Source organism: Sorex fumeus, unplaced genomic scaffold (assembly GCF_029834395.1).
Source record: "Sorex fumeus unplaced genomic scaffold, SorFum_2.1 ptg000037l, whole genome shotgun sequence".
In the NCBI taxonomy this organism is placed as follows: Eukaryota; Metazoa; Chordata; class Mammalia; order Eulipotyphla; family Soricidae; genus Sorex; species Sorex fumeus.
Genome location: NW_026606094.1, coordinates 8,833,618 through 8,886,572, shown reverse-complemented (window position 1 = coordinate 8,886,572; position 52,955 = coordinate 8,833,618). Strand labels below are relative to the sequence as shown.

Here is a 52,955-nt window from a genome sequence, read left to right as displayed (position 1 = left end):
CTCTTGGTTTCATTGATCTTTCGAATTGTTTCTTTGGTTTCCATGTCATTGATTTCTGCTCTAAGTTTTATAATCTGTTTCCAAAACTGGACGGCTACATGCAAAAAAGTGGGCTCAGATCTCTGCCTAACTCCATGTACAAAAGTAATATCAAAGTGGATTAACGACCTCAACATCAGACTGGAATCCATAAGGTACACTGAGGAAAAAGTTGGCAACACCCTCCATGACATAGAAGCTAATGGTGTCTTCAAAGATGTCATACCGCTGGCCAAGCAAGTGAAAATAGAGATAAACAAATGGCACTATCTTAAACTAAGAAGCTTCTGCACCTCAAACAGTGACCAAAATACAAAGACAGTCTACAGAATGGGAAAGGATATTCGCCAAATACCCATCCAATAAGGGGGTTAATATCAAGGATATACAAAGTACTGGCTTTTAGATAAGTTTGGAAGTAGTAAAATCTATCATCATAATTGATTGTATGTATTTGACCTCTGAAAAAGAACGAAGTGATGTAAGTGTTCTGAAATGTGCAAAGAATGGACTTATTTTTTCTAAGATCAGTAACATGGTGCATGAAGCAGGTTTATGTAAGCATATCAAAATGCATGTTTGAATGTGTTGCATGTGAGGCTCATACAATCAAATGTAAGTATCAAATAACTAATAACTGAACAAACTTAAAGTTCAGAGCAAGGGAACAGAAATTCTCAAGTTGGAAATCAATAATATTTAGATAGCATTTGAATTTCATGACATTAAATATAATTATCTCCAAGTGAGTATAGATATAATTCTTTTGAATACAAAAATCTATTCGAATTCAAAATGTTATAACTGTTATTGGCAAGATTGTACTTTTAATTTGGTTGTGTGCTGTGGGTGATTAAAAGAAAAATTCCTTAAAAAAAAACAAAAAAAAAACAAAGTACTGGCTGAACTCCACAAGAAGAAAACATTCAACCCCATCAAAAAATGGGGAGATGAAATGAATAGAAACTTTCACAAAGAAGAAATCCGAATGGCTGAAAGGCACATGAGAAAATGCTCCACATCATTAATCATCAGGGAGATGCATCTCAAAACCACAATGAGATATCATTTCACACCACAGAGACTGGCCCATATCCACAAGAACAAAAGCAACCGGTGCTGGCGCGGATGTGGCGAGAAAGGGACACTCCTTCACTGTTGGTGAGAATGTTGACTGGTTCAGCCCTTTTGGAAAACAGTATGGATGATTCTCAAAAAATTAGAAATTGAGCTCCCATTTGATCCAGCAATACCACTCCTGGGAATATATCCCAAAAAGGCAAAAAAATATAGTAGAAGTGACATCTGCAATTGTTTGTTCATTGCAGCACTCTTTACAATAGCCAGAATCTGGATAAAACCTGAGTGCCCGAGAACAGATGACTGGTTAAAGAAACTTTTGTACATTTACACAATGGAGTACTATGTAGCTGTTAGAAAAGACGAAGTCACGAAATTTACATACAAGTGGTACTACATGGAAAGTATCATGTTAAGCGAAATGACTCAGAAAGAAAGGGATAGACAAAGAAAGATTGCATTCATCTGGGGAACATAAAGTAACAAAAAAGGAGACTAACACCCAAGAATGGCCGAGATTGGTACCAGGAATTTTACTCTATGGCTTGGAGGCCAACCACACATGCTAGGGGAAAAGGGAGCTTAGATAGAAAAGGGAACACCAAATAAAGGTGTTGGGAGGATGCTCCCAGGATGGGAGAAGCATGCTGAAAGTAGACTATAGACCAAACATGATTGTCACCCATTGCCTCTTTTGCAAACCACAACACCCAATAAGAGAGAGAAAACAAAAGGGAATGCCCTGTCACAGAGACAGGGTGGGATGGGGGGTGGGGGTGGGAGGGATACTGGGATCCATTGTGGTGGGAAAGGGGCACTGGTGGAGGGATGGGTATTTGATCATTGTATAATTGAAACCCAAGCACAAAAATGTGTAAGTCTATAACTGTACCTCATGATGTCTCACTATTAAAAATTTAAAAAAATAAAGTAAAGCCTGCTCAAGCTTTCATGTCATCTCTGATGTTGGGTTTTCTGTTATAGCTCTGATCATCATCACAACTTACATATTCTATATTCAGTTATTTTCTAAGAAACAATGGGACAACTTTAATTTGTTGTTTTATGTTATATGGTATTAGTTTTTATTCTAAAGTAGTTATCAGTATAAACAAAAAAATAAACAAAATGAACTCAGACTTTTTTTCCTGGAGATTAATAGTGCATAGAAAAGGATTTTACATTACTAGAGGGATGTTCTATAAAGGTAAGGTAAAGGCCCTCCCGTTGATCGTCGATTTGCTCGAGCGGGCCCAGTAACGTCTCCATTGGAGACTTTGTTGTTACTGTATCTGGCATATCGAATACTCTCGGTAGCTTGCCGGGCTCTCCGAGAGGGGCGGAGGAATCGAACTCGGGTCGGCCATGTTGGCCGCTTGTAAGGCGAACGCCCTACCCGCTGTGCTATCGCTAGGTTTTATAAGTCTGTGAACATTAAGAACACTATGTCTCTCTTCCTCATTTCAGAGTTTTATCAAGGTCGGAACCCATTGAAGAGAAGCCTAGTGAGAGGATTTTGGAATATAAATAGACCTAAGGGTGGTTGAGCCCAGTTCTTAGTCCTCATCTTCTTGACCCAGCAGCAGAATTTGATTGAGTTAATCACTCCTTTTTGCTTTAAATATTTGTCTTTCATTGCTGTGTACTTTATCTCATAGCTTTGATTAGTCCAGAGTTCATATCTTGGATGTCTTTATTTTTATGTTTGTATTTATGCATTGGTGAACTCATCTCACCTCATGGATCTAAATATCATCATAAACTTCCTCCATTGATTTGGACTCACATTCAACTACCTTCTTAACCTTTCCTCTTAAAGTTTTATCAGTATATCAAGGCAAGCTTTCATGATTTAAATAGAACTCATACACCTCTTCTCTAAAATCAGCTCTCTCAGGAAACTTTTCCATATTTGTTTATGGCAACTCTGTCCTTCCAGTTCTAATCTACCTTGTCATAAAGTCAATGTCCAATCCAAGACAAATACTAAAAATTTCACTTTCAGGGGCTGGAGAGATAGCACAGTGGGTAGGGCGTTTGCCTTGCACGCAGCCAACATGGCCAACATAGCTTTGATTCCCAGCATCCCATATGTCCCCCGAGCACCGCCAGGAGTGATTCCTGAGTGCATGAGCCAGGAGTAACCCCTGAGCATCGCTGAGTGTGACCCCCCCCAAAAAATTTCACTTTCAGAGAAAATAATATTACACACACTGTGATAATATGCTGAATTCATTACTGTATATGAATATCCATAACACTATGTCTAGAATACTGCTTAAAAAAAACCAAATGAATTAGTCATTTTGAGATTTGTGAGGAATGATTTCATGTCAAAATGTTTTTTTCTTTAAAACAGTGACTTAGAAAGGAGAAAGGACAAAGTTAGCAATCAGGAATAAAAAGAAATACTTACTTGACAGTCAATATATTTGGATCACTCAATAACATTTTATGCTTGGCAACAGATTAGAATCAGTTGCAGTTTTTAGCATCCTAATGCCAGGAACTAAATCGTATCTGGGGCAGGGGTGTAGGTATCAGTTTTCTAAATCTCCACAGGTAATTGCACTGAGAGTCAAGCCTGAGATTCATTGCTCAAAAGAAATCATACTTAAAGTTAGTGTTTGTGTGGGAATTACATTTTGTGTTTCACAGCAAAATCTCTCCTCACTACTCCTAAGTTAGCCATACTTTTCATAAAGTTCCCAACCATTCAGCATGTTGGCCCTGAGTACAAAATGCAAAGTGTGCAAATAATCAGTGTAAAAAATCATTGGAACAAAAGAGTTGTGAGTGGCAACTTGGTAAAAATGGATACACAAAGAAGGCTGATTTTCTCTGTATCATAAATAATTAATTCAAATACAAGGAAAATAATTCTATTTGCGAAGAAATGGAAATTTAAAAACATTAAGGAATTAATATTTAAATATTCAATATTGATAAAACTGTAGTAGCTTATGTATGTTTAAAGAAAAGTTTTGATTAAGTTAAGACATTCAGGGACTGGAGATAGTATAGTAGGTAAGGCACTTTCCTTGCATACTGCCATCCCGGAGTTCTATCCCCAACAACCCATATGGTTCCCCAAGTACCATGGGGAGTATTTCCTGAGTGCAGAGCCAGGAGTTACCTCTGAGCATCAGCCAGTGTGGCCTATAACAAACAAAAAATATTTGAGACATTCAAGGCATCCAAAATGAATACTTTGGACATATTAATTTTTACCAAATGAATCAGTATATCAGTATCAGTGTATTCCCGGTTATTTCTTCACTTTGACTAGATCATTCTAAAAGTCAGAGGAAAGAAATAATGTGTGAAATGAAAATATATTTGAAAAAAGTTATGATGGAGGACTGGGCTTTTCAAATATCACATAATTCTGTGAAGCTATAATAATCAAAAAAGTATGGTAGTTGTGATTGGATATAGATAGATGATAGATAGATAGATAGATAGATAGATAGATAGATAGATAAAGGTACATTTTAGAATCTCCTGTGTTTTTACTTGTGGATTATAATTAATTGTACAAATAACTCTAATCTTCTCTAAATTGTGTACCATTCCCACCTCTGAAAATATTAACTTTGACAGGCAAAGGGTTCTGAAAATAAACTCTATCACCTTATTTAAATAGTTTAATGGAAGCAAATTCATTCAGAGAGTAAAACCCTCCCCTTCAATCTCAATTCATGCTATACTAGGATAGAGTTATCTAAACTGACCCATTGCTTTGGAACTTTGTATGTAATATTGTTACCAGCTATTGTCATGCCATTTTTTTTCATGGAGTGTATCAGTTTCATTGCTTATATAACATTTTTTAGTTATCAATGCAAATTTTTTAAGTATAGGGATAAGGAAAATGATTGGTGGCTACAACTTTGTGTGGCTATATGGCATTGTATATGCCCAGTAACTACTTGTTAAACATGGTATTGCTAAGAATATCACTTTCCTATACTGCACTAGGTTGTGCCACTCTTGACTTTGTAATATACTTTGTAATATAACCAGATAAGGAACTCAATCACACCAGGGTAGGATAGTGTATAACTTCAGAATTGGAAAATTGTCCAAATCAGGGCTACATAAAAAACCTGAACAAAAAACTCAAGCTCAATTCAATTATTAAAAATTTCTGGGGCTGGAGCAATAGCACAGTGGGTAGGGCGTTTGCCTTGCAAGCGGCCGACCCAGGTTCGAATCCCAGCATCCCATACGATCCCCTGAGCACCGCCAGGAGTAATTCCTGAGTGCAGAGCCAGGAGTAACTCCTGAGCATCGGCAGATGTGACCCCCCAAAAAGTGAAAGTTTCCTTGCCTTAATATTTTTGATTTGGAACTTATGAATTCAGAGTTATAAAACACTAAATGAAAAAGGACTCTCAAAGTACTTCCATGATCCATTAATCCAAAATGAATTTCTCTTTATAAAATTCAGGGTGTGTGTGTGTGTGTGTGTGTGTGTGTGTGTGATCATGTGTATTTGTATGTTCTCTGATTCACTCCTCAGCAATCTACTTTTGCCATTCCTTTTACAAATTATGGCTTTTTTCTTCTTATTTTTTCTCTGTACATGGTAAACTTATAGGGCCTTTCAAGCAATACTCAGGAGGCCTGGAATCCCCATTGGTGAGTCTTAGCAAACTGGCAGTTAGTCAACACAAAGGCCAGAGAATATAATATTTCTGGGGGCCTCCAGTCTCACACCCAGAGGTACTCAATGGGGCTGTACTCATTAATGCTTAGGGAACTATTAGTGCCAGGAATCAAACTGCAAAACTGTCCCTCAGTCTCTATAGTAAACATTTTAAAAAACCACGTGTCCCATTTTGACATAAACACTAAAATAGTCTAGCACCACAGTCTGTATTTACTAAATTTCAGTCTGTATATACAGAGTAGGCAGCCAAATTAAAATATAGTTTCTTCTATTTCCATCCTATGTCCCAGAAATACAGTACTGTAATAGGAAATATGACATCTGTAGAGTGATAACTTTTTTCCCCAAAACTGCAAAGATTATCTTCTTCATTTTATAACAATAGCATGAAATAATAGCACCATACTCTCCGACAGAGTATTCTCTGCCCTCCACAATTGTCTTGGTGTATTGTTTCCCCCTCCCTCCAAAACTTCGCATTGAAGATGGGTTAGTTTTCAGTTTCTGTGGCCTTGGGGCATTTGTTGTTTCCCTACTTTGTTTCTCTATATCCCACATATGAGAGATATCATTCTGTGTCCCTTTCCTTCTAAGTTCACTTAGCATGATCTTGTATTTTTTTTTTAACCTAAATCGTTTGCCTTGCACACAGCCAACATGGCCGACCCGAGTTCGATTCCTCCGCCCCTCTCGGAGAGCCCGGCAAGCTACCGAGAGTATCTCGCCCGCACGCCAGAGCCTGGCAAGCTCCCCGTGACGTATTTGATATGCCAAACACAGTAACAACAAAGTCTCCAATGGAGACGTTACTGGGCCCGCTCGAGCAAATCGATGAACAACGGGAGGACAGTGATACAGTAACAACAAATCATATTATTTATAACTAAAAAGAAACATTAATAGGAAGAATTTAATAAGGTCTCAGTCTCTTGCATAAAGTTTGAAAGTGGCTGCCCTCCAATGAAATGATTTATAAAGTTGTCGTTATGATTATGCTTTGAAGTGAAATTCCATGGTAATATTTGGGGAGAAAGAAGAAATCTATTCTTTTGTTGTTCATTTTTTTGTGGTTGTTTAAAAATTTTTTATTTTTTGTTATTTTTTAATTTAATTTTTATTTTTTTCTTTCCAATTTTTTGGGTATTTTTAATATTTCTTATTGAATCACAGTCACATACACAGCTACAAAGTTGTTATGATTGGGTTTCAGTCATATAATGTTCCAACACCTATCCCTTCACCAGTGTACATTTTCTACCACCAATGGTCCCAGTTTCCTTCCCACTCCCCCAACCTTGCCTTTATGGCAGGAACTTCTCTGTCTGTCTGTCTGTCTGTCTGTCTGTCTCTCTTTCTCTATCTCCCCCCACTCTTCTCTCTTATGTTTCTCTCATCTCTCTCTCTCTCTCTCTCTCTCTCTCTCTCTCTCTCTCTCTCTCCTTTTGAGCTTTATGGTTTGCAATACAGATAACGAAAGGTCATCAGGTATATCCCTTTACTTACTTTCAACACTCAGTTCCTGTCCAAATATCCAAAGTGATCATTTCCAGATATTATTGTCATGTTGGCCCTTTGTCTATTTTAACTTCCCTGTGCCCCACACACTCTCTTGCAGCAAGTTTTCATCCATTGACCAATCCTACTGGCCCCTATTTACCCTGCCCTAGGAATCTGTTTTTAAAAGTCACTTTTTATAGAGATATTTAGGAATTATACATTCTGCTCTTCAGAAAACTAAGTCATGTTAAATTACAAATGTATGGAACTGTTCAATGCCAATTTGTATTGAATTGTAACTCAAATATTTTTATAAATCTCAAAGATGAAAATATCAAAGCCCAATTCTTAGTTTGTGAATTAGAACTATAATTCCTGAATCAAAACTTTACCAGAACAAATAAGAACTTTTATTATCATAAAAGCACCCTTTTTTTGAATATTTTAGGACAGAAAATTTTTCATAATAATGGATCTAAAAATCTCATTTTATAAGTAACTTTATGAGACTGGGGAGAAGAGAGACAGAGATGTAGAGAGGAGAGAGAAAGAGAGAGAGGCTAACACTGGTTTATAACACTCTGTATGTGTTTTAAGAGTGCACTCTCATTCCTGTTCAAATTTATGTTCCCATAGTGTACTTGCCACCAAAGTCCTAACATCCTCCCACCACAGGCCAGTGGTCTTTCTCCGGCTCTCTTGAACCTCAGTTCTCCATTGACCTCAAAATCCTTGACCAGACTACACATCACATTTATATTTCCATCTGTCTATCAGACTGGTACTTATTAAATGAAAATAAAATAAATATATGTAATAAGACGATTGTATTTTGTACAATTCGATAAGTCTGAAAGATGAAGGATAAAAAATAATGTGTTAGATTTTATTAAAAGTAGATTTTTGACCTGCATGTTAGCAGCCTCACATTTGTTTCTTGCATAGTTAATCTTAAGATATCTTAAAATTCTAATTAGGAAGTTTTCTTTCCTTTAACAGGAAATTGCGTGGCAGTCAGGTTGGCACATTATTTGTTTTCCTGAGAGTTCTTTAAACCAATCAGTACACAGATAATCTTATTATACCTCTGTGGGCTTGTGTTTCTTTTGATGAGAGCCTAGAGAAGTCATGGGTAATACTTTTCTCTGTGCCAGGAACTGCTTAGGTTTCAGTTGTGCAAGGTCAGATCTTAATTTAACCACCAACTGGGTGCTTAATTTTAGATACACAGAGAAACACATTGGCTCTAAGGTACTTCCTCTGGTTTAGGAAGGCAAAGCCCTAGATAAAAATGACAAGATGATCATTCCAAAAGGTGAGATTATGAAATATTTGATCTGCTCCTTACTGACTGGCTTATCTAGTAGTGTAGTATTGGGATATTTTCAACAGAATAAAATATGTAATGTGTTAGCTACTCTCTTTCTGGTTGATTACCTGTACATTAATCTCTCTAGGCCCTTTAATATTATAGAATAAAGCTGCGGTTGTTTCTTTTATTGATAGAACATTAACTCAGTTGCATGGATATTAAGCATAATAAAAAATAATATCATGAAGATGTTAATAATGAATATGCCTATAGGAAGTGTCAGTGTGTATAGTGTCGAATCCCAGAAGGATCTTAGTTGACTCTAGGTTTGAGAAAAAAATTAAATGAATAGCTAAAATTTCTATAAGTTATTTCATTACTTTCTGCAACAGATGAATGTTTTATGTTCAGATAAAAGAATGCCTTTAAATCAGATAGGCTGAAATAACACAACAGAATCAGATATTTACTCAGTTGTACTAAACTTAAGAAAGAAGTGGGGGGGGAAGTTTGGTATTTTGGATTAAGGTCTATAATGTATTATTTAAGAATAGCAAGTTGAAAATTCAATTAGGGCATGGACTCAAAGTCCTGTGTCTCTTCTAATTCTGCCTATACATAGCAGTGAATAATTTTTTTCAAATGAGTTCCTAATGGAAATTCTTATAAAAAAAGAACAACAACCTCTACAAACTGGTGGGTCAGTGCACAACTTTTGTCTTCTTGACTAATGGAGAAGAAAAATGTAATGGAGTGTATACATTTGTCTTTTAATAGGGTTGCTGACCATCTCTCGATTAAGATTTTGTTATCTATCCAATAAAGACATTTATAATAGATGATATTATTGAGAGACTTTTAAACTGGTTGATCAACTTTTCTTCAAGGTCAATCTGAAGGCCTTTCTGTTGTGCCAATTTGTATTCAAAAGGTATAACCATCAGTATATAGACGGTATATAATATAGAAAATATTAATTGAACCAAAATATATTATATTTTGAAGGATGTAAAATTCATTTGTTATTAGAAGACTAGAATCTGAACAAAATATCAGAACTACCACAAATAAAAATTTAATGTAGTTAAATAAAATTTCTGCACAAACTGTACAGTCACAATGTGGATTAAAATATGACTTGGCAAAAATTTGAGCAATAGTGATCTGAGCCAAGTGTATGTAACACAGCAGTCCCCAAATTCATCATTGTCTGGGCTAAATTAAACAGAACTCTTGGTCTAGGAAGAAGGAGGTAGTCAATCCACTTGATAAGGTATTGATCTGACTTCAACAATTGTGCTCCCATCAGAGCCCACGGTACAGGTCAATTTTAGTGATAAATGGATGCAGGAAGGCAATCAAGTTGGTGGATTTGAGGTGAAACAAATGAAAGATTCAGCCTTAGGGAGTAAAGACACCATGGAGATCAAGTAGCCTGCCTGGAAGGTAAAGGGTTTTCCTGGTGAGAAACATTTTCTCAGTGTGACTCTGAGGAATTAGAGAATGATGGTTTGAAGAGATTGATTCATCTTAAATGTTATTTTAATTATTAAAGGTTGCTAAAAGCTGTGTGAGGTAGGGGTGGGGCACATATAGTAAGAACCCTGTTGCTTCAGTGTTTGAGCTGAGGCTGGAAAATTACTTGTTGGGCATCTTGTCGAGTGGACTGCCTGATGATTCTTACCTCTGAAGTCTAAAGATTCAAGAGGGATGGATAGAGAAGATATAATGAAGTGCTCAGTATGCTACTTAAGGGTGAGGAACAGAACTACAACTACCAAACAAGTCTTAGAATTCTACTTCCCATTTCAGAGGAATTCCATTACAAAGTAATAGTGTATAATATTTACTACTTACTACATGTCAGGTACAGAAAATGAGGCTGCTAATCTGGTGGGCAGGATTTGAATGAAGTTTTAACTAGTGTACGGTCTCCAAAATGAAATAGGTGGTAGGTGACTAAGTAATGGGATGGCTTATTACTGTTTGAGTGAATTTAGAATGAAAATCACTGTATCACTGTCATCCTGTTGTTCATCGATTTACTCAAGTGGGTGCCAGTAACATCTCCATTCGTCCCAGGTCTGCGATTTTAGCAGCCTCTCCTTACTCATCTTTCCCAATGCTGCCATATTGGAGGCTCTTTCAGGGTCAGGGGAATGAGACATGTTATTGTTACTGTTTTTGGAATATTGAATATGCCAAGGGTAGCTTGCTTGCCAGGCTCTTCCGTGCAGGCAGGATACTCTCAGTAGCTTGCCGGGCTCTTCAAGATATATATATATATATATATATATATATATATATATATATATATACACATTTCCCTCTATGATTTGTTGCCTACTATCTGAACCCCATCAAATATGTTGTGATAATTATGGAAATTGGGAAGAAAGTGTCTTATGGCCTGATTTTATGGCTGCACAGTCCAGGAATATGTTTACTCCTATGTGAGGCTCGGCCCGAGCTTGTGGAAAGCAGCCTGGAGTGTGGCGGTAGTTGGGTAGTGGAGGTCAGTTGCTGGGGCTGGGTCCCTTGGGGTGAATGAAAATATATTTGAAAATATATTTGAACACCAGACAGACATTTTTGCCATGTCAACTTTAATATGCCATGCCCATGAAAAATATTTGCTGAGAGTATATATGTATGTGTATACATATACCTATATGTGCACTATACACACACACACACACACACACACGTATAGTATGTTTTAAGGTCTAGAATATTCATTTTATTTAGTATAGTAATTAATGTAGTCAGAACATTTTTACTCACCCTAGAATTCAATTGTATAAATCATATGTAGCATATTAAAGTTGATTTTATTAGGTACAACCAGTCTTAGCTTCCCTTCTAGTGGGGAGCTGCTACTTACATACTAATGGAAAATAAGCTTTTGGTCTCATGCCGGCAGATAATTAGGTAATAAAGTGTTTTATCATTTATAACTTATGTGATAAAGTTTGCTTGAATTAGTCAGGGATATGTATCCTTCTTTGAGAGATATGTTGGTCCCCAAACCTAGGAATTCTCCCTACCAGATTTCATCTACCTTATTCTAAATTTGGGTAATTTCCTCTTTTCGATGTCACCAAGGTCCAGGAAGTGATCTCACCATTTGCAAGGCCCAGTTCTTTGAACCATATTTAGACCAGTTTTCTGGAGTTTATAAATCTTGGCTCCATAAGTCAATCTTGGTTCCTTTAAAGAGCATCTGATTAAATAAACACTATATCCATAAACATTATTTTTCAAGGACACAAGTTGAAATGAGCAATGGTTTCCCATTTCTTGGTTATTTGAAAATATCAAATGCAAATTCCCTCTTATAGATTTTATGTTGTCTTTAATGTCTTAATAGTTTAAATGTGTCTGAGATGAATATTTTCATGTGCAAATGTTTGTACATATCTCTGATTATTGCTAGATGACAAATTCCTAGATGTTGATTTACCAAGGATATAGGATTTTAAAAATCATGTTAGCTTATTAACTATTTCTAAAGGCACATCAATTAATAAGCTAACTTTTTATGATCCATTCTTCCCCCAAACTTTCATATTTTAAATTATATTCCCCTAAAATTCACATATATGTAGACCCAAATTTCTGTGTCATTTTCAAAAGCATTACATATTCCTAATTTCTTTCATAACAGTATTTGACTTCGAAATCACTGATAGAATGTAAACCTTTCTAATTTTTTGTTATTAAACTAAGCAAAGATAGTTTGGCAGGTTTTATCTTTAGTTTATTTACATACAAATTAAATACTTAGCACAAATCCCAATCTGCACGTAAATTTAATCAAAGTATTTATACGACATAGAAAGGGAGTTCAAGGTAAATCTATTATTTGGATAATTTTAAGAGAATTGATCACTTGATTGCTTGATCACTTGACATCCCATTACTCATCAATTTGCTCAGGCTCCAGTAATGTCTCCATTCGTCCCTGTTGCCTGCTAGTGTAGCCAAATGGCGTCTGCTTGCTCCAGGAACACAAAGAGCCTCAAATCGATCATTCGGGGTCTTGATGAAGAAGTCTGACCATCTTGTAGGTGTGCGGTCACGCGATCTTTTGACATCCCGTGGAATCCAGTCAGTAATGGCTCTAGTTCAGTGATCATCTCCAAATCACATTACGTGCCCAGTCCATCTGATTTTCAACGGGTTGGCAAACGAGACAGCGTCCCTGATTCTCAATCATCAATGGAGGTCGGAACTCTGGATTCCTTCTCTCACTTAAGTGAAACGAGATACTCTAAGCATAGCTCTTTTGATTCCTCTTTCGGGAGACCCGAATAGCGTTCTCATCATGTTTTCGTAAGGCCCAGGTCTCTGAGGCATATGTTAATGCAGAAAGAATGGTGGAGTCGAAGAGATTTGTCTGGAGATGAAGGTTCTTCATCCCCTTAGCTATTTCTTTGACTCTGTTGAAGGCATTCCATGCCGCTTTCTTCCTCCTGCTCAACTCAGGCGCCAGGTCATTCGTCCTGTTGAGTTATCGAACTAGGTACACATAACTGCTGCAGTCGGAGATGTTCATTCCATTGAGAGAGAATGGAATGAGTCTGTTTCTCATGAACATTGATTGTCTTGGTGAGATTCAGCTGCAGTCTCACCTTTCCATACTCACAGCATTTGTGCCACTTGGCTAATGTTTGGTGTAATTAGAACGATATCATCAGCAAAGCGGAAGTGGTATAGTTTCCAACCATCTACCTTCACTCCCATTCCTTCCCATTCCAGTCATTGCATGACATTCTTGAGGGTGGCACTGAAGAGTTTCGGTGAAATGGTATCACCCTGCTGAACCTCTCTCTTGATGTCGATGATCACTTCCTTGTATATGGTGAGATCCTGGTCGTGAACATTAGACATAGTGGCATCTTGAACTCTCGAGAAACCTCAATGAGATTGGTCACCATGTGGATATGATCAATTGTGCTGAATCTTTTTCGGAACCCAGCTTGCTCACATGGTTGTCCTTCATCTAGTGTTCTGCCAATCCTGTTCAGGATGACTCTAGTGAACAGCCTGTAGACGACAGACAACAAGCAGATCGGGTGATAGCTGCCAGTGTCGTGGATGTCTCCCTTCTTGTACAGTAGAATGGTCCTGCTGGTTTTCCACTGGGACGGAACCTTGCATTCAGACAGGTAGCATGTTAAGAGCCAAGTCAGTGTGTTGATGAGTACTGACAGCAGATTCTTCAGGTGTTTGGATCACTCGTGTGTGGACTGGGTGCTGTTCGCTTCTTTACTGATGAAATGGCATGTCGGATTTCGGAAGGGAAAACATTGAGAACGACATATCTATCCTGCGGAATTTGGTATGTGGACAGGTGGATGTGGCTATCGAAGAGAACTGAGTAGAAGTCATGGATAATCTTTTCCATTGTATTCGATATGCCAAAAACAATAAATACAATGGGTCTCATTCCCCTGACCCTGAGAGAGCACCCAATACGGCAGTGTTAAGAAGGATGTGCAAGGAGAGGCTTATAAAATCTCAGGGCCAAACTAGGCTGCCAAAACGAAGAAGAACTAAAATGACTCTCTGATTTTCAACACACATACCCTGGCATCGGAAGCATCCATCGAGGATCTGATGATGCAAGCGCAGAAGATCAAGTATGACATCGTTGGTCTGTGAGATGAGAAGGCACCGATCACATCATACCATTTTCAACACTGGAGAAGAACTGTTCCTCGGAACATGTGACAAAAGAGGCATCAGTGGTGTCGGTGTCCTTGTCAACACGAACTTGGCCATTGATTCATTCGAATGCATAACAACTCGAATCGGACAATTACACTTGAAAAGATGTGGCTCACTGCCGACAGTTTTTATCTTCATTATCTATGCACCAACATCCAGTTACAATGAAGAAGAAATTGAGAAGTTCTACATGGAGCTGGAGAAGTTCTATAAAGAAGACCACACCTTCTACAAGATCATTGTCAATGATTTTAATGCCAAGATAGGACCATGAAGATCAGCCAAAGAACTCCACATCAGGACCCATGGCCTAGAATGGAATGAACAGGGTGAGAGACTGTCTGAGTTTATCGTGTCAACCAAGACCACGATACCAAGACCAGTTACCAAGACCATGGTAACTCACAGTTCCAAAAGGCCAAAGCTAAACGTTGGACATGGGAGTCTCCCGGTGGACAGTTCCACAACGAAATTAACCACATCATATTCAATCGACGGTTTTGCCTGACCAATGTCGCTGTCCCAAAATTCCAAACAGGATTGGACCACCGTCTTCTTCATGCAAAATTCTGCTTCACAGAGTGGGGAGAAAGGGCTGCAAAGTTTAAGAGAACTCTCAGAACGACTACCAACTGGGAGCTCTTTGGCACTATTGCGGCAACATGGGAAGATGCTGGCATCGATGACATCAACAAAAAATACGATCGACTGGTTCAGCACCTCCATGATTGTGCGAGGAATGCCAAGAGAGAGATAGTCACAAAAACATGTCTGTCTTCAGAAACTCTCAAGCTCATTTGCCAACATGGCTTGGCGCAAGCCTCAGGCAACCACACAACCACAAGCAAATGTTGGAGCTTGCAAAGCAGTGCAGAGATGCTATAAAGAAAGACCTCAAAGAGAGAAAGGCAGCAATGATGGCAGATGCGGCAGAAGCTGGGAAAAGCATTCACAATGCCTGCCTGTCCTTTGCCAACTACAAGACCAAGATGATTGCCCTCCGGCGTCCGGATGGATCTATCACATCTTCCAGAAGGGCAATGGAGAAGATTATCCATGATATATATACATACATATATATATATATACATATATATATATACACGCTTGTGTCTTGTTTAGTATTTTTAGACAAAATTGCCCAGGAGGCTTTCCTATATTTTTTAATCAAATGTCTAACGGTATCTCTTTGAGGTATAATTGTATCTACTTTTATAGATCAGAGAAAGAGATTCAAATTTATCCACAGGAAAAAAATTTGCCATTTGGAAAGAGGCTATTCAAACTGTCCTGGTTCTGCCTATCATCTCTAACATAAATTAAAAATATATTAGAGATATTTTATATTAGAGATGTATCTCTAATATATAAGGGAAATATTATGAAGAAGAATATTGATATAACTTAATACTTTTTATATAAAGGATATGTATCTGCAGAGTGGAAACTAATTTGCAGAGTTTTATGTCTATCTGAAATTTCTTTGGATTAGTTAACTGATTTGCTGAAAGTATCTAACAAATTTCTTTATTTGACTTACTGCTAGTCTTGTGTTGTAGGATTCTGAGAAATAAAAAGCATGTAGTCACCAAATAGAAACCAAAGTTATAATAAAAGTAGATTCATGATAATTTCCATATATATTATATTTTTGCATTTCAAAAAATTATTTATTTTTAAATTTTTTTTATTTTATAAATAGTTGACAATATTTTATTACATTTTGTATTCAAACACCAATTACACCACCATTACACCTTCCCACCACCATATTTCGGATATTTCCATCCAAACCCCAACCCCTGCCCCAAAGCATAACTAAAATAATGTTTTGTATTGTTTGTTATGAAAAACTGCTGAAAATACTACAAAAAAGTTTTCTTAGAGGAAAGAGTGTAAAGATTGTTCTATTTCACCTAGAGGCCAGTAATGGCTCCTAGGTGAAATACAACAGATATATATCTATATATCTATATTTATCTATATATCTATCTATGTATCTATATTTATATATCTATATATAGATATAGATAGATAAATAGATATATAAATATAGATACATACAGTTTTTTATACAGATATATATCTGTAAAAAAATATTTCCCTGTAAGTTTGGTTGACTCCTACTTTGAACTCCATCAAATGTAGTGCAGAACTCTTGGAGTATGGGTTGTGTGTAGTATGAAGTGTCATCCAGCTGCAAATAAGGCCACGCAGTCCAGGAATAGGTTCACTTGTGGGTAAGGCTCAGCCAGAGCATGTGGAAAGTGGGTGTGAGCACAGCGACAGTTGAGTTCTGGAGGTTTTCGGCTGCCGGGGTTGGGTCCCTTGGGGCGAGGAGGGTTCTCACCTGCCCCACTCTGGGGTGCCCCAAATGAAACAGCCTTGCACAGGGTTCAGTGGCATGGTTATGGCGAGTGTCATGTTATGCTCCCTTCCAGTAGATATATTTTTATATTTTAAGTTACATGTGCAAATGGCAAAATGCATAAAAAGAAAATAAAACTTTTTGTAGCTTTCTTGTCATAAAATTATAGTTTCTTCGCAAAACCAAAATGAGAAAAATTCTCTCTAACTTGTTCTATTCTTCAGACAGGACAAATTTTGTTGATTTTTTCCTGGAACTGCTAATAAATTACCACATCACTCAAGAACAATAGCAGTTTCAAGGTAAGGAAAATTTTCTTCAGGCAATGAGGTTCCTAGTTCCGAACAATTGAATATGCATATCCTTCAGAAATGTAGGGTTTGGATTTGGCATGGTCTTGTATGAAACAGAACTAAATTTTATTTTATTGCTCTTTTCTGGTCCTCTTTTCTCACTAGACTCAGTTCTAGATTGTCCACCATCCCACTCACCATCCCTATGATCCAATTGGTAACTATTTCAAGAGATTCTACCTTGGGAGCAAGTTTAGTGCTATTAGCATTTTTTTAAATGTGTTATATGAAACAATGAATCTTAAAGGATGGAACTTGCATCAGTGTGAAAAAAATTACACTGATAAGCCAGGTGGTGGGGCAGTGTGATATTTCTGGGTACAGTGTCTTTCCTTGAACCTTGGAAAGAACCATGCTATAGATACTCTTAAGGACTGTTCTTTGTAGTACCTACAGAGATGGTTTCATTTTGTTACAATTATATAATCTGAGGCTAAGTAGGGTAAAGAGACTTGGATATAATTAAAAGAAAGCCTATTAAACAATTCATAGTGAACAAAGCCAAATCATCCTTATTGAGAAAAACAAACAAACAAAAACCAACCAAACAAACAAACAAACAAAACGGCTTGATTCATGCTGCAGGAGATTCCCAAATTTTAAGGAAAACTTTATTGGTGGTCACTTGCTTATCAACACTAGGATGTTGACATGAGTCATGAATCGGAGGTTGCTTAGAGAATCTGAATCATACAGGTACACCTGCATGATATCTTGCAACATCCTCTAAACTCCTGACCATTGAACTGAGTAATTTACCAGTTGGTAAGCTGATGGTTTATTTTCAGATTCCAAGCAAAAAACAAAAAGCATAGGCTGAAGTTTCTACCAGAGTAAGAAATGCTGTCTGAGCCAGAGAGCTAGTACAGCAGGTAAATCACTTGCCTTGCACACTGCTGAACAGCTTCAATCTCCAGCATTACATATGGTCCCCCAAAACACCACCAACAGTGATTCCTGAGATTAGAGCCAGGAGTAATCCCCAGTACCGATAGGTTTGGCCCCCCTAAACCAAGAAAGAAACATAAAGCATTATTGCGTGGAGCCAAGGATAAAGATTTATGTACCCCTGGAAGCTATTTTTTATTTTTGGAAGTTATTGTCATCAAGTACTGGCTGTTAAGGGCAAGATCAGAATGTCTTCGTTTAAGGACAGCAGACTCTGGGTTGTTTACCTGCAGCTTTGGAAAGACCTTAAAAATGAAGTTACATTCATAATGAATGTAATCAAAGTAGAGAGAGAGAGTTAAGTGGAAATCATCTGCCTCACAGACAGGGGGAGGGGAGAGATGGGGATATATTGGAGTTCTTTGTGGTAGAAAATGTGCACTGGTGAAGGGATGGTTGTTTGATCATTGTATAACCGAGACTTAAACCTAAAAGCTTTGTAACTGTTCTCACGTGGTTCAATAAATAAATTTAATTTAAAAAAATGAAGTTACTCTGTTGTGCTCTGCCCAGACTCTGTTTCCTAAAGCTATGCAATTTGGTGGGTCTTTTTACTTCTTGAAGGCTATGTTTTTCACTCTTGCACATCAAATCCGTCATTCCAACAAAAAAATAGTGGAATTAAAGGCATAATGCTAAGAGGCAGGCTAGAGGGGTGAGTGGGAAACTGGGGACATTGGTGGAGGGAAGTTCACAGTGGTGGTAGGACTGATGCTGAAACATTCATGCCTGAGTCAACTGTATTATGAACAACTTTGTAAATCATAGTGTTATAGTAAAAGAAATATATGGGGAAAACAGCAAGGCAGTTTGTGCTAAGAGCTCTGTACAGTACTTGAAACATAAAGTGTGCACTCAATGATTTATGGCTCTTATTGTAACCTTCACTTTAATTACTGCCAATGATATTTTAAAACTTAATTGATCACTGAATGTTCCCTTTTCCTACTATCTAAATCATCAATTTTACTCAGCCCATTTGTAAACTAATCACTATTGATATTTTAATAATATATTCAGCATTTATAAATCCTTTAGTATTTCTTTATCAGGGATCCCTAAGATAGTTCCAAAGGCCCATGAATTTCTTAAAGTTTTATGCAAAATTTTACGTTGGACTACATCTCTTTGGAGAGAATTCATAGCTTTCATCATTTGTGCTCCATACCCTAAATATGGGTTAACCAGTGCTTTAATCAAAAGAGTTAACTCTCGGGAGCCAGAGCAAGAGTACAGTGGAGAATGTGTTGCCTTGCATGCAGCTGACTCATCTTTGATCCCCAGAATCCCATATGGTCCCCTGAGCCCAGGAGTGCTTCCTGAGTGCAGAGCCAGAAGCAAGCCCTGAGTATCACTGGGTGTGGCTTCAAAACAAAACAACAACAACAAAATGGTTAAATCTCTAGTTTGAACGTCACAACTGATTTATAAATTAACTACTTAATGGAGAATAAAGACGAAAGAGTTTGTCTTTGATAACTTCCTTCTGGATAATTGTTAAGAGATTTTGGGGCCGATGCTATGGGTAGACAAAGGAAGAAACGAGGACCAAGCTGGTTGGTGATTAGTTACCATCCTCTCCATGCACCTATTCCAGTCTAACTATGCTCCCAATTCTAGTCTCATGCTGTCCCTCAGTCCAGTATCTTCCTGTCTCTCCCACTCATCTTTCCGTGCTCCATCTTACTTCTGCATATCTCATCTCTCCACACACCTGCTCCTGTATTCTTCCCCTACATTATTCTCACTCTGTCCCCCTTACTGTTTCTCCGTGCTCCATCTTGCTGCCTTGGTCTCTCTCTAATCTCTCTCCAGCCCTCCCCCTGCCCACACACACATTGGGGGTAGACACCTCATCCCATCTGGTAGCACAATCAACAAACCAAAAACCCTTCCTGATCACCCATCAGACTCAAGGTCAGAAACACCACCTAGGGGTGTTTCTCCTCTCGTTAGTCCAATAACTTAATTAACATTTTAATTAATATCTTAATTCTACTTCTTAATATTAGTTATTTTGTATGGACACAGTAAGAGGTACATTGAGCTTGTAGAGTGGCTCTCCTGGGGACATCTCACTATAGATCTCAGACTACAGTGCTTAGGCCAGATTAATCTTTCCTAACTCTAGCAGGATCCTAATCTAGATGTTACTCTTTGGATCATGACAGAATTTGTCCATGACAATGCTCTTAACTTATAATTAAGTATTTTGGCGCTTTGGCCTGCCTCGTTTTGATGCCAGGATAGCTCACAGTTTGCCTGGATCCATCCAGTCCCTCATCGGGACCCTGCTTATGGGGTGCTAGGAAGTAAGGGCAACTGAAGCTTAAGTCGACAGAACAGATGCCTAGGAGTGAATATCATTCAGAGTCAGTTAACTCCCAAGTTACAAAAGCATAGCATTAACTGTCTTCCTGTGTCTATACAAAAGGACATTGCTCTGAATTAACTATGCAAAGAACTTAAGGAGAAGGGAAGAGCAATATTTATAAGTTAACAGAGTCTGATTCAGAGATAAAGATGACTGACCGGTCAGGGAAGCAGAGCACAAAGAAAGAGGTTACAAATAAACAGAGAGGAATGGGAGCACTGTTGTTCGTCAATTGCCTCGAGCAGGCCCCAGTAACGTCTCTTTCATCCTAGCCCTGAGATTTTTTTAAATGTGCCATATTCAAGGCTCTTTCAGGGTTAGGAGAATGAGACCCATTGTTACTGGTATTTGGCATATTGGGTATGCCACGGGGAGTTTGCCAGACTCTGCCATTTGGGCAGGTTACATTCGGTAGCCTGCCAGTTTGTCCAAAGTAAGGATGAGATAATAAAGGGGTATGGTGCCGCCAGCAGGTCAATCTGTACCTGTGAGGCGAGTGCATTAGCAGCCTCATGGCGCTTTCAGACTTCCAGATACCCTAAAATTGCTGCTGTGCCTTTGGCCAGACCCCAAAAACTTGGGGCAAAGTTTACCAAGAAAGTAAACGGCCAAAAGTTAGGTATGTGGGAAACACACCCACAAACCACCTCTGGCTCAGCTATATAATTGGAGGCAAGGCCTCTTTGGTTCCTGATTGAACTGCTTAATGGACATGATCCCAGAGACTCAGAAACGAATCTCAGAACCCAGTGGCTTTAGGTAGAAATGTGTCTGGTCTCTGCAGTAGGCTATCGGTGCTGGGCCAACCCAGGTGGGAATAGGTTTCGTGCCTTGGCTTGTTCCCCACAGTGGCCCAGTGGCCGTCATCCGTCTGAGGCCACTGTATAGTCACATTTGGGCCCCCAGTGACGAGACACACAGGGCCTCACGGGATGGGGGTGGAGCCGGGCTTGTCCTCCCCACCCCAACGAGACCCCCAAGTCATCGCCCACGAATGGCCTCTCTGGCTCCTGATCAAGCTGCTTAACGGCCATGATCCTAGAGACTCAGAAACAAATCTCAAAACCCAGTGGCTTTTGGCAGAAATGTGTCCGGATCCCACAGTAGGTTACTGTCGCCGGGCCACCCCAGGGGGGAATGGGTGCTGTCCCTCCACCTGCTCCCGCTTGGCGACTTGGTGGCTGTCATCCTCCAGAGGCCATTGGACAGTCAGGCTTGGGCCCGCAGTGACAAAACTTGTTGGGCCTCACAGGATGGGGAGGGGTGGAGCCAAACCTGTCCTCCCCACCCCAACGAGACCCCAAGTCATTGCCCACAAACGGCCTCTCTGGCTCCTCATCAAGCTGCTCAATGGCCATGATTCCAGAGACTCAGGAGCAGATCTCTAAACCCAGTGACTTTTGGCAGAAATCCCTCCAGATTTAAGTGTTAAAATTTCGGAATTTCAAAACCACATGGCCCTACTGCAGCCACACGACATCATATGTTATTCATAACCAGCAATAGAACACAAATTGTCTATTGTTGCCTTTTCAGCAGATCTGAGTGTTGGGGTAAAATCTCAAATAATGGTGGGTCTCATGTCGAAATGGTGAATGTGATCAAAGTAGAGAGAGAGTAATGCGGAAATCATCTGCCCCACAGGCAGGGGGAGGGCGTGGGATGGGGGTATACTGGGATTTTTGGTGGTGGAGAATGGGCACTGATGAAGGTATGGGTGTTTCATTGTATGACTGAGACTTAGACCCAAAAGCTTTGTAACTGCTCTCACAGTGATTCAATAAATAAAATTATAAAAAATGAAAAAAAAAAGTAAGGTGGAGTTCATGCACAATTCAATCAGCTAATCAGTGGCTGAATAAATAGCAGTACTCCTACAAAAAAAAAAAGGATGAGATAATAAGATGTCGCATGACCGCAAAAGCGGCCAGACACTTCTGGGATCTGGGTTTTATCTGGGAGCACTATGATGGGAGAATAACCCAATAAACCTAAGCTCCCTGTGGCAAGGCAGAAAGGACAAACCAATGTTATCCTACAGGACATCATATACAAATGGGTTTCTCAAGAAACAAGTAAAGGCAAACTTATTTAGAAAGACTTAATTCTTTAGACTTAGAAATTGGTCATCTGCGAATAGTCTTTACAAAGGCTGATTGGCTCTTCCTGAGACTCCTGTATCCTTTTTCTAATCCCAGAATCAGCAACACCCCTAGTTAATGTTTTAAGTATTAACTACTTAATAATTTTAGGTATATTTAAATTACCTAAAATTTTAAATTACCTAAAATTTTAAATTACCGAAAATTAAGTAATTTTAAACAGACTATTGGAAGCATTCCTTGGATATTGAGACTTAGTCATTTCAAATTTGAGCTACAGTTAAACTACAGCTACAGTCCTTATGTCCTCATGGCATCAAGAAATCTCTAAGCTCATTCCAATGATGCTCCTTTTATTGTCTAACTACAGCTACACTCCTTATGTCCTCATGGCATCAAGAAATCTCTAAGCTCATTCTAATGATGCTCCTTTTATTGTCTAACTAACACTTTGGTATACCTGGACACAGACCTTAACTTCATCCCAAGCTTTGACTAAAAGATTGTAGAAAGCCCATATTAGATGGTTTTTTTTTCTGTGTAATAAGAGTTTTACCACCATTTATACCCTACTCTTATTAGGGGTACAAAAAGAATTGAGTCTTTCATAGCTTCCTCTGGGTAGTTGTTAAAGAGACATTTTAAAAAGATTTCCACAGAGTCTAGAGAAATAGTATAGAGGTAAGGCACTTGACTTACATGCAGTTGATATGTGTTTGATCCCTGGTGCCTTACATATGGTTCTCTGAGTCCCACCAGGAGTAATCCCTGAGTGCAGAGACAGAAGCAAGATCTGAGTACCTCTGAATTCTGTCATGTACTGGAAGCCCAAATATTAAACAGGGATAGAGTTAAGCCTATGATTTAAATGAGTGAAAGGCTCTGTATCCCATTTCTAATCCCAGAGCCAGCAACACTCCTGTCACCACAGAGATATTTATGAGAAAGGAAATAAGCAAGCCCATAAGTTTAATTGCATCATCTAATCATGCTGAATCCCTCTGCCTTACCCGCTACTAAGCATCAACATTTCCCCTTACTGACCATTGAGAAAAACCATTTACTAGGCGTAGAAACAAAGAGAAAGATACAAACAAAAAGTATATGAAAAATACTTTGTAGGAGAAGATATACTTAGACAGATAAGGACAGACAAGAACGAAATAATTTCAGCCAAGGTTCCCCCTTGCTTGTTACAAGTTGCTTGTAACAGGAAGTTAGATGGAGAGGTGGTGGTGGGTGAGAGGGAATAATGGAGAATGTGCAGAAGGTCTGGTTTCTGGTCTGAGAATAGAGTAAGATGGGTGATAGCCCAACTCTTCGAATGATGTTCTGGGAACAGCTGCACTTCAAACTTTCTTTGTAAGACAAACCATAGCAACAAAAGTTTGGGGTTATGGGAAGTAGGGGAAAATGAGAACCAAAGAGCCATTAAAAATCAGGAAGCATCATGAGTTTCCTTTGTAGGATATTCCTATTCTTTCTGCTATAGAGTAGCACGAGGTCCTTTCCATTTGGGAAAACTAGATGCTAAATGCCAAATATACATTTATTTTCATTTATTGTCTGCAAATATAAATAATCGTAATTTGACCACTTTTGTCGTTTTTTTCCTTTTGGGTTTTTTTTGGAGGGGAGGGGAAGGAACATACACAGTGATGCTCAGGGGATTGGCAATACTCCTGGATCTGCACTCAGGAATTACTTTTGGCAATGCTCAGGGAAATTTGAAATGCAGGGGAATTGAACCCAGGTCAGTCACGTGCAAGGCAAATGTCCCCACACTGCACTATGGCTCAAGCCCTATTCTAACTTTTTGATCTTAAAGCACACTCAGTCAAGAAATGCTATAGATCATAATAAGCACTGGGATGAAAGTGAGGAGAAATGCTGCTTCTGGTGACAGACAGAACTCTCAGGCAAGCTGCACAGATCAATTGGAGGAGGTTTAGCTGAATTTCTCAGCGAGGAGAGTTTTGCAGTGCACAGTCTGCAAAACCATTTATGTGCACCTGATTTGGTTGTATCACCTTTGTAGACTAGGAAAAAAGGAGCTAGACATTAAAAATCACACATCAGTATAGATATCTTTTTGTTTTTAATTCTTTTCAAAAACAGGAACTATTTTTTCTCTGCCTCTTGTTCACCAAGTTAACTTACCTATAGTTCCCATACTTAGACTTTTTAATAAAGCTAACTTTTAGTGTGTCTGTCCTATGGTATCAGTTCCAACATTAAGGATAATTAAGGACACCTGCTAACGTGTCATAAAGAATCATTCCAGAAATACAAATAGCATGTTCGAAGAGGTGAATTGCCCAGAGCATGCAGTCTATAATAATCAACAGAACTAAACAGTAAGGAAGTTCTCCAAGTCTCTAATTTTTTTTTAAGATTAGATGTCTCCTGTATTATTTTAATGCTTTGGAATTTTGAAGCCTGTTCACTTCATATGTTAGATTAGACAGAAGTTTCTCAAAATTCATGCTTAAAACTATCAGTTCCTTCTCTCTTCTGTTTGTTCTTCCTAAGGGCCAGGCTAGGACATTCTGTTAGTGACTTTCTTTTCTTTCTACATTAATTCTACTTTAATACTAAATTAAGTTTCTCAAGGCTGGAGTGGTAGCACAGCGGGTAGGGTGTTTGCCTTACACGTGGCCAAATCGGGATTCAATTCCCAGCATCCCATATGGTCTCCCGAGCACTGCCAGGAGTAGTACCTAAGTGCCTGAACTAGGAGTAACCCCTGTGCATCAGCGGGTGTGACCCAAAAAGCAAATAAGTTAAGTTTCTCTGTGCCATACATGGCCTAAAACTGTAGGCATGCAGAGATGAGTAGAATGGTGCCTTTCAAATCAAAGAGCGTAAAATGGGTTAAAAGAAGAAATAAGAATTATAGAAAGAACTGCAATCAAAGCAGCGAACATAAACCAGTGCTGTTATTAAGAAAGAAATTAGTAAATAATCAAACATATGGTATAGAATGAATAGAAATAAGACACAAGTCTTACTATTTCCTCTTTGTCTGTTGTATCTCTTGGTTAGAATTAAATATCAAATATAATGTGTAAAGCCTTTTGAATACTCAGACCAAAGTCAGAAGCAAGGAAAATGTAAATTCTTATCAGTCCAATTGATAAGCCTCTTATCGAAAAGAAAGCAAAGAATTAGAAAATGCAGACACCCAACTGACAGGTTTGAAAACAGAGATTCTAAAAGTTAAAATGACCTTCCAGTAATATTCATTAATGTGTTAATTGGATTTAAATGTTAAATGCCTATAGGTGAATGCATTTGGTTTTTATTTTGCATCTTTTATACTAACAATACTCTTCTCTGTGTCATTTGCTGATTATAATAATTTTCTCTTCCAAATTGATAGTTATGGATATTAATGAAGGCTCCGATGAAGACCAGCTTACGAGTTATGATATGCAGCTCAGTATTCAAGAATCAATTGAAGCCAGCAAGACTGTATTTTATCCTGAAAGGTAATCTTCATATTGTCTCTATTCTACAAAATTACTTTATGATGTATTTTGTTGTAAGATAAAATAAATGTCATTTTGTGACTTTACCTGTAGGAAAATACCCAGCTTATCGAGGAGGAAATTTAATGATTGTTCAAGTGCAACCACACATAGATTTAAGAAATCTTACCTTCAAACAAATCTTCCTGTCATGTAAAAGATAGAAATAATATAGATGGGAAAATCCTAATTTAATTTGCTGCATAGAACTGTCTAGTTATTAAGTTAATATGGAATCAAAAACAGAATAATTGAACAGATATGCAGGTATAGTTCACAGAATGAACGTATAGAGGCAATATGCAGAGGTTTGTTTTGTATCTCCCACAACCCATTCTGCTATTGATTCAGGTAACCTTTTAAAATAATATATTTCATTTTGCATCTTTAAAGTTTGAATAATAATAAGCCTATAAATTTAATGAATGGGGAAAGAACTGAGGTCCTTACCATATATGACAAGTATGTGTAAGTCATGGAGACTATTTAATTATCTACTATTCAGATGAAGTTAAGAAGTTATACATGAAACTTGTATCATGTTAATAAGAGACATAGAATCTACTCCAAAAGTAAATTTCTTCCTTGAGCAATACATTATACTTTTAAGAAAGATAACTTTTTTCTTTTATATTCTATTGTAAAGTAAAGTAAAGACCCTCCCGTTGATCGTCGATTTGCTCGAGCGGGCCCAGTAACGTCTCCATTGGAGACTTTGTTGTTACTGTGTCTGGCATATCGAATACTCTCGGTAGCTTGCCAGGCTCTCCGAGAGGGGCGGAGGAATCGAACTCCAATGGAGACGTTACTGGGCCCGCTAGAGCAAATCAACGATCAACGGGAGGGCCTTTACCTTTACCTTTACCTATTCTATTGTATTGTATATAATCCTGTGCTTCAAAATTAAGTGGTGCTTTTGAATAGATTAATCACTATAAAATTATTCTTTTTGAGCTTTTAAAGTTGAACATTTTGCATTTAAATTTCTGGTCTCCTTCATTCTTCCTTTATCTTCAACAGAATTTAGAACTACAGCCCTAGCAAGGGAGCAGGAGTTTTTACTTAAAAGAGTTAAATCAAGTTGTCATTAAATACCTGTTCTCCTTGAATAAACACACAGGCTAGAAAATTGCCACAAGGGTTAAATTATGACCTTTTAGACAAACGAGTGGGAGTTTATTGACAAAATGCTCAGCCTGTTTACATTTGTAGGACAGTTGATTAAAAACTCTTAGGATGCACCAGTGTGTATAAGTTCCCAAGGAAGTGATTATTAACAGTTATTAATTTGAAACAAACAAAATCTTAAAGACATAGTTTGAAAAAAATGTATTTTTCTGTTAAGTTTTGTTTCTTTGGTGTTATGCCCAGCAGTGCTCATGGGTTGCTGCTGGCTCTGTGCTTGGGAACTGAGAGGTGTTGAACACTGAGCATGGGGTCTCTTGCAAAAAAAAAAAATGCTCAACTATGAGCAATCTCTCCAGCACCCCATAGATTTTACAGTTGGGGAAAGTCTTAAATATCTTTCTATTTAGTCCATCGTTTTTACAGATAAAGAAATCACCACGAAGGGAATAACTACCCCTCTAGTCATCACAATATAATAAAACCGGAATAAGATCTGCCTCTAACTCCTCTTCCCCCACTGTTTGCTCCTTTTTTTCTTTACTGCTTTCTTGTAGGGCAGGAAGGGTGTTGGGACCATCCCTTGTGGTATATAAGGCTTGTTCTTGGCCCCATGTTCAGGGATTACTCCTGAGGGATTCTGGGTACCATATGTGGTGCTGGGGACCAAACCCAGTTCATCTGCATCCCACCCACTGTACTCTCTTTCTGGCCCAGTTTGCTCGACACAACATTATAATTATGTCTTTTGTCATCTTCACTGATATTCTTAGGTTCAGTATTTCATAAATATATTTTCTATTAGATTTTGAAATTTAGATTTTAGTGCATTGTAGACTTGAATATTTGTGGTTTTTATGTGAAAATTTCTGTGCCATAGGAATGAGATGTTAGTATATCATATCCATCACCAATGTTCTAATATTCCATCACCTCATTGAACTCTCTCCACTCCTTCAACCCATTCTCTTTTTTCCCCTATTAGTAACCATAGTTTTAGGGTCAGAGTAGATGGAAATGGTTTTGGGGTGTGTGTGTGTGTGTGTGTGTGTGTGTGTGTGTGTGTGTGGTAGTGAATCCACACTCAACTATGCTCAGGGTTTACTCCTGGCTCTGCACTCAGGGATCACACTCCCATTGGGATTCAGGTTGAGGTGCTAAGAATTGAACCCAGGTTAGTCATGTACAAGGCAAGAGTCCTATCTGCTGTACTATTTCATCCATAGGGGTATGGTTTTTTATTGGACTTTGTCAGTTCCCTTGCTTTGTTTCTTTATTTGTGTAAGTGGTGAAAATATCTGGTATTTGTTTCTCTTCTAACAGTAAATGTTGCTTAGAATGGCCTTTTTCAGTTCCATCCATATTGTTGCAAGTCATGAAATATCTTTTCTAGTCCTTGAGCAGTATTCTCTTTTTTATTCACCATCTATCATTGAGCACTTGTGCTATTTCTAAATCTTGCTTATTGTAAGTAGCATTGCAGACACTTAGATTCATGCATATTTTGGTTATTAAATATAGTGAGAAAAACCACAAACTTTGGGGTTTGGGGAAGTATACCACTAGTATAAAAATGACGTGTGTTTTTCTTTCTTTGCTAGATTTGTGGTCAAAACCCTAAGTGATGAAAACAGAAAACTTGTGGAGGCCATAAGGCAAGGCAAGTAGGTGTATGCATTGCCTGCAGTGAGGTGATTTAGAGATTCTATCTTTTATGACAGATTGGTTATCGGATGTGTGATTATTTAGGTCACATTCTTGAGCTCCAGGAATATGTGAAATACAAATATACACTGGATGAAGCTGATGAGAAAGGATGGTTTCCATTACATGAAGCTGTTGTTCAACCCATTCAGCAAATACTTGAGATTGTTCTGGATGGTAAGAGAACATAAAGTCTTTCTGCGGAAATGTCAAAGTATTCCCAATGAACATAAAAAGCACAAAGAAAAATTAGAACAAAATATTATTGGAATTTGGAAAAGGCAATACCCATAATTTAAACTCAGACTCTAAAAATTAGTGAGGTTCTGAGGCTTTACCTTTATATCATTCCAGGAAGACAACACAGATTTGCATTAAGATGTAGTTTAACACCTAAAAGTGATAAATATTTATAAATGTTGTTATTTAATTAATTTGTATATTCAATATTCTTTCAATATCCTTTTTGGAAAGTCATATTTCAATTTATCTGAAGTAAATTTTGGGCTAACCATTTCCTAGAGATTATTATGTGATATGTTGCCCTCATTTATAATATTTGCCCTTATTTCTAGAATATTTGATATAATATTGACATTAGATATGATTAATAAAATTTGAATTAAATAATAATAAAATTCTGATGTTCTAACATAGCGTTTTTTTCTAACACAGACCTCAACATCTTATAAAACCTTTTGAGAGTGCCCTATGTTTCAACCTTCAGTGTTGCTCCCTGGTTTATATTCTAGGGCGTGATAGTTACTTGATATAATTAGCTATCTAGCCAGTCAGACAAGCAGCTAAAAAAAATTAATACCTCGGCAGATAGTCAGACAGACAGATATAGAAGATGATGCTAAGCGTGGTACTTCTGTTCTAACACATTCTAACAGAATATGTTAATTTAAATACATATTGATTATCATACCCACAGACTTCACTACCTGGCACAATTTACATAATAATGCAAAAGATTTAGAAGTTGATTTAAAGCTTATTAAGATGAGAATACACCATTTATTTTATTTTAAAGAGCACCTGAAACTTAATGGCTTCAAGGTGAGATACAAAAATCTTTATTAACTTTTTTCAAAGGAAACATTTTTTGATCTTTCTTTTAGCAAATTATTGATAACAACAATATAAAATAAATTACTGAGGGCCTGCTCTGGGGGCAAGCTTTAGGGGTGGTTGGGAAAATTGGAGACAATGATGGAGGGAAGGTGTACTGGTGGTGGGATTGGTGTTGGAATATTGAATGACTGTAACAAATGATCGTGAACAACTTTGTAAACCACAGTGTTAATATAAAGTGTAAGGGGAAAATTGAAAAATATAAACAAATAAAATGGCAAAAAATAAATAAATAAAGAGCACCTGGAAACAGAGATGTTGGCTTCCTAGCTGTCAACTTTATGAACAAGTTGAACTTTACAAATCGTGTTCAACTACTCTATGGACCATCATTTGATTAACATTAATTATAACTTTTGTTTTCCTTTCTCACTAATTCAATTTAATATGTACAGAATTGGCCCAATTTTCATTTATGTGTTATTCTTTAGTAAATATTTTTAACTTTATATAATGTGTTCACACCTCAGCATCCCATGAGACACTCTGGGAATTCAAAACACCTGCTGGAGAAACACCCTTGACTTTGGCAATCAAAGCAGGTCTGGCACAAAATGTGAGAACTTTACTAGAAAAGGGAGTCTGTGCAAACACCAAAAATGACAAAGGAGAGACACCCCTTCTGATTGGTAAGTGCCCTTTTACTTACAACTGTTTCAATCTGAAACGAACCATATTTAATCATTAGCTATTGGAAGCCACTCTTTATTGGCTAAAATTATGTAACCTTATTTTTTCCATTCCCTGAATTTCTCTTCTAGCTCCCATCTCACATATGCTATGATTTTCTTCCACTTTACAAAGAAGTCATATATAAAAGACATCTATATCTACCAGTACCAGCTAACCAGGAAGGAGCCATTGAACTCATTAGGAGTTCAATCAAGCCAGATGTCCTGAGTTTTTAATGTTGTTGTTATTGTTGGGTGCTTTGTTCTATTTCTTTGTTTGCAGTGCAGGAATCATACCCAAGCCTCACATATGAAATATGTGCAAGGCAGGCCTTACATATGCAAGGGAAGTACTCTATCATTGAGTTACATCCCAGCCTCCAGAGGTGCCAGTTCTAAAGGAATATTCTCCTGATAGGAACAAGCTACAAGAAGGGTGAAGTATGACCATAAAAGGGAGTAGAAAGGGAATTCCAATGAGATAACATGTCCACATGAGAAGGATGGTGAGACCAAAATGTAAAGAAAAGGAGCCAGCAGATTCTGACCACACAAATGCAGAGCTCAGAATCTCTAAGAGGGTTCACAATGGTGGCAGCAAAGGAACGGTATGCATGAACTTTACAATCTCTGATACTGTGTTCACAAGGAGAATGAGTAGATCCAAGATACAGGAGTGGAGTACAAGCCTGGTAAATGTGTAGCCTTGTTTGATTCTCGGCATCACATGCTCTCTGAGTACCACTGAGTATTGAATTGTCAGGCTCACACTGCTGAATTGAATATTACTGGATATGGCCCCAAAACATTCCCCCTCTAAACACACACACATACACACACAAACATACACACATACAAACACACACTCTTTATCTCTGAAAGTGTTCCTTAAGAAAATTTAAAAGGCAGTTATGTTTGCTGGAACTTAGGAGAGACTAACTACAAATATGATCACAATCACGATCATCCTGTTGTTTGTCGATTGCCTTGAGCAGGCACCAGTAATGTCTCCTTCGTCCTAGTCCTGAGATTTTAAAGTGCCTATTCAAGGTCATTTCAGGGTTAGGAGAATGAGACCCATCACTGTTACTGGTATTTGGCATATTGGGTACGCCACAGGGAGTTTTCCAGACTCTGCTGTGTGGGCAGGTTACATTCGGTAGCCTGCCAGGTACAAATACAAAGAAAACATTTCCTTTTTCTTAGGGATGTAGGGTGGTAGAGTCAGAATTTGGACTTTGGCACCTGGCATCTATAGATTTAAGTCCTGTGTGATTATAACAGTGAGCCTCGTTTTCTCATGGAAAGACAGCACCTACTGTGCAGAATTGTTATAAAACACATACAACCACCACCATATGTCATATGCTCATGAGAGGAGTCATTATGAAATTGGTGGGAGGAGGAGGAAGAGAAGAAGGGAAGGAAGAGAGAGGGGGTAGAGGAAAGAAAGCTGAATGAGAAGGAAGCCATAAGATTATTTACTAGTTATCACAGAGGAGAAGAATAAAGTATCATAATATGAGGTCATAACTAATTAACACTCCCACAGCTCTTTTGTTTTTTGCTTTTTGGGTACACCCAGCGAGATGCACAGGGGTTACTTCTGGCTCTATACTCAGGAATTACTCCTGGCGGTGCTCAGGGGACCATATGGGATGCCGGGAATCAAACCCAGGTCGGACTGTGCAAGGCAAATGCCCTACCCACTGTGCTATCGCTCCAACCCACCCCACAACAATTTTTCATAGAAAAAATCACTGGAACTTTTATATAACCTGTAAGTAGTTCAAAGGATATTTAAATAAGTTATGAGTATTAGTAACATATTTGCATTTTAACATCAGTTTAACACATCCATGAAACCAACATGGCTATAGAGATACATAGAATAGTCTTCATGATCTCAGACTTTATAGGAGAGCTATATATTATTAAATGGAAATTTGGAGTAAATGCTGCCAGAAAGTTATATCCACTAGCTATCTGCATACCTGTTCATAAATCTCTTTGTCACAGTGTCATGATGCTTTGCATAAACAAACCAAAACTCTCCCTTCAAGAAATAGTTATCTATTGGTTGAGTCACTACAATTAATGCAATCTTAGTGGTTTTTTTTTTTTTTTGCTTTTTGGGTCACACCTGGCGATGCACTCAGGAGTTATTCCTGGCGATGCTCAGGGGACCATATGGGATGCTGGGAATCGAACCCGGGTTGGCCGCGTGCAAGGCAAACGCCCTACCCGCTGTGCTATCTCTCCAGCCCCAATCTTAGTGTTTTTTAACAGTATATACAATAAAGTATTCACACCATCATCATGTATTAATTGTTTTTTCTATCCATACTCTTTGCTGCAAACAAGACTTTCCCCCAATTTGCCACTCCATCAATTTGCAAAAGGGCAAGACAAAAGTAAATGAAGCAGGAAGGGGAAAAAAACTAATTCCAAACTTAGTTTTTTCTTAATAAATAAGTGTATTAGGAGTAGTAAGTAGAAAATAATTCTAATTAGCTTCTTTCTTAAATGCTTTATACCACAACAGAGCACTAAGCAACTTGTTTATTTCAAAGTTTCATATGTTAATCTGCTCTAAAATATCTTATGATGAGAATGAAACTTTGTTACTGAAGTATCAGAATTGAAATAGAGTTAATATTTTAATGCTCTGCCTTTATATTAGAATATTCTTAAATGCAAGAAAATTAAAATACTTTTATCCTCTCTAAGGCCCTTCTTACTGATCAGTCATCTGGCTCTTATCTGGCTTCTACTTCTGGTAGTTCGATGTATTAGTTACAGTATATATTACTTTCTGAATGGAAGATTTGTAATTTGTGATGCATCTGACAGTTATTAAGATTGTTTTTTTGTGTATGTGTATATGTTGTGCTGTTTTGGCTTTTTTGTTTCAGCAATTAAACTCCTTTGCACATCCCACTGAGTTGCTATTACCTTTCTCTACAGAACAGCTACAAGATTAATGTGACCCATCAAGGCCAGGATATAGAGAAAACCCAGAGAACCACCTGGCATAATGTCTTGTTTTACTATCCTCTATTTCCCACACAAATGTGTATATTTACAGTCAATTCACTTTATTTCAGACTTTACATTCTTACAAATCAATATACGTCTTCATTTTATCTCTTTTAAATCTCCCAGTCCTTACCAGATACCTCATAAAAAGTTACTCACTTCTATTTGTATGAGTCAGAAATATCCATAGTCAATAGTTACATAAGTAAAACACATATATCAAGAAAAAGAAAGAAAATCATAGAAATTTAAAATAATAAGGTAGGGGCTGGAGTGATAGCACAGCGGGTATGGCATTTGCCTTGCATGAAGCTGACCTGGGTTTGACTCCCAGCATCCCATATGGTCCCCAAGCATCATTAGGAGTGATTTCTGAGCGCAGAGCCAGGAATAACCCCTGAGTATCTCCAGGTGTGAACTAAAACCAATAATAATAATAATAATGATAATAATAATGTAAAGTGCCAGCCAACTATAAAGTTTCAAAAGCATATTATTCCCTATGTTAAATTCACCATTAGAAAAACCCACATATAGTTCTGTGACACTGCACCTGAAGCTTAGTTCTCTTGAAGCATTATTATCGAGGGTATGATTAGTCAATTTATATCTCACTTATATTACACAAATACTGTGACTATTAGTTTTATTTCAGTCATTTATTTGTTCAAGGAGTTCTAGAGGTTAATACAGTGGGTAACTCACTTGCCTTGCATGCAGTTGACCTGAATTTGATTCCCAGCATTGAAAATGGTCCCCTGAGCATTGCCAGGAGAATCCCTGAGCACAGAACCAGGAGTAAGCTCAGAACACTGCTGGGTGTGCACGCACACACACACACCCTCAACAAGAATCTGTTGGCATGCTAGCTTGTGATGGATTTCTACAAGTGCATTATTTCTGTGGGAAATATGTTCTTAGTTCAAAAATAAATAAATTGCAAGTAAAGTTTACCTTTAAATTGTTTAAAATTGAATATGGAATGTCTATGCTATTATTTTCATGAAGAGAAACTAGTATCTTTAATCAGAAAATTCTCTGAGTCAGATAAAAGGTAAACATTGTGCAGGAAGAGGTTTGTTAATGTATTTTTTTACTACCAAAAATGCACTAGGAGCAAGAAGATAAATGAGGACATGTACCTCTTAGCTCATTTAACTTATTGATGTTTGCTCTATAATAACACCAGCTAGGATGAGGTAATTCACTGTAATTAGAGCTGCCAGTGGCAGGTGGGCGTTTCAGAGAAAAGCATTTGTCAACAGTTTTTACTTTAGTGAGCAGGAGAAAAACTGATTTCACTGCACATGGTTGTCTGTCTCCAAATGAAGTAAGCAGTTTTTCTTTGTCTTTCCTTTCTGTCTCATGGAGCCCTTTCCCACGACCAGGCCTTTAATTCTTTTCCATTTTCTCTCCTAATTACCAGGATATCCTCTGTTATAAAGACAGCTCCTGCCTTTCTCAGCAAAGGCAAACTTAGTGCCTTGTCAATAGAAGTCACTATGAGTTTCCTTTCTAGACTGGGAATTTCATGAATGAGAACCAAGATTATTTAACTTTAACTTTTATTCACAGTACATGATGCAGTACCACTTATATAGCCAGCATATATTATCCAAGGAAGTAGTAAAGGAAGAAAGGAAAAAAGGGCAAAGGAGAGAAGGAAAAGAGAAATAAAGGAAGGAAAAAGAAAGAGCATGAAGCTATATCTCTGTTAGCAGAGAGTTAGTGTTCATTCAACTGTTTCTTCTTAAGATTTCAATATATTTATGAGAAAAACAAAGCATTACATTTTTCAAAAGCCCACTCGAGTAAACTGGTGAACAATGGGAGGACAGTGACAGTGACAGTATATAAAAACCGCAGTAATCCTTTTAGTAATATAAATAGAGGGTATTTTATTTATTTTGCTTTGAGGCAACATCTAAAAGTGCTTAAGACTTACTTGTGACTTTGAGTTTAGGGATCACTCCTGGTGGGCTTTGAGGAGCATTTAGAATGATGGGGTTCAAACATGGGTCAGTCACATGCAAGGCAAGCATCCTACCTACTGCATTATCTTTCTCCCCCTAGGGTGATAATTTAGCAGAGTGATTTTAGAACAAGTAGAGGAGGAAATGTTTATCTGATGAAGTGAACTGCATAATATTTTAGCTATTACATGCTTCATCTATTTAGCACAACATACCAATCTAGATTCCAAACATTTTTATTGCAATTCTCCCATTAAGAACATGGGAAAGAGATACTTATTTAATACAGCTTTTTCAGATCTCTGGTTGGGGTGGAGCAGAAGAAGAGAGAGCTTGAGAAACATTACTTACTCATGTAGCTCAACAATCTTAGATGTGATGAAATTGGATTAATAATAAATATCATTATTCAGCTCCTAAGCATCTGAACATGTTACATATGTTATTTAATAACACCCAATAGTGTATATTGTTTTCCTCTTGAGGATAGAAAGAGTATAAATGACATGTTATCAATGGTATGCACCATTTTCATTGATTTTACTCTACTTTGTTTTCCTTATATTTTTTTGTCTGTTTGTTTTTACACCACCCCATGATATTCAGGGGATATTCCTGGCTCTGCACTCAGGAATTACTCCTGGCCATACTATGGGGCCATATGGGATGCCAGAGGTCAAACCCTGTGACCACATGTAAAGCAAGCACCCTACTATCTCTCCAGCCCTGATATGCACCGTTTTCTTTCCTTCTTTTCTTTTCTAATTGAGCCACCATGAGATACACATTTGCAAAGTTGTTCACGTTGGGTTTCAGTTATACAGTGTTCTAACACCAGTCCCTTCACCAGTGTACATCTACCATCACCAATATCCCCAGTTTCACTCCTGCCCACACCCCATCCCCATACCCGTTCCCAGCCCCAGCCTGTTCATTTTCAGACCATTATTTTCAATGGTAGCTTTACTCCTCAAGTCCAGTCTTTTTCTTCTTCTTTTTTTTCTTACCTTTGTGGGTCAGACCCAGCGATGCTCAGGGGTTAAGTCCTGCTCTGCACTCAGGACTTATTCTTGGCAATGTTCAGGGGACCATATGGGATGCCAGGGATCGAATCCAGGTCAGTCACATGCAAAAGAAACACCCTACCCGCTGTGCTCCAGTCCTCTCAAGTCCAGTATTAAAGAAAAGGTGGTATCATTTTGCAAGCATTCACTCCACGTTAGAAATGTAGGTATAAGAAATAGGAGAGCTTGGAAAAGCACCTAATTCTCTTCTAGAAAAAAAAGAGGATCTGTAACTTATATTCTGATATTATATTCCCTAATTAGCCTAATACCAGATAATGCATTGGTGTTAACATGACTACTGTTGACTGTCCTTTTTGTCATCGTCTTCAAGCTGTGAGAAAGGGCTCCTATGATATGGTGTCTGCTCTGATTAAACACAACACTAATCTTGACCAGCCCTGTGTCAAGCGATGGTCAGCAATGCATGAAGGAGCCAAACAAGGCCGCAAAGACATCATTGCTCTGCTGCTAAGCCATGGAGGTAATGTCCATGTGAAGGATGGATTTGGAGTCACACCACTGGGTGTAGCCGCTGAGTATGGTCACTGTGATGTGTTGGAACACCTCATTCACAAAGGTGTGTGCAAAGGAATCCTGTATTCCTGACATTTATTTGGACTTTTCCATTTCTTAATGGCTGTTCTTTCTCTTATGAAGGCAATTGGGCATTTGTACTTAGACTAGACCCCTCTGCCCCAACCATCTCATGGTTAATTAAACCCTCATCATTGTTACCTAAGAATGTGTACCCCCAATCCTCATTGTTCCCTCCTTTATGGACAGCCTTATTTTCACATGAGTGACTCATCAGGCTTTCATATTCCTAGACTGAATTTCTCTTTTGCACACTTTTAGTATAATTATTCTTTTGAACCAAGATAGGAATCTTAGATTTATGTCCAATTCCATCATTACATTCTCATCTAAATACAGTCAATGGTCGATAACTATAGTGTATCTCTCAACTTTTATTACCTTGAGACCCTCTATGGTTGGCTTTCCCACTTTTTTCCCAAGCCCAGAGCAATCACTTCTCAGCTATCATGGTTTTCAGGCTATATATAGGAAAATATATTGTGCAACCTGGATCCTTTCGTAAAGAATAGCGTCAACTGTGTAAGATACTAAAAAATTTCTCAGTGACTCCCGCTATGTACGAAATCATTTACAATTTCCTACTGCATCATCCTGAATTGTTTTCCAGGCTTATACCTCACTACTTCTAACATTTATCTTGCACTCCAGCTAAATTGGACCATTTCCAAGCACAAATTCTCATTCAAGCTACCTGGATTTCATTCAGGTCTTTACCCTTATCTCAAATACTTGCTATTTGCCACAATAATTCAAACTCTTAAGATACAGCCCACCAGAAGTCTGAACTAGTTCTTCCCAGTAGATTGTGTTGTTGCTCTCCAAGTCTTTAAATATCTACAGAATCATAAATTAAAAGACCCGGTTTTTAAGTTGATTCTGGCATCAAGTTATTGTTTGATACTAACTAGCCTAGTTACTTAAACTTGCTCCTTAAAATTTCCTCATCTGTAAGTAAAGCCTACAACCATTATTCCCAAGAATCATTTATGAGAGAGAAAACAATTTTGAGGACTCACAACCACAGTTTAACTTTAGTTAATAAATAAGCATAATGGCATAACTCTATTAGCCTTTTCAGCAGATGAAAGAATAGGATCACAGAATTTAATAGCTTCCCTAAATGTTCACATAACCTAAGCAGCAGAGCTATAATTCAAAATAGCCTAACTTCTTAATATAAATACTATCCTACTTCATGCTAAATTCAGATGTTATGCATTAGAGTGGAATGAAATCTGTGTACTTTGATGATTATTTTTTTTTCATATTTACTCTCTAAAGTTCTCAAGGTAGTCTTACTCAGTTTAGGATCTTCTATCTGTTCACATACAGAGGGCTTTCTGCATGCAAGAAGAAGTTTATACATAATTGTAGAAATGAAATCAAGAGTTAACTGTTGTTTTTAAGTTTAGCAATCTAATTCCCTGTCCTGGAAGCATTTTGTTGATCATGGAAATTGACTTGTTGATTTCTCAAATGTTCTTATGATTCACTTGATTTTCTAATAAAACAAAACATGATGCATCATATTGAAAATATTATAAACACAGAAGTTCTTAATCCTATGCTTTTTAAATCCTTACCAGAAAAATGAAACAAGCTCCTTTTTAGAGAATTATCTTGACAATCCATCCAGTTGTTACTCTGTCATGTGCTTTTTGCTGTCAGGAGGTGATGTGTTTGCTTTGGCTGATGATGGAGCGTCTGTGCTGTTTGAGGCAGCAGGAGGGGGCAATCCTGATTGCATTTCGCTCTTGCTAGAATATGGGGGAAGTGGAAATGTACCTAACAGAGCAGGACACCTTCCTATACACCGAGCTGCTTATGAAGGACATTATCTGTAAGTAGTACGTCATAAGTCAATTGTTTTAATTTGAAAATTACAAACATTGCATATACAAAATAACAAATCTCTGTATATAATATGCTCAATCCAAAAAGAAATAAGCAAAATGTTCATGTTTTATATACATAGTTTTATATACATAGTTTTTTCTGTATATGTTTTCTAAACATAAAGAAAAATGCACACAATTTCTGCATTAAATATATACTGCTTTTTATAATCTAGCTTCTTTTTTGGAGGAAAGTTAGAAGTGAGAATTCTGTGCAAGCTACCCAGATTGAACTTTCTATCTAACATTTAAAATGAATATTTAAAAAAAAACATAAAATTTTCTAACATTTTTACCTTTTAAAAAAATTAGTAAAGCAAAGTAAAAATATGCCAGTATACTATCAATATTACCAAGATTATTTAATGAAACTTAAAAATGTTGCAGTTTAGGGTCAAATTTATTCTTATGGAAAGTTTGATTGTAAGTTTAGACTTTTTATTCAAATTAAATATTGTACAGATTTTAAATCACAAAAAATGCCACAATCAATGCATCAGCAATAGTCTCTAATACTCTATTAAATGGTCCGCAGTGGATGAATGATTTGGGACAATTAAATATATTTCATAAGTTCAAAGACTTTAAAACCGGCTTTATCACTTTTAGTGCCCACACTGGCAAAGTGAAGTAAGTAATGACACATAATTGACGCTAAGTGACATGTTGTTAAAGTTTACCTGGAATTGCTCCCAGTGTTCATAAATTCACACATGGTAGCTCTGAATTAGGCACAAGAGATCGGGTTATCCTTGCTTGTGGCTCTTATACATGTCTAGTTGTTCAGACAAGTGTGAAATTCACAACTGTTTCTCACAGGTCTTTAGAAGCCTAAGCTGTACAAACTATCTCAATTGGACAGAAGGTTGACAGAATTGGGCCAGAGTGATAGTATAGCAGATAGGCTTTCCTTGCATGCTACTGACCCAGGTTTGATCTCTAACAATCAATATGTCCCTCAAGCCCTCCAAGAGATACCCTAGAGTTTAGAGCCAGAAGTAAGTCAGCACAGTTGGGTGTGGCCCAAACACACCTCTCCCCTCAAAAAAAGAAAGGCTGACATAATAATAATAACTTACAGCTATCTATTCAGTTGCAAATTATATGGAAGTAGGCTCTTGCACAGCCTACGTTAAATGATAGATTGCTCAGAACGCAGTAAAAGGGAGGTTTTACTTCATTTAAATAAATGAAGGTTTAAAAATAAGACCTAAATTCTAGCCCCTGTCCAGTAACTATGGGACTTTGGACAAATCATTTTACCTTTCCAGTTTTTATACTGCTTTTTTTAAAATTCTGCTTTTCTGTTAAATGAAGAAGTTGGACTAAGTGATGCTTATGGTCACTTGCGCTAACTTTATGTGATAAGGGTCAAGATTATGAAACTATCTTCGGTAGCATAAAATTGGCTTTTATATATTTCATTATATTACATTCATTTCTGATAAATATTATGTTGTTCATAATAGAATTAAGGGATGCAGAGGATTGCTGAATAATTACAACTCTAGGATCAAAGACCCAGTATGCATTCCAGGATTGTTGCTAATGGGTGCTAACTAAAAACCGAACAAAAGTGGTAAATTAGTGGACAAAGGTTGGTTTTGTAGGTCATCTAGAGAAAATATTGGAAATTGAAACTACACTTATTTATCTAATAAGGAAAGTGGTTTATTTAATTTCTTAATTTTCATTATTTTTTGTGGATATTTGACTTTATTTTAGTGCCCTGAAATATCTTATTCCGGTAACATCTATAAATGCAATCCAGAAGAGTGGGCTAACACCGGTCCACTCAGCAGCTGATGGACAAAATGTTCAGTGCCTCCAACTGCTCATTGAAAATGGCTTTGATGTCAATGTCCTGCTTGCTGACCACATTTCTGAGAACTATGATGATAACAGAAAGACTGCACTATATTTTGCTGTTTCAAATAATGATATCCAATGCACAGAAGTTCTTCTGACTGCAGGTGCAGACCCAAACCTAGATCCCCTCAATTGTCTACTTGTGGCAGTAAGAGCCAATAATCACGAAATTGTCCGGCTGCTTCTTTCCCATGGAGCTAATGTCAACTGTTATTTTATGCATGTGAATGACACTCGTTTTCCCAGTGCCATTCAGTATGCCCTAAGTGATGAGGTAATGATGAGACTGTTGCTGAATAATGGCTATAAAGTGGAGATGTGCTTTGATTGCATGCATGGTGACATCTTTGGAAATACGTTTGTCTGGTCAGAGATAGAAGAAGAGGAATTGCCTGGATGGACATCTTGTATAATAAAAGATAATCCGGTGAGCTAGAGTCTTTTATATTTCATATTGGTAATCATACTACATTTCATTCATTTGGGGTTATAACAAAAATTAAAAAATCACCTTTTTTATTCTTCTTGAATTTTTATTGGCCGATAATATGGGTATATGAGTATAATTAGACATAAAAGGTGACATTTATTTTCTCTTTAATGGGAAATGTAAAAAATGTGAGAATGTATGTAATTAATAGCATTCTTACTTGGTGCGTATTGGGGCTTGATAAAGAAAGGCATGATTCTTCCCTGCTGTGTTGACTATAGCCACATCAGACCCATGCAAATAGCATTGAGGTTCAAAGTTTCACATGAACAAACAAGGAATCTATTTTAATTTTTATTCAGCACTATGAGAGTACCTTTATTTGGTATAAAGTCAATGATAGTAATTTTTTATTTAAAAATTGAATATCATATGACATATTAAAAGTAATACAAAATTAAATTTTATCAATTTTCTCAGTTTTGTGAGTTTATTACAGTTCCTTGGATGAAGCATTTGGTAGGCAGCGTTATTCGTATTTTAATAGATTACATGGATTATGTCCCTCTATGTGCGAAACTGAAATCTGCTCTTGAAGTACAGAAAGAATGGCCAGAAATTCGTCAGATACTAGGTAAAAACAAAATACTGCCTACACAACTTTTAATAAAAAGTCTATAGGGGAAATTTATTTCTCCTTCACATTTTATATTATCTGGGTTTTTAAAATGTTAATTTTAATGTTTCCCTTGGTGTAAGACTATAATTTTTCTTTTCTTAATACTTTAAAATTATTTAATTTTATAATGAGATATACCATAACTACATTAACACTCTGACAAGAACTAATGTTTTAAAGGAATTAACTGCTACACTATTATAATATTTGTAAGCTGTAATTTCTGTGTGGGCAGAGATTATTTTGATTATTTACTTATTCTTAAGGCTTAGTACAATGTCTATAACAGTAAATACTAAAAAAACACTTTGTACGTGAGTGAATGGATGAACTAGCTGTTCTGTTTTTGACAATGTTCTTTCTTTTTACTAAAAAACTCCTACCATCAAAAATTTGTATTACAGGCAGGTAGACATTTTTCATTTCCCAATTAAAGTTTAATTGTATAAGATTAGAACTTATGAACTTATGATTCGGTATTATTTTAGTAAAAACAAATTTTAAAAACTCAGGAGTCAATTTTAATAGGCTCTCACTGGCCAAAGATGGGAAAAATTATTAGACCTTCAAACAGCTAATTATTTAAATTAATTAAAGTCAACTAAATATTTTAAAATACACTTTGCAATGATTCAGTTCCAGAGGCTGATAAGTACAGAGGATTTTATCTTAAAACTTTCTAAAAGACTCAAACATTTGTTTTTCTTTATATTGTTTTTGCCATTCATAATCAAAGAACTCATGAGCAAAAGCATATCTTTTATAAAAATATTCCAAATTAAAAAAATAAATAGATAATTAGATACCTCAATCTCTTATAAGCAAAGAATATAGTTATTTAACATCAATTGTTGCTTTATGCCAAACTATGTAACTCTTGAAAACACAGTACAAATTACAGTTTTGTCAAAGAGATCAAACTTAAATCTGGTTAAGTCTGTGAAAACATATATCAATATGTAAGAAACCGAGAAGGCAATGAGGTAAGAAACTGTATCATGAAAGTTCAGTCAGCAAAATTCGGGCTATGGAAAATTACTACAGAGAATTAAAGTTCTTCAGATTCATTAAAAGGAAGAGAAGGGAATGAAGATAGTTTGCAGATTGAGAGACACTTAAAATCCATCAATTTCTTTTTTTTTTTAAATCATTGCTGACACTGTAATGTACAGACAGCATACTTGGATAACAAGGTTCTAAAGGAAGTAATTACTGTGCAAATCAGAGTAACAGTTATTTATTTGGTAGGAAGGAAAGAAGATTGGGATGAATTGTGGCAGGGAAGTTATGTTCATGATGTAGGAGGTAGTTAAAGATGTTCACCCGATAATATAATAATTTACGAAATTATACACTAGTGGCATCTCCATACTGTCTTCCAAAGAAGTTTCGTTGAAATGGACGATGTTTACACCAACAGTGGATGAGCATGAAAGGGGAAATTTCTATACAAATTAAAAATCTGGAAGCATACACTAGACAAGTCATGAATGTATTTTTTTTAACGAATACACCATGATTTACAAAGTTATTTACACAATTGATTTTTAGGCATACGATGTTCCAGCACCATCCCACCACCAGTGTCAACTTCCCTCCACCAGTCCACCAGTGTCTGCTGGTTCCCTCGCATCTCCCATACCCATCCATCCCCCACCCCCAACCTCTTTGATAGACACCTCTCTCTTTCTCCTTTTCGTTTTCAATTTTTTGGGTCACACTCGGATTGGAGTCGAGCATCTTCCACCCAGATCCTCCAAATTCCAGTAGGCGGGGGTCACACCCACCACCTGGCCCCCTGGCGCCGTGTAATCCCATCAGCGGCCAAGACTCAGAGACTATAAAATTCAGATCCCGGAACCGCGCAGCTGCATTTGCGGCCGCGCGACATCTTATCAGAACTTTTTTTTATGACATCTTATTGTCTCATTCCTACTTTGGACAAACTTGCAGGCTATTGAATGTAGCCTGCCCACAGGGCAGAGTCTGGCGAACTCCCCGTGGCGTACCAAATATGCCAAATACCAGTAACAATGATGGGTCTCATTCTCCTAAAGAGCCTTGAATATAATCTCAGGGCTAGGATGAAGGAGACGTTACTGGGGCTTGCTCGAGGCAATCGACGAATAACAGGATGATGAAATGAAATGAAATGAACACCCAAAGTGCTCAGTACTCATTCCTAACTCCATGCTCAGAGATGACTCCTGGCCATGCTCAAGGACCATATGGGATACCAGAACCTAGGTTGGCAGCATATAAGGCAAGCACCCTACCCTCTGTACTGCTGCTCCAGTCCCTGACAGGCACATTTTTAAGTTTGGTTTTTGTGGATATACACCTATACTACCAATGTACACAAGGCCATTGGTCCCTGCCCCCACCTTACCAACTTCAGTCTGTCTCTACCTCTTCTTACTTTTGTCATACCCCCTCGATTTTTTTTCCTTCATTATTCTTTACCTTTCTGTACTTTGGAGTCAAGGGTAATCTCAAGTAAGTATCAGGAGGATTACTCTATGGCTTAGAGGCCAGCCGGGCACGCTAGGGGAAAAGGCAGCTCAGATAGAGAAGCGAGCACCAAACAAAGTTTGTTTGGAGGTTCCTTCCAGGATGGGAGATGCATGTTGAAAGTAGACTATAGACTGAATATGATTGCCACTCAATGCCTCTTTTGCAGACCACAACACCCAAAAGGAAAGAGAGAACAAAAGGGAATGCCCTGCCACAGAGGCAGGGTAGGATGTGGGGGATGGAGGTGGGAGGGATACTGGGATCCATGGTGATGGAAAATGGGCACTGGTGGAGGGATGGGTATTTGATCATTGTATAATCAAAACCCAAGCGCAAAAATTTGTAAGTCTACAACTGTACCTCATGGTGTTTCATTAATAAAAATTAAAATATATATATATATATATTAGTAGGTGAAAAAAAGGGTGATCTCAAGATCAAAAACACTTTGGATATTATAAGGGAAACAAAACCTTAAGGCTTCTGTTAGGTACATGATTTCTAAAAGTTAGATAAACAGTAAAGAGCAAAGCAAACATTTAAATCTGTCTCATTTCAAAACAGGTTCTCTTTCCAATGTCACTCTGCTTCTTATAAATTGCATAGAATCTGATTCTACTTGGAAATTAATTTTCCTTGTTTTCAAAAGAACAGCTAGTTCTTACTACTTTAGAAATGCAATCCAATTAGGAATAAAAACAGGAAGCTTTTCCTTGTATAGTCAAATATTTTTTGTCAGAGAAAGTTTGATATTTAGTTGCTATGAGTAAGATTAACCACTGGATGTCAGGATTCCTCTAAGTATCATTTATGTTTTCCAAGCAGTATATTTTTAGGGAAAAAACTGAAATATTAAGTTTTTGAAACATAGTTTATTCTACCTATTTTCAAAAGTATTTTTTCCTCAGTAATTTAAAAAAAACTTTTAAAAAAGGTTATCTGAATGTTTATAATCTCAAATATAATAGAAATCTAATTTTATTACTGAATCCATAGTAATAGTTCCCCATTATTGCCAATAATAGTTCCCCATTATTGCACTGTCATGGGTAATAAATACTTTTTTAATACCTCACATGAATTAATCTGTTTGGTCTTCAAATAACCCTTTTGGGAGGTATCACTGTTATACATATTTCACAGGTGAGCATACTGAGATCCTGGAGGCTAAATAACTTGTTCAAGGTCACACAAATGCTAAGTGGCAGAGCCAGAATCTCATACCAACTGCATCTAGTTCTCAAATCTAAGCCAGTGATTAGAACTGTATTATGATTGAAGTACAAAGTGAAAGCAAAGGCTAACATTAGAGGGTTAATTAAATTTTGTATATTTAAAATCTATATCTATTCCTATATATCTGTACACACATATTATTATTAAGTATTAGACACTGAGACAACCAAGATTGTGTTATGGAAATAAGGGCTCTTTTGAATCAAATGTTACTTAATTACTTATCAGAAAGATTGGTAGGAGAGAAAGGAAGAATGATGAAGAGATAGTCCAATGGGAGGGTGCATGTCTTGTACGAGGCCAGCCTGGATTCAATCTGTAGCACAATCTAAGGTCCCCTGAACTCACCAGCAGTAAGCCCTGAGCACAACTAGGCATGGCCCAAAAAGCATAAAACAAAATGAAAGAATGATGTCTCTATAGCATTTAGTTACAAAAAATAAATGAGAGATATGAGCATTTGCTTTCATTTTACTATTTTTATTTTTAAAGTGTTGTGTGTGTGTGTGTGTGTGTGTGTGTGTGTGTGTGTGTGTGTGTTTCTGGAGATCAAACTCAGAAATTGAGACATGTGAAATAATGAATGTATTCAAAGTAGAGAGAGAGTTAAGTAGAAATCATCTGCCTCACAGGCATCGGGAGGGTTGGGAGTGGGGGTTACATTGGGGTTCTTGGTGGTGGAAAATAATTACTGGTGAGGGGAGGGGTGTTTGATCATTGTATGACCAAGACTTAAACCTGAAAGCTTTTTAACTTTTCTCATAGTGATTCAATAAATAAATTTTTATTAAAAAAGGAAATTGATACATGTAAAGCTGTTTCTTTATATTTATAGGGGGATCACATCAGCCACTCTGGGGAGCATTTTGGTGCCAGGAAATGAACCAAGGTCTTGGGCTTGATACCACATGAGCTATCTCCTAGCCCAGCTTTGTCTTTTTTTTTCAAATCCATTCACTCCTCTAACATAACCTAGTTGAATACCCACTATAAAACAGATTTCCTTCTGACTCAGACTGTTGAAATACTTTCATGGAACTTTCATTGTCTTCTAGAGTAATGGCCTGGAATGCTTTAATACAATATGGACTCATTTGATGTCACCAACTGCTACATTGTGCAGACTTAGTTTTCAGAATGACATAATATTTCTTCAAAAGCTAGTCTATATATTATAAATCAATTCACTGATATTAATTTTTATCCTTTGTCTGACCTTTTCATTGTAGAGAATCCTCGTTCACTGAAGCATTTGTGTCGATTAAAAATTCGAAGATGTCTGGGGCTTCAGCAACTCTGCCAACCAGCCTCAATGGAGAAACTTCCTCTACCACCAATTATTCAAAGATATCTCTTATTTAAAGAGTATGACCTCTATGGACAAGGGCTAAAACTGGCATAATATTTAAAATGTCATTTTAAAATATCTTAAAATGAGATTTCCTTGGAGAATTGCTTGGCTTGTCAATCATACTACATTCTTAAATGTATTTGAATACATTGGGAGTGTTATAACTAGATTATGGAAACACTATCAAAAGATAATGTTTATATTATATAGCACAGTGGGTAGGGCATTTGCCTTGCACCCAGCCAACCAGGGTTCAATTCCTCTGCCCTCTCGGAGAGCCCAGCAAGCTACCAAGAGTATTGCTTACATGGCAAAGCCTGGCAAGCTACCCATGACGTATTCGATATGCCAAACACAGTAACAACAAGTCTCACAATGGAGATGTTACTGGACCCACTGGAGCAAATCGATGAACAACGGGAGGACAGTGACAGTGACAGTACATTAATTATATTATAAATATTTTAAAGATTTTACCTTTTAAAGATTTCTATATTATAATCTTTTATGTTATTTTCCAATATTTATTTGAATTTCAATTGATTATCTGCACTTGCAACAAGTCTTTCAACAATCTCTGTAGTATCAATGAGCAAGCCTGTCCTATTTCTCCTTCTTTCTTTCTTAAAAATCAAAAAAGGTAGGGCTTCCTCCTGACAAGGCTCAGGGGACCATATCGGATGCCAGGGATTGAACCCAGGTCAGCTGGTACTAGACAAATGACCTGTCCACTGTACTCTATCCCTCTCTGACCCCAAGACTCTCCTATTTTCATAAAACAAAAAGCCTCTTTCTCAAATCTCTCTTTCCAACCAGTTGCTGGCTCATTCCTCTCCTTTCCTTTTTCGTCACATTAAGCAAAAGAACTTCCTGCCTGGTGATTTACATGCTGTGACCTGACTTCCTTCTCCACTGCCCTTCTCAGAGTCCTTAACCCTCCTTGTTGCTAATTTCATTTTTTTCTTTCAAACGATTCCTGCAACCCTTGACACCATTGCCTACTCTCTCCGGGAAATGATCTTCCCTTAATTTGTGTAAAACCTTTCTCTCTTAGATCTTCTCCTACCTCCCTGTCTTCCTCTGGCTTCTTTTGGTATTGCTTATCTCCTGCCAACCCTTTCCAAAAATATCCTAGGCCCACTTTTCTTCTTAAATATATTACATTTGTGGGGATGAGGGGGAGTTCATCCATTTCTATGATTTTGATTACTATGTCTGTATAAAATTTTTATCTGAATATAAAATAAAAATTTTATCTGGATATAAAATAAATAAATAATAAAAATAATAATATAAAAAATAAAAATATAAAAAAATTTTATCTGGATATAAAATTTTTATCTGAAGAACAGTTCTTTCTCTTATGTGCTCGACCCCATGTAGCCAGTTTGCCCAATCGATCTTTAATCACAAAGATAGATGCCCAAATGAGCTCACTTCCTTTCCCCACAGAAGAATTCTTTTCTTATATTCTGTAGCTCCATAACACAGTTACTAATTTTGTTTTCTGAGACAAAAACCTGGACACCAGCCTTGACTGAAAGCTATTTTTTCCTTGCCCATTGTAACACATCACCAAGTTCTGGTAAGGTTATCTCCTGCAGTAATCTTTTCTAAAGCCTCACTGATTCAGCCCTAATTTCAGGTGTGATCTCCTTTTTCCTGGCTAAGCACTGAGTACTACCATGCTGCCTAATTGGCCTACCTCCCTGATGTCTTGTGCCACCAAACGTGCATTCTACATACATCATCCCAAGGTTGATCTTTTACAAGTGTAAGTGCAATTTCACTTCTCTGATTTACAATCATTTACATGACTCAGGATAAAGTCCTTATTTTTTGCATGGCCCTTCATGGTCTATCTTCTTGCTTTTCTCTTCAGCTTACTCACTTGCTGTCCCTCTTCCCACTCACCCTTAATCATATTAAACAACACTAAGTAGTTTATTAATTTCTTCAGCGGGAATTCCCATATATTTAGATTTCATGTGACCTTCTGCACTAACGAAGCACCTCAGATTTTTAGATTTTACAGCCTATCAACCATAGGAATATGTAGAAAACATTAGTGTCATTAACATTGGATAAAAAAGAGGCTGATTCAGTGCCAGAAAAGATGACCTTAAACTGAACTATTAATATGGAACCGTTTTGGCTTTGAAACATTTGGTGCACTGTCTTAATTTCCACACTAGGAAATGGGTAAAAAGAAATCATTTTTTGTTCAACAATTCTCTGAGGTGTCCTTTCATTTGAAATCACTGCTGTAAAGTCGACTATGTTCTCTTTCACCCCAGGGTCTTTGCATTGCTCCCCACAACCTCTTTCTGAAATCTGTTCTCTCTCCTCCTTACACTTTTCATCAGATCAACCACACTCCTACAAATGTCAGCTTAAATGTTGCCTGCCTCCTGGCACCCATGTTGTATTCTAGGCGTCTGTGTTCTCATTTTTCTGCTGCACCCAGCTGTAATTTTTGAGTGACTGCAGTTTTTTCAATAGTAAGATCTCACTGTTTTGTAAATTTTCAGTTACCTCTAAAACACTAACACATTGGCACCAGTGCTGCAACTTGTGTTAGTTAAACCACTTTCAAGTAAGAGCCACCAATAGTACATGCTGGCTTCAATGTGCTGATAAGCAAGAAAACGCTTTACAATTAGAGCTATAGTGTAACCTCTTATGACCTCTGGATAGTATACATTTTATATTTATTAAACTTTAATGAACTTAACTTGAACCACAATGTTTATGTATAAAATTTCTTGATTGCTCTATGTTTATAAATATCCTATCAGTTAATTAATACTAATCTAAAATTAAAAAATAGTAATGACAATGTAAAACTGCTCTGTTACTTCTGATGTTAAGTGAATTAGAACTTTGCCTTTCCTTCAAGTGTTCATGTGAACATTCCGAGATATTTTGGATACTAAATAAACTTTAAATATCCAAACTGAGTCTGTATCCAAAATCAGTTTTATCTTTATCTTACTATATTTTAAAGTTTTTTAACAATGGTTTTGAGTGGGATGGATGGTAAGTAAAATTAATTTTTATCCAAGTAGAACGGTTTCTCCTCGAAAAATATCACTTTATCTCGGAGAGGAAAAGAATTGTACTTCCCTTATGAGCCTTATATGACTGGAGAAGCCAAAAATTCTACAGTGTTGCCTGTTTCCCCCCCCACACACACACACTTTATTTAAACACTTGGTTTACAAAGTTTTTCATAATGATTTGTTAAAGGTATTCAATATTCCAGCACCAATCCCACCACCATTATCAGTGGTGCCTGTTATACTACTATGGAATCAACATGATAGAGTTTTGATTATACCTTTCTATGCTACCCGCGTGGCAGCTCCGGCCGAGACCCACGCACGACTGAAGACCCACAGAACAAGATAAGCGGAACTCTCTGAGACCTTGGACTCCAGGCTCGGCGGACCCAGGGACAGAGCTTCTCTGCTTGCTCCCACCAACCACAGGTGACAAAGGGATTCTAATCAGGAGCCCCACCCTACCCTGCCCTGTTTCCATCAACCACTCAGGGATCGAATTGCGCACAGGAGACCCACCCTACCCAGATAAATACCCCACTGGCAGAGTTCCACTATCAACACTACTCCCACTACCCAGCCGTTGCCACACTCCAGGATGCTTTCCGGACCCGCGCGGCCACAAAGCGGCCACGCGACACATAATAAGACATTAAATACCCATCTTCCGGAATTGTCATACCGTATTTGATAGGGTTCAAATATGGTAACACCTACAAGGGTGATTAGAGGTCGCCCCAAAAGCCTCTATCCCTCTTGGAAAGACTGGCAAGCTACCAAGAGTATTCCGCCCGCACGGAAGAGCCTGGCAAGCTATCCGTTGTGTATTCGATATGCCAAAACCAGTAACTACAACTGGTCTCATTCACCTGACCCTGAAGGCTTCACCGACATGGCAGCACTGAGAAGGATGAGAAAGGAGAGGCCAACAAAATCTCAAGGCCGACCTAGGCTGCCACAATGAAGGAAGACAAAAATGATCGTCTGTACTTTAAATGCACGTACGCTAGCATCAGATGCATCCATCGAGGACCTGATGGTACAAGCGAGAATGATCAAGTTCGACATCATTGGTCTGATCGAGACAAGAAGGCACGAATCTCACCATGCCGTTTTCGACACTGGAGAAGAATTGTTCCTCGGAACATGCAATAAAAGAGGGGTTGGAGGTGTCGGTGTCCTTGTCAACACAAACTTGGCCAAGAGCATTGATTCATTCGAATGCCTAACAACACGAATCGGACGTTTACATTTGAATAGATGTGACTCACTGCCTGCAGTTTCTATCTTCGTTGTCTACGCACCAACATCCAATTATGATGAAGGAGAAATTGAGAAGTTCTACATGGAGCTGGAGAAGTTCTATAAAGAAGACCACACCTTCTACAAGATCATTGTGGGTGATTTTAATGCCAATGTAGGACCGAGAAGATCAGCTGAAGAACTTCACATCGGGACCCGTGGCCTAGAATGGAACGAACAGGATGAGAGACTGTCTGAGTTCATCATGTCGACCAAGACCATTCATGGTAACTCACAGTTCCAGAAGGCAGAATCTAAACGATGGACATGGGAGTCTCCTGGTGGACGATTCCACCACGAAATAGACCACATCATATTCAATCGATGGTTTTGCCTGACTGATGTTGCTGTTGTCCCAAAATTTCGAACGGGATTGGACCACCGTCTCCTTCGTGCAAAATTCTACTTCACAGAGCGGGGAGAAAGGGCTGCAAAGTTCAAAAAGAGAACTCCCAGAATGACCACCAACTGGGAACTCTTTGGTACTATTGCGGCAACATGGGAAGATGCCATTGTTGACAACATTGACGAGGAATACGATTGACTGGTTCAGCACCTCCATGAATGTGCAAGGAACGCCAAGAGAGAGATAGCCACAAAAAATCGCCTATCTTCGAAAACTCTTGAGCTAATTCGCCAGCATGGTTTGGCGCATGCCTCAAGCAACTGCAAGCTAACGTCCGAGCTCACAAAGCAGTGCAGAGATGCGGTCAAGGAAGACCTCAAAGAGAGAAGAGCAGAAGTACTGGTAAATGCAGCAGAAGCCGGGAAAAGTATTCGTAACACCTGCCTGTCCTTCGCCAACTACAAGACCAAGATGACTGCCCTCCGACGTCCTGATGGATCCATCACATCCTCAGAACAGCAATGGAGAACATTATCCATGACTTCTACTCAAATCTCTTTGATAGCCATGTCCACTTGCCGACATACCAAATTCCACAAGATGGATATGTCATTCCCAACGTTCTCCCTTCCGAAATCCGACACGCCATTTCGTCGGTAAAGAAACAAACAGCACCCGGCCCAGACAAGGTCAGACCTGAACACCTGAAGAACCTGCTGTCAGTACTCATCAATACACTGGCTCGGCTCTTCACTAGCTACCTGTCTGAATGCAAGGTTCCGTCCCAATGGAAAACCAGCAGGACTGTACTACTGTTCAAGAAGGGAGACATCCATGACATTGGCAACTATCGCCCGATCTGCCTATTGTCTGTCATCTACAAGTTGTTCACTCGAGTCATCCTAAATAGGATTGGCAGAACAATAGATGAAGGACAACCATGCGAG

General features: G+C 37.7%; 1 protein-coding gene across 1 annotated transcript; it reads left to right on the top strand.

Annotated features, from left to right (window-relative positions):
• Positions 1 to 8,530: 8,530 nt before the first annotated feature.
• ASB15 (ankyrin repeat and SOCS box containing 15) lies at positions 8,531 to 50,244 on the top strand. Its single transcript, XM_056118442.1, has 10 exons — positions 8,531 to 8,606; positions 25,864 to 25,972; positions 28,738 to 28,796; positions 28,886 to 29,017; positions 30,448 to 30,606; positions 37,059 to 37,304; positions 38,993 to 39,164; positions 40,945 to 41,515; positions 41,999 to 42,152; positions 47,177 to 50,244. The coding sequence occupies exons 1-10, from the start codon at positions 8,591 to 8,593 to the stop codon at positions 47,347 to 47,349; spliced, it is 1,791 nt and encodes a 596-aa protein (XP_055974417.1). The 5' UTR covers positions 8,531 to 8,590; the 3' UTR covers positions 47,350 to 50,244.
• The last annotated feature ends 2,711 nt before the right edge of the window (positions 50,245 to 52,955 follow it).

What these genes read in the sequence shown, in the direction of transcription:
- ASB15 (XM_056118442.1), top strand. An exon ending in GGAACACCTCATTCACAAAG is followed by an intron (nt 37,305 to 38,992) that starts GTGTGTGCAAAG and finishes TTTTGCTGTCAG; the next exon opens with GAGGTGATGTGTTTGCTTTG. An exon ending in GTATAATAAAAGATAATCCG is followed by an intron (nt 41,516 to 41,998) that starts GTGAGCTAGAGT and finishes CAATTTTCTCAG; the next exon opens with TTTTGTGAGTTTATTACAGT.